General features: G+C 45.6%; 2 protein-coding genes across 6 annotated transcripts; one reads left to right on the top strand and one right to left on the bottom strand.

The window, feature by feature from the left end:
* The first annotated feature begins 39,904 nt into the window (after positions 1–39,904).
* AVPR1B (arginine vasopressin receptor 1B) lies at positions 39,905–43,367 on the top strand. The gene is made up of 2 exons (XM_036077183.2): positions 39,905–40,844; positions 43,005–43,367. Exons 1-2 carry the CDS (start codon positions 39,905–39,907, stop codon positions 43,325–43,327), a joined length of 1,263 nt encoding a protein of 420 aa, XP_035933076.1. The 3' UTR covers positions 43,328–43,367.
* A 6,146-nt stretch (positions 43,368–49,513) lies between these two features.
* On the bottom strand, positions 49,514–66,882 carry RHEX (regulator of hemoglobinization and erythroid cell expansion). 5 transcript variants are annotated; one of them, XM_036077217.2, is made up of 8 exons: positions 66,771–66,882; positions 65,267–65,421; positions 64,618–64,708; positions 53,711–53,966; positions 53,388–53,488; positions 52,249–52,377; positions 50,877–50,947; positions 49,514–50,329 (listed from the first exon to the last, which is right to left on the bottom strand). In XM_036077217.2, exons 4-8 carry the CDS (start codon positions 53,719–53,721, stop codon positions 50,129–50,131), a joined length of 513 nt encoding a protein of 170 aa, XP_035933110.1. In that variant the 5' UTR covers positions 53,722–53,966; positions 64,618–64,708; positions 65,267–65,421; positions 66,771–66,882; the 3' UTR covers positions 49,514–50,128. The 5 variants fall into 5 exon arrangements, with proteins under 5 accessions (XP_035933110.1, XP_035933113.1, XP_035933111.1 ...); XM_036077220.2 differs by having other exon boundaries at positions 53,711–53,848; XM_036077218.2 differs by lacking the exon at positions 65,267–65,421.
* Between the last annotated feature and the right edge of the window lie 4,494 nt (positions 66,883–71,376).

Here is a 71,376-nt window from a genome sequence, read left to right as displayed (position 1 = left end):
CAGATGGAAAAAATTAGTCTATGTCTGTGGTACCTCTGGGGTTGAATATTTTTAGTACTTACATCTTAGCTAAAGATTCTTTCTTCCAAGACTCTCATAGAATCATTTTATTGTCATCCAATGGGTAAACTCACTTAGATAAAAATTAATAATATCATGTGTTTGTATATCCCTTTATAATTTATTGCAAGCTTTCACATACACCTTAATGTAATCCTCAGAATAATTTTGGGAATTATTCCCATTTTACAAATTAAGAAAGAAAATCTTAGTCTCAACACCCAGAGAGCTAAAAGAATTTAAACCTGAGGGGCACCTGGGTGGCTCAGCCGGTTAAGCCTCTGCCTTTTAGATCAGGTCATGATCCCAGGGTCCTGGGATCGAGCCCAACATGGGGCTCCCTGCTCAGTGTGGAGTCTGCTTCTCCCTCTCCTTCTGTCCCTCCCCCCTACTTGTGCCCTCCCCACCTCAAATAAGTAAAAAATCTTTTTCAAAAATTTAAATAAAAATAAAATTTTTAAAATTTAAACTTGAATGTGGGTCTTTTAATCTTAGTTTAGGGTTCTTCCCTCCTTCCCTAGCTTATTCTAAACCCAACGTCCATTTTTCCCCTCACTAGCTATAAAACTTAAGACAAATTCTTTTTGATTTTCAGCCTCAAAGTCTAGCTATTGTCATTAATTAATCCATCCACCTAATATTTATTGAGTGCCTACTGTGGGAAAAACAGAAGCTGAGGACACAGAACTAAGTAAGACAAAGCTTCTGCTCTCCTGCGATGATAACGTTCCTTTGAGGAGGACGAAGATAGTGAGGCAACATTTATTGAGGGTTTACTACATGCCAGGAACTGTTCTAAGGGCTTGACATGTAACAACCCTGAGAAGTATAACCTATTACTCTACTCACCACATGGTTCAGGAAACTGAGGTACAGAGAGGCTAAGGAACTGGCCCAATGTCACACAGCTAGTTACGGACACCACTCTAAGACTTGAAGAGCCAAGAATTAATGAGCTTAATGTTTCCTTTCTGGTCTTCAGTGTAGTTGTCTTCCATCCAAAAAAGTCAAGTTTTCCATTAGCAAGCTTCCTGTATACATCTTTCCCTATTAGACCTTAGTTGGTTCTTTTTTCTTTTAATTAAGATGGTAGCAACTGCATCTCCCTGCTCAGTAAGGGAGACTTGGTGTGCCTGTACATGATAAGAATGCCAGTCTTATACACTCTGGAGAGAGAAAAACAAAACTTAGGCAAAACTCAATTTCCAGCTTTGCTGCCCTTCTATCTGGAAATGAAGTCTTTTTCACTAATTCCGATTTTTATCTTAGAAGCAACAAGTGTTCACTAAAGAGTATATACCTGTTCTTTAAACTTTTTCTATGTCTCAAATATTTCATAATAAAAAAGTGAATTAAAGACCACTCTTTGCAAATGGCTCCAGTTTTAGTCTTCCTTATAAGCTTGTATTTAAAATCTATTTATATGGAATTTCAGAAACAGCCTCGCCTCTGATGAGCACTACTGAATCTCTTGATTTTGAGGACAGCAAAAACAGGTATTAAATCCATATTCGAGTATTGCCTTAACTTGTATAAGAGTGGGATGACAAATATCAAAAGATTAATTGGATCTGCCAAATATGAGCACCATAGAAGTTTGCCCACCACAATCCACCTCTACACCTCTATTCACACAACCCACTTCCTCTGGAAAAGGGCCCATGGTAAAAGAAGGCATATGGGAATGATTCACTTGGGGAAAGCTGTACCCAGAATATCAAAACAGTTTGCTTTCTGTCTCTGCATCTTTGCCATAATTTTTCTACCCAAAGGAACCACCTGCTATTATGGCTATGACACCTGAAAGCTTTGCTGTATATTGCAGGAGATTGCTCATGCGTGGGTGGATTTTCAGGCTGCTCAGTGGTATTTTAAAAAAATGGTTTTTCGGAAGAAATATTCTCAGAGACTGGAACACTGCCTTGTCTTATCGAAATCGCTCTGTAGCCTTGTTCACAAATACCTTAAAACATTGAGCTACAGATGGAATTCAGTAGAAGACACACTGAGCTAATTTCCTTTGCATGATGTTACCCAGAGAAATCAAGCTGTCAGTATCCTGAAGAACAGCCCTCAAAGAGAGATGGCCAAAGCCATGGGAAGCAGGAAAGATGGAAGAGCTTGCCCTTCAAGAACTTCCCATCCTTCCAAATTCATCTTTTTTAATGAAAATTTATTACGAAAAAAAGGGGGGCCTCAGTGTGTCTGATTCAAGATGGTTCTACAGAAACGGTAAAGTGGGCAAGTATTAGACTGAAAAACATCTTGAATTCTATTTTTATTTTATCTTTATTTTCATTTATTTATTTTAGAGAGAGAGAGAGAGACAGAGCATGCGCGCGCATGTGCAAGTTAGGGGAGGGGGCAGAGGGAGAGAATCTTCAAGTGGGGCTTGATCTCACAACCCTAAGATCATGACCTGAGCCAGAATCGAGAGTCAGACACTTAACCAACTGAGCCATCCAGGCGACCCGAAAAGTCTTGAATTCTACATCTCTCTCGATATTCCAGGATATAGTCATAAAGGGGAATGACAGAGTCAGGGTTTTAGACCTACAGATTATCATTCTCTGGGCTAACTAGAGACAAGTTATGCCTTTCTTCTATCAGACTTGAGTGCAATCGTTTAACAAATATTTAATGAGCATCTCTTAGGTGAGGTGTTACACGAGGTGCTGTAACAGTGAACAAAATATTTTTTTTTAATCCTTCCTTCTGTGCTTTTCAGCAGTGCACAGGCTAAAAAGCTATAAAGTACATTTTCCAGATCCTCTTACAGCCCAAAGTTCAGGCATGATTTACCTTTTGCCAGTCAGATGCACTCACGCAAGTCTTGAATTCAGAATTAGCTTAAATAAGGGAAGGGTGGTGGCAGGACCTTAACTCTCCGGTCTGCTAACGTGGCACGACCGTGGCGCGGCCCTGCAGCCGGCGGATCTTGTGGTGATTTCCTGATGGCCGGATCATAGCTGAGATATTGTTTTTCTGGCGCTAGGAAGCGGTGGGTGGCTTCCTGACCCTTAGCTTCTAGATTATGGCAGAAGTAGCAGCTTCTCTGGCAGGCCGGTTCTGCAGTATCATTCTGGGAGTTATTCTGGGAGGCCTAGCTTAGAGCCTGCCCTTATAGTGCTCCAGAGGTTTTGCAAGCCCTAACTTTGCTGACATTTCAGTTATCCGTTGCTAATCTCCTCGGGGCTCACATATGTGGTTGCATTTGACTATCAGCTATGGCAGGCTGGAAGGTCCTAGATGGCCTCCCTCACACGTCTGGGATCTTGGCACAGATGCCTAAAAGTCTGAGCCCTGTCTCTCCACGTGGTCTCTCATCATTCATCATCTAGCTGAGCTGCTTTATGTGAAGGCTGCCTTCCAAGAGGGTAAAAATGGAAGCTGCAAGAGCCTCTTTATGGCTAGGTCTGGGGGTCACACAGCATCACTGTTACATCATTCTGTTGGTCAACCAGAGGGCTGGCCCAGATTCAAGGGAAGGGAAAATCAGACTTCATTTCTTTGGGGGAGTTGTGGCAAAGTCACACTGCGAAAAGGCATGTGGATGCAAAGGACCGTTGTAGCATCAACCTACTACAACTGTATTAAATCCCTTTCTGCTTCAAATAGAAGCTTCTGTTATTGCCATTGAACTCTGACTGATCTAGAAAGCAAGCAGAGAGACCAAGTCGCCCAGGGGGCAGAGGAAGACCTGGGGCACAATCTGACAGAGCTCACAGGACTCTGATGGATTGGAAGTGAGTAGAAGAGAAAGTGAGGAAGATATCAGGCATGGAGTCAAGAACAACTCCGAGGTTTTGGCATGAGATGCGGTGCTATTTACTGAGATGAGGAACAAGTTCAGAGAGAAAATTAAAGTGTTTGTTTTTGAATGAGCCTATTAGACATCAATCTGGCAGTGAAATATAGAATTCTGGAGCTTGGGGGAAGAGCTGTGGGCTGCAGATAAATTTGAGAGCCATTTGCATATAAAAACATTTAAAGGCATGAGACTTGATGTAATCAAGGGAATGAGTGTAGATAGAGAAGGGTTGAGCCTTGGAACACAGCACGTTGAGACAGGGAAGAGGAGTAGAATCCATTTCAGTATATACAGGGGTCCCTGGAGACACTGGTTAGCAGTGTGGATTCCAGGGTCCTACTCCCTTCGGTTCTGATTTGAGCACATAGGAGGCCGGGCAGTCTGCATCATTTACAAACTCTTTAGGTCATTCTGAAATGGGTAATTCGGAAGTACTCTTTGAAAAACACGGAAATAGATTACAATCATCTTAGGAAACCTCTTATGGGTCCTTAAGTTCAAGTATACTTCTTTTCTTTCTCCCCACTTCCTCTCATCAGTCATGCATAGACTTGTTAGATGCTCACGGGGGAAGTTGGACCTTCTCTTTTTTCTAACCGCCTTTTATAGGGTGGGGGAAAGCAAATCATAAACTCCTGCCTGGGAAAGGAGAGAGGGTAAGGCCTAAACATAGTGTCTACCCTCCAAAAGGGGCAGATTCTCCTTTAAATATCCAGTTTGATGCCCAATAGTAAACTTAACAAAGCAAAGAGCACTTTATGAGAGCAGAGTCAGTATTTCTTTGTCTACAATTATAAGTAGTATATACTCCTCCCATATCGCAGGGAGGGACTAACAGTCCTATTCTTCCCCGTGTTTCATGGCAGGTTTAGAGAAGATTGTATGAAAAGCAAATGCTTAGCAGCCTGCTGTAGATTTTCCTCTCCTGTCTATCAAAATTAATGCTGATTAGGCCTCTCTACAGAAGAAATAACCATCCCTGTTTATAGCGTCATTGATATAAGACTGAATTCTTACTGACAGTGAACCTGTGTTTCTCAAATGCAAAGATATGAATATATTTCCACTTGGACCTCGTCTGGGACTGTGAATCAAATGCTGTAGCTGGTAAAAATTGCATGGACATATTCTCCCTTTTGCAGTTCAGTGGTTACAAGGGGGCCTGAAGCTGTAAGAGCCATGTGCTGTGATAATGATTACATTGATTAAATGCCAATTACTCCTGGACACTTTTCAAAGGCTTCTGCTGCAGAGTCGAAACTGGGCTTTCTGTCTGACATTAGATCAGATCTCCGTAATCCTAGGTGATAGCTGTTCTGGGATCTCTAGCATTACTTGTGTCATGTGCTTTAATCAACAGCCTGCTTACTATTGTAACAAGTCTCCACACCCACTGTGAAGCTTTACTCAGGCTCGATGCCCCCAGTCCCCACCCTGCTCACATGAACCTGAGCTTCTGACCCCTAGATGATTAAGTCACTCTGGTGAATCATCCTCATTGTGGTGGGGGTAGCCTTCCAGCCAGACTTTCACCACCAAGTGCCTGCCTAAAGGGATGATGGATCCTATCAGCCCAACCAAAGGTCAAGTTACCTGTCTCAGTGTTCCACTGGGTATCAATCTTCTGGTTGGCACCCATCCAGCAATTAATTCATCTACTTAGCACATGCTTCCATTAGCCAATACTTAGGAAGGGCTGATGCTTGCATAGTGTCCCCCAGGAAATTCTTTCCAACAAAGTTTTGGATCCAATCACCATCATAGGCTGATTTTGCCACCATCTTTGAAATGGCCAGCAGGCCATGCCAGAGCACGATGAGCTAAAGGTTGAGCTAAAAGGGTGACTAAGTCACCAACTTGCTGTGTGACCTCAGGCATTTCATTTCAGAACAAGAGGGTCAAGCAATATGTTTTCAGAGATCCCTTCCAGTTCTAGAATTCTATGGATTCGGTTTGTTTTGTGCAGAGAGCTCCTTAATCATTTATCAGAGGCAATTCTACTAGTTTGCTTGGGCTGCCATAACAAGGTACCACAAACTGTGTAGCTTAAACGATAGAAATTTATTGTCTCATGGTTCTGGAGACTAGAAGTCCAAAAGCAAGAGATTGAGAGGGTTGGTTCCATCAGAGGGCCAGGAGGGAAGGATCCGTTCTAGTCCTCTCTCCTTGGCTTGTAGAGGGCCATCTTCGTCTTCACATGGTGTTCTTTCTTTATACATGTCTGTCTCCAAATTTCCCCTTTCCATAAGGACACCAGTCATACTGGAATTGGGCCCACTCTCATGGCCTCATTTTTACTTGATTACCTCTCTAAAGACCTTATCTCTAAATGAGGTCACATTCAGGTACTGGAGGTTAGGACTCCAACACATGAATATTTGGGGGGACACAATACAACCCATAACAGCAATTAAATATCAACTATATGTGAGAAATAAAGAACAATGATTTGATTGATTTCAAGGCTGGTGTAGGCAGAGTAGGCTAGCAAATAAGTATAGATTGTTGAATTTTTTTATATATGCTACTGATTCAAGCCTACAGAGTGTACTTATCTTTGTCTCCACATATGGATTTTGCATAAGAATCAGCTCTGAATCCCTTTGTATCTGAAATCTTTTGCTTTCCCATGCTTTACAATATTCTTTCATCTGTTTTTATAATTGAATGTGAAACTTCTCAAAAAAAATCTTATGACTATTTAACCAATTATTGTTCAAAGGAGCCCCATGGGGATTAACAAGTAGGTAGGCCATTATTTAATTAAATGACCCTGTGGAGGTTTAATTGAGTTTGGCCATTGGGAGATATAATTATGAGTAGAATATGCTTTTCTATGCTGACTTGAGCCTTCTGATCATATAATGCTATATGACTTATATAGAAGAGAGAGAAAAGGAATGCATTAGATTCTGCTGACTCACAGCTTAAATGGAAATAAATAAAAGAGCTCACTCAACATGAACAAGGACAGATTGGGGTGGAACAAGGTATTGTCCATAAAGAAACTGACAGAAGGCCAGATTTATCAACCAAAGTATATCCTTCACATCAGTGGTCCCTTTTCAGATCGTCTCTAGCCTGGAAATCCACTAGGTGGAGCAAAGCACCAAGAATTAGCTGACCAAGAGCCCTCACAAGCAACATGACCAGCACTGCAGCCATTTTCCTCTACAAAGGCTAGGGGAAAATTGGGTTGCGGAAACAGCTTAAGATCAAATGTTCCCTGCTCATTAAAATGGATAGTAGCCCAAAAAATAAAGAAATTCAGATTTGCTGAGTTGGACATGATTACTAAACACACAGGAGGCACACCCATCTTGGAGTCTTTCCCCATGGCTTGGCTCTCTCTACACATTTCCTTTCTGCTTTCATTGGTGGCAGATGGAATTTGGGGCAGACCTCTCACCCAGGCTCCTGCAGTCAAAAGATCCTATGCTTAGATCATACGTCTTCTTTTTCCTGCCTGCTCTAACCATGCTAAAATTCTGCTATCAACCTGGTTTCTATTTAAACATGGTCTCTTTGATTCCAGGCCCATGGATTCTAACACTTCCTGCTTTGGATTCCAATCTTGTCTTCTTTTCTGCACTTATGGGCTGGTTAGCTGAGCAGAGGCTGGGAACTTGCCTGATTTTTATTTGAGGATGTTCAAGGTGTAAAGGGGAAATATCCTCATTTCCCCTTGAGGTTTTTGTCCCTTCTGCAAAGTATACTCTATGTGCCTTTGCATTCAGACTACGAGTATTAACTGCCCCACGTCGCAGTCCTAATTTGTACCAATGGAAGATATAGTTTTATTTATCTATTACAGTCATCATTCCAGAATGACACAAGTTCAAACACTTGAAGATGGAAATGATGAGGGAGATGAATTCCAAATCCCAAAGTATTGTTTTTCATGACTATGACTCAGTGGCAGAATAATTTATTGAGATATGAATTTCTTGGTCTTCTTCCTCTATTTTTCTCTTCCCCTTTTATCTAAGCAAGTTAGAGAGGCCCTAAGTAATTTCTCACCATACAGATGTTTTGCAGAATGATCTTGCTGTCTTTAGATAAAACCTGAGCTCATTGAAGAGAGTATTCTTCATGCCTTTGAAGGCTGTGCGGAAAGGAAAGGAGCAAATTTCCTGAGAATATAAAGATGTTTGCAGCTTGGGTGTGAGAGTGGGCAGGACTCCATTCTGTGGCTGGAGAGTGTTGAACTGGGTTGGACATCTTTGTGGTCATCACTGAGGGCTGACAACTGGCAAGGTCTCTGCCAGGCTTTGCTGCCCGGTAAGACCCCAAGACCTTGCACAACCCTTGGAGGGGTGGCCCTAGAAATGACTGAGATTATATTTTCTGCCAATAAAGCTGGATGGAGACTGAGAATCAGATGCAAGTTGATTCAAAGAAAATAAAGAAGTGAGCTATTTCTTGCACATCTGAGTTTGTTATCTAAGTTTCATACTGGCTACACTACAAGATTTCATTATGGAGGTCTGAGATTATAAAGGAGCAGTATAGTATAGTGGCTAAGAGTCTGGTCTCTGGAACCAGACTGCTTGTGTTCACATCTTAGCTCATCCACTGACTAGATGTGAATCCTTAGGCAAGTTATTCAGTCTCTATGTATCACAATTTTCACCCTCTGTGAAATGCAAATAATAGTACCCACTTGGGGTGTCTGGGTGGCTCAGTCAGTTAAACATCCGACTCTTGGTTTTGGCTCAGGTCATGATCTCAAGGTCCCAAGACTGAGACCTGCATCAGACTCCACACTGGGTGTGGAACCTGCTTGGTATTCTCTCTCTCCCTCTCCCTCTGCCCCTCCCTGCTCACTCGCTCTTAAAAAAAGAAAAAAATAGTACCCACCTTACAAGGTTGTGGTTGAATCAAATCAAATAACATATGCAAAGTGTTAGAAAGTCAGTACCTGACATCTAGCAAAATTCAATGAATGTAAGATATTATTCCTATGGAATTTATGTGTCACTATTGTGGCTGTTGAAATTTTAATTATCTTTGATAATGGTACAAAATCCAAATGTTTACAAAAAGGCATACAATGAAAGATAAGGATGTAAATGGAAAACTGTTTCTAATTTCCTTCCCCAGATGTAACCTGTGCCAGTAGTTTCTGTATATTAAACAAATGTAGTTACCAACAAATGTTTCTGTACCATTTTCCCCCCAGCAATACATGGTGGAGGGTCATTCTTTAATAATATCCCATTGTATGAATGCGCTCTAGCTTACGCTCTCATTTAACCAATCTTCTTCATGAAGGGATTTTTTTCTGTGTTTGCTTATTGGCTTGATTGTTTGTTTTGCTCTCATAAATAATTCTGCAATAAATATCTTCATCCCTACATCTTTGAGCACATCTGGAACATCTGTGGGATAAATTCCTAAAAGTGGAATCACAGAATCCAAGGCTTTGTGCACTATAAAATTCGGTAGTAGATATTGTCAAAGTGCCCTCCATACAACGATACTCCCACAACCTTTATGTGAAAATGCCAACAGAGGGAGGTTATTCACTTTTTTTTTCTTTTTTTGCCAAGCCACCAAACATCCTCTTATAATTTTTGTTTGCACTTAAGAGTGAGATTGAGCGTATTTTTATATTTTAAAAAATCTCATCTCTATTTCCTTTTTCAGAAAGAGTCTATGGTCGAATGGACTATTCAGAAGTGAAAATAATGCATGTGCTGGTTTTATGAAGACCCTTTTAGTCTTACCTCCAGAAAAAAAAAAATTTCTGCTGTCACAAGCTGCCTGGCGGTTCCCTTACACAAAACAGGCTTTCCCCGCTAGCTGAAAGCCGAGCTTCCCTACAAAACCTTTTGTAACCTGAAATGGGGTAAAGCAAAGAAGCAATTGCCATTAATTTATATGGAAAAAATTTTTGAGCATTTCCAGACCCCAAAAATAACCTGTTTTAGGCTTTTCTGATACCTTGGGACACATCTTGCTAACAGAGGCACAAAATAACTGGAGATAAGGCACAGATGCTCCCAGACACAGTTCAGAGATCTGGCGGCTGGACGCTGAGGTGCTGAGTGTCATCCCTGGGGCAGGAGCTTGGGGGAGGGGAGTGTAGGGCCCCCCTCGCTGCTCAGGGGTCCACACTACCTCTGTGAGGCACTTTTTTTTATAAAAGCAAAAATCCTCTTCGGATTTCTTTCAGTTAGCCAAAACAGGTATTATTGTAGGTCTTTCATAAAGGCAATGTTGTATGACGGGAACTTAAAACAGGAGATACCTTATACTCTGAATTCTTGGTGGTCGTCCCTCAATTCCACTGCACCAGAGACAACAAGAGAAGACTTTTGTTTCCTTCAGTGTATTTGGTGGCGGAAGCTTCCCAGGGGTCAAAGGATGGAAATGATAAGATGCTTCCTTGGATAGGTTCCTACAGGCTGTCACCTGCTCAGAGAATTTGGATCTTCCGAGAGCAAAAGAATCTGAATAAATCTTTTACATCCAAGACACCCCACAGAAAGTGTTCAGAAGCAAGAGAAGCAGAAAAATAAAATTTTACAAAATGTCTGAGTAACTATTTTTTTAATGATTTTATTCATTTATTTGAGACAGAGCAAGAGAGAGAGAGCACAAGCAGGGGAGGGGCAGAGGGAGAGGGAGAAGCAGGCTCCTCACTGAGCAGGGAGGCCAATCTGGGGCTCGATCCCCAGACCCTGGGATCATGACCTGAGCCGAAGGCAGACTCTTAACCAACTGAGCCACCCAGGTGCCCCATGTCTGAATGACTTTAAAATGATACTCTTGTGCCATTACACTTTTTACAGTTTCTCTGTGCAAGTAACAAGTGAAATGAGAATGGATCAATCAGATGGTAGTCATTTATCAAAAGAACCTCAGGGAAACCATGAGCTCTGTTCTCTCCGCTGTTATCTGGGAAGGAAGAGACTCCAGGAGAACTACTCAGTCAGAGCTCACAATAAGCCAAGGAAGAGGGAAAAAAATGATCCAAAGGAGCTGTTCTGTCTGACACACACTATTTATTTTCCAGGAAGGAAACATTGCTAACTAGGAAGTCCAATCCAAAGTTAGGGATTTAATTAATCTTCCATTTGAAGACTGCAATGGAAATAATCATTGTCTACTCTAAGGGCACCCTCTCTGTCACCCTGAGTATTGGCATATCTGTGTGTGTGATTGACCTAAAAGGTGAATTGTATTCCAGCTGTGACATGGACAGAACCAAACATTTCAAGGATCACCCAGTTCATCAAGTTATAGATGCAGGAATCTGACGTAAGAGCCATCAGGTGGCTTCTCCAAGGCTACACTGTGGAAAGCAGGTATCATTGCTAAAATGGGAATGCAGGCTCCCCACTGTGGTTCAGTATATGGCTCTTTCTATCAGTAAAACCAGTTATGTACCTATGCAAGGTTCTTATATCAAATATATATTAATATACAAATCTGTATGAGTCCGCTCAGGCTGCTATAACAAAATAACATAGATTGGATGGTTAAATGATGGATATTTATTTCTTATGGCCCTGGAGGCTGCAAGTCCAAGATCAAGGTGCCAGCAGATTTGGCTCCTGGTGAGAGCTCTCTTTCTGGTTTGTAGACGGCCACCTTCTTGCTGTGTCCTCATATGATGGAAAGAGCACTCTGGTGTCTCTTCTTTTACTTATAATGGTGCTAATCTTATCATGAGGCTCCTAACCTCATGACCTCATCTAACCGTAATTACCTCCTAGAGGCTTCACCTGTAAATACCATTGCACTGGGGGTTAGAGCTTCAACATATGAATTGCGGAAGAAGACACAATTCAGTCCATAGCAACATATATATAATGTTTGTTGCTGCTGGCCTCTTCCCACCTGGAAGTAAGCTCCCTGAGAGCAAGGACTTAATCTGTTTTATTGGCCTTAGTGTTCTCAGCATCTAACACAGTGTCACATATTGAACCACCACTGCATTCAATAAACATTTGTTGAATGAATGAATTTATTGAGTGCTTACTATGTGCCAAGAACTTTACATTAACATGTAGAATTCTTACAAAAGCCTTCTAAGATAGATACAGTTATTCCCTCAATTGACCTGGTTTCACAGAAGACAGAGCCAAGTTTTGAAATAAAGCAGCCTGGCTTCTAAGCCCAGTTCCTCCCCACCCCCCCCAAAGTTAGTAGGATGCCTGAGCAGTTAATAACTTGCATGAATTTAAAGTACAATGCTGGCTAACATGTTGACATCTTATCCTAATACTCCACAATTTCTAGAAATACTTCTGACGATGCCTTAAATTCTCTAACATGAAACCTGTTGTGGTGGGAGGGACAGTGTTTCCATCCCACTGTTGTCGTCCACATTTCTATTGTAGGCATGTGTCTTGTTCACTCTGGTCTTGTGCTTCAGGCAGCCAGGGAGAGGGGATGCCTCCTCCTCAATGTTATCATTGACCTAATTTTCCATTCTCGGGGTCTTGGATAGTGAGTTGAGGTTTATCTTCACTTGAAATATATTAGTGATCAAAGTATACTTCCCCTTTCTCTTCTTTTTTAAGCAGTTCTATTGAGATCATTTACATCCCATAAAGTTCATCCATTTAAAGTGTATAATTTGATCGTATATTTAGGATGATTTATGCAAGCATCACCATAACTTAATTTCAGAACACTTTCATCACCCCCAAAAGAAATCCTGTCCTCATTAGCAGTCATTCCCTAAACACCACCTCCCCAGCCCAAGACAACCACTCATCTATTTTTTCTCTCTAGATTTGCCTATTCTGGACATTTCCTATAAATGGTATCATGCATTATGTGGTCTTCTACGACTGTATTTTTCACTCAGCATGATGTTTTTGAGGTTATCCATGTTGTAACATGTATCGGTACTTCATTTCTTTTTATTCCCACAAAATTTCCTTTGAAAAAAACCCTTCCTTCATGCACAAATTAGTTCTGAATTTAGGCTGACCTCTCCAGTGAGCCCAAACCTGATCAGAGTCTGTTTCCTGGTGAACCAGCTTCGACATGTGACAAGGGCACCATCAGGACAGGAATCCTGTCGAATATCTAGTCGAGGTGAGACAGACCCCGGGGTTCCTCTCCTGGCCACGGTCCATAGACTTCCCAGAATTCCTTGGAGGGACAAGATGTGGCTCTGTGGATGGCAGGCAGGGAATGACGTCCGGATCTAAGAGACTAAGGCCGATTGCAGCAGTTCCTCGCTCTATTTTGCTTTTGTTCTTGTGCTGAGTTTAGATTTTTAGATGAGAGGTTTTCACTAAAAGCTGCTGCTCCTCCTTCTGAGAACCATTTGAAGCTCCAGAAGTTTCTGCTACCAAAAAGCTTGATTTTGCTGCCACCTGCTGTCCTTAAGCCAGAAACAACTTTGGCCTCGTTCTGAACATGGTTCAATGTCCTCACGAGGTTTTCCCTGGGGCTATGCTTATAGATTTAGCTTTCTTCTTTATGTCCATGTTTTCGTGTTTTCTACCTAAAGGTCTGGTCCCTTGAAAATGCATCATAAGAGGGTTCCTCTAAAGTTCTGTCAGTAAAAAAAGTTCATACAGACTTCTCGTTTTTAATTTTTATTTTTTTAAGATTTTGTTTATTTATTTGAGAGAGAGAGGACGAACGGGGGTGGGGGGAAGGGGCAGAGGGAGAGGGAGAAGAAGATTCCCCACTCGAGCAGGGATCCCAATGCAGGACTCCATCCCAGGACCCCGAGATTATGACCCGAGCCAAAGGCAGACACTTCACTGACTGAGCCACCCAGGCGCCCCCAAACTTTTTGCTTTTTAAATCAGACGTCAGGCCTGACAGCAGTGACGGTGGCCAGGGATCCTCCCCAAATAACTTGTCCGCAGAACATGAACATATGGGAGAGATTTCTTCCAGACTCCAGAAATAACAGAGGGGATGGAAAGCATGGCCTTAAGGCTCTGCTGTTATGCAGCCGGAGCTGCAAGTACATGGGGACATTGAAGCCCAGAGAGTTTAGGTGACTTGCCCAGGGTCATCCAGCAAATAAGTGCTAAAGGAGCCAACTGCCCCGTATCTTTGTAACCTTTCGAATTTGGCTCCCCAATGGGGTCCTGTTAAGCAAAACATGAAGAAGTAACTTCATGAATTTTTTTTTTTATGTAGCAGGACCTAAAGAGGAGGCAACATTGACAGATTCTGTGTTGAGATCAACTCCCCAAAGCAGGATGTCCAAAGTCTCAGGAGGCCTCGGGGCAAGTCCGCACTCAGGTTTTTACTGGCTGTTCCGAGAAAGAGGCCTGCCGCACACACTGGCCAGTCAGGCTGGGAACCCTGTCTCCCTGGGCCACAGGGGAATGCAGTGCAACCCCCCCAGACTTTCCTCTTGCTCTCATTTGGGCCCAGGTGTTATAAAGACCCCCAAATTGCCTGCCTCGGGCTCGATTCAGAAATCTCATACATCATTCATTCAATCTGCCAGCCAACAAATAATAACTGAGTTCCCATTGTGCATCCCAGGCACTGTCCGAGGCTTGAGAAGGATAAATAGATAAAACCCATTGGTTCTGCCTCTAGAAGCTCCCAGTCCAGTGAGGGAGGCAGGTGGCCAAATGGATATTTATAGCCCAGAGTGGTAAGTGCTGTGAAGAGGGAAGCTTAGGACGATGCGACCCCAGAGGAAGGGTAGGAAATGAAAACTGAGATGTTCTTATGGACATTTTCCCTGAAGAGGCCACATAAACTGTAACTTGAAGGATAAGTACGAATCTATCCCAAGGAGGAGCAGCAGTATGCCTCAGATGAGGTTGGAGAAGCTCACCATGAGCGAGTCAATGACTGCTGCATCGTGGTCGGACCTGCAGAAGATGAAATTTGAAAGGTAGACAGAGACCAGATCATGCAGGACCTATTCATGCTAATCAGACAATTACTGACTGACCCGCTTAAGACTACATTTCAAGGGGGCAGGGGTTGAAATTTGTCTTAAGTGACACCATTTTGGGCCTGTGTTGTTGTTGTTGTTTTTTAAATTTATTTATTTATTTATTTATTTTTTTAGTAATCTTCACATCCAACGTGGGGCTTGAACTCACGACCCCAAGATCTAGAGTCGCATGCTCTACCAACTGAGACAATTGGTAGAGCCCCAGGGCCTGTGGTTTTTCTTTTTAACAAGTGCCCACCCATTACCAGTGCATAATAGGACAATAATTTAATAAGACAATAATCAGCATAATAGAGCAACAATACATTTCTCTTAAAGAGAGGGAAGACTTACACACGTGAAGCCATCTAGAGCAGAATGCACAATATGATGAAGTGGCAGGATGATGGGTCTGGCTGGTAAGTAGGAATTGAAAGAGAAGGTGAGAATAACACAGACTGGAATAGCCAGGAAGCCTTTGGAGAGCCTGGAGCCACACTGTGGTGGGCTCTGAATGGCGGGCTCAGGGCACGTTTCTCTGGGCCCCATCTACACGACCACAGGCTCTGGCTACTCTGGGTTGGGGACCTTTCAAGGAGAAGTGGTAGGTAAGGTAGGACCCTTGCTGACATGTGTCTTTCATGACCTCCAAGAGGTGTCTATTCAATAGTGAAAGCCTCCGTTCTCACTCCGACTGGGCTGCTAAGGGATTAGGTCCCTGTTTTAATATTTAATCTGTTTCCTCATCTCCATTTTATGGGTTGGTTGAAAGTAAAAGCTGCAGTCACTTTCTTTTAACTAAAAGGTCGCTGGTTACAACCGGAATACCATATGCATTAAGTAAAGATAAGGTCCCAACCGTCTTGTTTCTAAATGAACAAATATGATAAAAGGTTACAGGCTGCTATTTATAAGCACTTTTCAGCAAATAACACGTTGTGGGTGTAAAGAGTCTTCATTCCCAGTAAATGAAAAGCCAGATGGGATAGGCTATTGTAAGGTTCTACCAGAGACTGCTTGCACTTGACCCTGCAGCACAGGCTCTAGGGTTCCAATTCCAGGCTGTGGGGGGCACTCTAGTCCACTGTAGATTTCTTTATCTGGAGAGGGCTCTGGTTTCTGGGTTCGGGTCATTTCATGTTGATTTTTGGGGGAGAGTTGGAAGGCAGCCACTCAACATGGCCCTGGCCATCTATTCGTTGATCAGTTCAAGCATGTAATATGATTTCAACATCAAGCAAGTGAAGATGGGGTGGAAGGGCCGCCAGTTAGCTGGGTCTCAGGCGGCAGGGTGGGTCTGGGATTAGCTCTCGCTACTCGGGCTGTGATTATGTCACAAGCCGATTCAGTAAGCGATGGGAGGTTGGGATTCAAGTATCACCCAGAGAAGAGGAAAGCAGTGTTTCCTGACCGGTGGCTTGTGACACCGGCCAGGTTTATCACGTTGTCCCAGGGGCTTTCCACACTTAAAGTGGGATTGCTGTCAACTTCATTTTTTTTTTTAATTCTGTAAAAGTTGACAAGTTTCTCAAATGTAGAATGGGAGAATAAAATTTCAAGCCTTGAATTTCAATGTGTATTTTAATATGCACACCCCAGACCAAACACTATAAAGCATGTCTTTTTTAAAAGATTTCTTTGTTGACTAATTATTCCCTTTAATGCAATTAATTTAAAGTAAATTAAGAAGCATGCACCATTTGTGGAATGAGGAAGAGCAGGACATTGTTACAATAAAGTATTGTAGTAAAATGAACAGTATATTGCAATTCTCAATCATGTGCTGATTTAAATATTTGTATTTAAAATCATGTCACTATTACATACTTCGCGTGGTAACATTTATCATTCCTTTTAGCCATCTAGATGCTTTGGGAACTCTATCTTTGGGAACTCTCCCATGTAGTGGGTCTGTGTTTTGAAAATAGAAGCCGAATTTTCCCAGCTTCTCTTAAGGCTAGGGTGCAGGCACGGGTCACAGGCTCCTCCCATTGGTGCTCCTGCGTGTGACTTCAGTGTGGAAGACAATGTCATGAAGATGGGGCCATGAGCGGGATTCATTCAGGAGAGAGTACAGGGGTGGCAGAGACATCCAGCCTCCAGACCAAGTAGACGCAGGGGTTTGGCAGAGTGTCCCTGCCCACCGTTCGGCCTGTCCAGTGGCGGGGACAGCAGCTGCAAGATAAGTTCTGGCTGCCCACACTCCAAGCTTGATTTCCTATCTCTCTCTCCTTGAGATTATGCAAACGACCTCATATCCTAATGGTCTTCAAACATTTTAATTTATGTCCTTCCAAAATAAATTTAATGAAGCTGGTTTTCTAAAGTGCTCAGGTCATTACACGCTAGATGCATTTTAGGAACATTTTTTTCTACGTAAGTAAACATTCTGCTTTTAAGAGTGCAGGTTAATCTACCTCATGGAAATAAACAGCAAAAGGAAAAGAAGGTTTTGAGCCACTGATAAGCGTGGTGCTTACAAAAGACATACTAATTCTTATTTTAAGTGCATTATTTACAGTTGAATTCACAATATATCTCCATCAGGTTCATCTAAATCCAATTCCTACATAATACAGATGACTGGCCCATCGGAGCAGTGGTTGATAAGGAATAGCAGGAGATTGCAAACAAGTGAAAACTGAATATGGGTCTATGATATCAGTAATCTTTTGGCCAAAATAAATAAAAATGTGTTTTCCACAAGTCTCAATGAGTGCTTAAGGAAATGTAGAGTGCCTCTACTTACTTTCAAGGTGCTTTCCCAACTTGAAGATTTAATGTTGACACGTGGGAAGTGAATGTGGGGCTTCTCATCTTCTCCTCTTGGAAATAATGCAAAGTACTCAACTAAGATGTGGGCGAACGCAGGTGACATTTTGCAGCATACTGCTGTTCTCCAACATACTCTTAATACATGCTGATTTCTTAATTCTAAGATGCATAGGAAGACAGGAGGAAGGAAGAGAGGATGGGAGGCAGGGAGGGAGGGAGGTAGGGAGGGAGGGAGGAAGGGTGGATTGGCTTGCCATGAGTTTGTCACCTGGATGAAAAGGCTCTGCTAAATTCAATAGTTTGATCCTCTCTGCTTTGCTCTCACAGAACTCTCCCATAGTAGTAATGCATTCTTTGAAAATAACCAGATGGAAAAGGCAAGATCATTAAACAAAACTTGCCGTCCTTCCTGCCACTTCATTCTATAACATATCTGAATTCAGGACATCCCCAAATATCTTGTTTCTACACTATGCCCTTATCACCCTCATCACAAATATGGATAAGAGAGGAAAAAGTCACATAGCCCTAATGTAGGATGACTGTGTCTTGAATAAAGGAGGCTTCCCTAAGTACAATATGTTGAATTGCTGCTACCACTCTGGAGTTCATTTCACCCCAGTGCAATGCTCCAAATTCAGTTCAGGAAGGGTGCTAGCCACTCATTCAGTCATTCATTCATTTATTCATTCACTCATTCTGTTTCAATAAAATGGAAAATAGCAATTACAAACAGGGAGGCAGAAAAGGTAAGCCAGTGTGGCACCTTGACTTCAGATGCGCTGGAAGGCAGATTAATTTTAAGAAGCAGCACTTTTAGAAGTTAGAAAATTGGAAATTGATTATCTTAAAAGTCCAAGACATGGAACCTGTTCTCCAAAGCTGGCAACTGGTGATCCATGTATGGAATCTCCATCTGCAAGAATTGAACATAGCCCTACAAACATGGAGACTGGCACCCCATGGATAGAATCTGAATCTCCAAGTCTGGAACATGTCCTTACAAATGCGGGCTATGTCACTTTAGGTATGACACGTGGGATTTCAAGAATAGAAATTTGCTTCGCAAGAAAATTAAACCTTGCCCTATTGGCAGGACACTTGGTACTCCATATGCAAAATCTTAAACTAGAAGCTTGGAACCTGGCACTCTTTGTGTGGAAATCAATGTCTCATCATGAAAAATGACCTAAAAAGTATGGAGCCTGGAACTCCAGACATGGAAGTTGGTATATGAGTTATAGAGGGAGGTTCCACATGCATGGAACCTGAACACTGTGTGTGAAATCTGAACTTTCTGGCATTGGTTTAGCCTTCCTATGTGTGAATTCTGCCTTTTCATGTATATGATCTGGTCCTCCAAACAAAACCTGACCTTGTAGACATAAAACTTGACCCTTCCAGTATGAAATCTGACTTTCTAGGCATGGAAAGTTTCTCCTGATGTGAATTCTTGTTTCTCAGGCATAGGATCTGTCTCTCTAGTTGTGGGATCTGGGCCTCTATGCGTAGAGGCCCGCTAGATATGGAAGTAGATCTTCCAGCTTGACATGAGTATGAAATATCTCTCTCCAACCTAGGACCTTGGCCTGAGAGTGAAACTAGAACCTCATAAAATGTCATCTAGTCTACAAATGAGAAAATTCAGGCTTAATGTTAAGCGACTTTCCCAAGTTTTGGCAATTGGTTGTCATTGGATCCGCACCTCGAACCCAAGTCTCCAGATTGTTGTTCTGCTTATCTTGCTCTCTCTGCAGTGGTGTGGAAAGGAAAAGAGAACTAGACAAGAGTCAGAACACCCAACGTCAGCTGACAGCTTTGCCCCGTCTGCTTCTGTGTCCTTGGAGATTGATCAAACATACTGAATTTTCCCGCCCTCCATTCCATGCGAAGATGGTCGCTGAGATTGGTTCCAGCCCTGACATTCTGTTCTCTGCCTCTATTTTGTGCTTCTGTCTATTAAGGGCCTCCTCCCCTTGTCTTCAAGCTGCGTGAGGCCCAATTAGTCTGGGGCAAACTGGGCCATCTGAGAAAGGAGCAACCCGAAGATTAGCTTTGATCCTACCCTGACCCCTCCTACCTCCCATGGTTTCCTCCATTATTTCAGCTGTTACCCAAGGAAGATATTTTTTTACTTTAAGTTTTCCATTCAACCCAGAAAATCAAATATCATTTTAGCAGATCTCGACTTTGGAAGTTAGCCTTGCAGCTGCCTGGGGTGCCTTACGATCCCTTCCTATTCAAAGGCCTGCCTTTTTCTCCATTTTATAGCCCTGGTCTTTCCTCTTCTGTTTCAGTAACAGGGCTTGGTTGCCAGGGGACTCAGCTCCAGTTGCTGCTTGGGTCTGAGCAGAGGAGAGTATTAGGGCCGGTAGACTAACCTAGGGCTGGAGGAAGTCTTTGGAACATCTCCTGTCCTTTTCCCCAAAGGCAACCACTTTGAACTCTTGGTCCTTCACATATTTGAAAAATAAATGTCTACTGCTTTGTGTAGGTTTTTCAGTTTTAGACATCTACTTTTAAAAATTTTAATCCCAATGTGTTAACATACAGTGTTATATTCATTTCAGGTGCAAAATACAGTGATTCGGCAATTCCATATATTTCTCAGTGCTCATCAAGATAAGTGTATTCTTGGGTGCCTGGGTGGCTCAGTCGTTAAGCGGCTGCCTTCGGCTCAGGTCATGATCCCAGGGTCCTGGGATCGAGTCCCACATCGGGCTCCCTGCTCGGCAGGAGGCCTGCTTCTCCCTCTCCCACTCCCCCTGCTTGTGTTCCTGCTCTCGCTATCTCTCTCTCTGTCAAATAAATAAATAAAATCTTAAAAAAAAAAAAAAAAAAAAGATAAGTGTATTCTTAGTCCCCATCACCTATTTCACCCATCCCCCCACCCTCCTCCCCTCTGATAAACATCTGTTTGTTCTCTATATTTAACAGCCTGGTTTTTTGGGTGGGGGTTTGGTTTTTGGTTTTGGTTTGTCTCTCTTTTTTTCTTTTCCCCTTTGTTCATTTGTTTTGTTTCTTGAATTCCACATATGAGTGTCTTTCTCTGACTGGCTTATTTTGCTTAGCATTAGACTCTCTAGCTCCATCCATGTTGTTGCAAATGGCAGGATTTCATTCTTTTTTATGGCTGAATAATACTTTATTGTATATATATGTCACATCTTCTTTATCCATTCATCTATCAGTGGACACTTGGGCTGCTTCCACAGTTTGGCTATTGTCAGTAATGCTGCAATAAACATAGGGATGCATGTATCCTTTTGAATTAGTGTTTTCTTTGGGTAAATACCCAGTAGTGTGATTACTGGATCATACGGTAATTCTATTTTTAATTTTTTGAGGAACCTCCATACTTAGACACTATTTATTTCCTGCAGTGGTAGATGAGTCTTTCACACACTTAAGCGTTCCCAGATTCTCTCTGCCATCTGCCATTCTGTTAGGTTTTTATGACCCTGAAATATTGTTGACCCCAGGACATGGAGTGTGCTCTGATTACATTTCTTCTCTAGTTTTTCTCCACCCTGAGTTTCTGCATTTTTTTTTCTTTTTCCTCATTCTATTTCCTTTATCCTCACCTCTCTTTTTTTTTTCTACCCAAATCTTCATCATCTCACTTATTCTTTTTTTTAAAGATTTATTTATTTATTTGAGAGAGAGAGAGACAGCACACAGGGGGAGGGGCAGAGGGAGAGAATCTTCAAGCAGACGCCCCGCTGAGCATAGAGCCCACCGCGGGGCTTGAGCTCATGGCCCAGAGATCATGACCTGAGCTGAAACCAAGGGTCTGACGCTTAGCCACTGAGCCACGCAGGCACCCCAATCATCTCACCTATTCTACCTGACACCTTTCTTCCCAGAGATCTAGGCAGAGCCTCCTGTCAAAGCAACACTCCAACATGCTTACAAAACAGGCATGCAGAGCTTACTGAGAGCCAGGGGATGCTTCAGTGGACTCATGAAGCCCTTCATGCATTTCTTTCAGTCCCGTGTGTTGAGTGTCTGCTATGTGACAGGCACTGCTAATACCGAGACGAATAAAACATGGCCCTTGTGCCCAAGTAGTTACTCCATCTCTTTCCCTTGCCCGGGGTAGGGTCTCTCGTTCCCAGCACCTCGCCCAGCAGCATCAGTAAATGTTTACTGAGTACCTCATTGAGACCCATCTTCATACATTTTACCCCAGTCCTGTCTTCCTCAGGCCCCAGACAAAGTGTCCCATACTGCACCCTCTGACACAAAGTCCTTCCTTACAGAGCTTTCCCCGAGGGAAGCAGTGTGCTGGGGACCAGCAGCATGGGCATCTGATCTCAGCTCGTGCTCCGCAAACCTAAGGCAGGCCTGCCCTCCTCTGAGCCCGTCCTGCTCTTCTCTCCTTCCCTTGCACGCAGCTTAGGACAAGGTTAAGGTTTTGGCCACGGAAGGCTACCCGAGGCATATTGATTTACTTGTTATAAGCATTACGTTCAGCTCATATGTATTCTGCAATTATTTTTGAGTGACGAAGCATATATGTACGCATCAGGGCATAGTCGCCTTCTCTTGCCCTGGGGGCGTGGGCACCTACTGACTCAGGACAGGCTTTTCCACAGATTGGCCATGTCGCTGCCCTCCCACCTCAGGTTTCTGGGTACCTGCCAGAACCATTTCATGCAACCCTCCATGTGGGCAATAGATGACAAGTCCCCACACAACGCCAAGGGCCACTGCAGATGGCCGTGCACCTGGGACCCCTGAGTCCCCGGGCCACGGTGCCTGGCTTTGAACTTCCCTGCTTGGCTGGCAGTCCTGGACCCTCCAGCTCATCTAGCAGGGAACTGTAAAGCTGGCCCCTCATCAGAACGGCCTCCAGCCCCAGTCCACACTGAGAAGAGACAGAGGTGTGAAACCAATGTACGTAACCTAATACCTGGTGAATCAGCCCATGCGGGGCACAAAGGAGATGCAAGCCCAGCCACCTCGACTCCGTGTGATGGGCATTCACAGTCCCCCCCTCCACATAGCTCCAGCCCCACACGGCGTCCCCCACGCAGCCCTTCCAGAGCCTCAGCTGCCCACCAGGGAGACCTTCTCGTGACTTCTCAGTGCCTGAATCTCTCACCCTCATGTGTCTTTGGTGAAGGACCTGAGTCCAATGCTTCCAACCTCTATTCCACAGAACAGTCATCCAAATAATTTAAAGATATATAAAAACACAAATAATAATGTTACTCTCTCTCTCCCTCTCTCTCTCTCTCTCTCTCTCTCGGTGGCTTGCCGTTGCACTTAGATTACGACCCTCGCTCGTCCCCGGAGCCTGGGAGGCCCTGCTCAGAGTGGCTAGCCGGCCCGCCCTGGCACTGTGTCTCCAGAAACGCTCCCGTCCGACAGTAGCGGGAATAGGCCAAGCCCTTTTCCAACCTGGGGCCTCCACACAAGCGGTTTCTGTGCCCTGGGGTGCTTTTCGCCCCACACCTGGCATAGCCAGTTCCTAATTTTTCAAATTTCACCTGAAACGTCATCTTCGAGACATCCCCCACGACTTCTCTGTCCCAGACAGGTCCCCCCGCATCCCCTCGTTCTCTCTTCCATCTGCTCCCCGCTCTTCTTCTCCAGGGCTCTGGCCACGACTTTTCATTGGGCAGCGTTTTTGCTTGACTAGTTTGTACTGCGCTTCCTTAAACAGGAAGCCCCTTGTGGGTAGCCATCCAGCCTCTGACACAGGGCAGCACACACAGTAGCTGCGGAACAAATAGCGTGTTAAATGTCAAATGAATAAATGCCAGGAAGCGGATTCAGGTGAGAGCACTGCAGGGGTAGCAGGGCTTTCTCGCCCATTAGGATCACCTGGGGAGGTTTAAAAATCCCCACGGCAGCTAGTTACATCAGAACACCCGGGGGTGAGAAGGTCTCAGGGTGAGACCCAGCACCAGGAGGTGGAGTCAGAGACTCCTTATATATAATATACATATATAATCCGCAGATGATTCCAATGGGTAGCTAAGAACCCAGCGTGTTAGAGCCGAGGTCTTATACATAGCAGGAGCAGCATCTGGGAACTTGTCAGAAATGCAAGTTCTCGGGTCTGACCCAGACCTACTGAATCAGAAGCTCTGGCGATGAGACACAAGAACCCACTTTAGTGGGCCCTCCAGGTGGTTTCGATTCAGGCTAACGTTTGACAGCCACTGAGTTAAGGAGTCGTACAGTCTCCCCTCTTCCCATCCGGTCTTCTCTTGTTGGCATCGACAGTAGGAAAGGGGGATGCTCTTTAGTAGGGCGGCCACCATCCCAGTTTGTGGGGTACTGTTCTGGTTTTAGTCCCACATCCCAGGAAATCCCTCAGTCCCAGCAATAGGGCAAGTGGTCCCCCCCCGCCCCCACCTTCAACTCAGATACCAGATCCATCAGACAAGTTGGATACATTGTGATGAGTGCATTAGCAGGCTTTAAAATGTTCATTTGATCCAGCACCCCTGTGATGGCTCCCCTAAGTCCCGGGGGATAGATGTGCGGCCGTCAGATACGCCCAGTCACCACGGCTCCCACTCCAGATGTCCGCGGAAAGCAAACACGGCAGGGCTGTGCCCAGAGCCACCCCGCTGAGTGTTCTACTTGGATAATGTGCCTTTGTTTTCCAAAGGAGGGCACCAAGGCAGTTAAGAAACAATTCCTAGAGACCCACTGGCACCTTCCTAGACACATAAATGCTTTGGAAAAAGTGAAGACAGAACTTCCCGTTCAGTTCTCTCACAGGCAACAAAACAATGATGTCACTTGCAGGTTGCAAAGCCCTCCTCTGAGAGCAGCGGAAACACATATCTTTTTTTTTTTTCTCTTCAAAATGTATTTACCTTCAAATTTTCCAGTTAGCTGGGTATGCTACAAGAAAGCCTTAAAATTTGGCTTCAGGTTAAAATCACAAACCTGGCTCATCATCTACTCCAGGCTTCCTCTCGAACCAATATTTACAAATGAGTTTAAAATCTAAATGTCCAAGGAAGTGAAAGAGAGGATCTCAAGCTTCCTTTTAACTCCAAGTTAAAAGGAAGTCTCTGACTCCAACTCCTGACCCTCAGCCCCCGGCCATCACCTCTCCTTCCCCGGGGCCTGTCAGCTACACCAATGTCTGTGGCTACCAGACTCTCCCCCTCAGATGCCCACCTTCTCAGGTAAAATTTTTCCTGGGCCCTTACTAGTGGATTCTTTGGAGAAGAATCCTTCTCCTGACAGCCAATATTACCTACTACTACCATCTTCCTTGTTTTGGAAATGCTGAGTGAACACTGTCCCAAGTGTCCTTACTTCACTCTGCTGGGTAAGCCCAACCTCAAAATCTACAGCCTTTGATTAGGCCATCTCTTTCTTTTTTTTCCTCTTTCAAAAACCTAGAACTCTTTCTTCTTGTTTTTTTTTTAACCACTTCATTGAGCTACAACTGACATCCAAAAAGCTATACAGATTTTAAATATTCAGCTGAAAGAGTTTGGAAATAAGTATCCACCCAAGAAACCATCAGCACGCTCTATGCCATAAACATATCCATCTTCTCCAAAAGTTCCCTCCCACCCTCTTTATTATTATTATATATATTTTTGTGATAAGAACACTTCACTAAGACCTACCCTCTTGGCCAAAGTTGAGGTATCCAATACAGTCTTGTTAACTATTGTCTCTACACTGTACAGTAGATCTCTAGGACTCCTTCAGCTTGCATAGCTGAAACTCTGTACCCTTGACCACTTACCTCCCAATTCCTTTCCCCTGAGAACGCCTTTTCTTTATAGTCTCAGGAAAGAGAGTCGGGAGGACTGTTGTATATTTACCTGGAGCGGTAAGTTTGCAAATTTTTATTTGCACATCTGTCATCCTGTCAGGAAAAAGCCTGCTGGACACGTGTATCCTCTACGCACCCTCCATCCGAGAAATAGGAAGGAGCTGTCTCCATGGACAGGGTATGGGATGTCCTTCCTTTTCCCCCAGACACTCAGGTGCTTGTCTCAAGGGAAACTTGGTAAACTAATACTTACAGTTACTATGCTAAATTTTATCTATAGAGGTCTTCACCAAGTAGAATGGACTCAGAAGATAGGAACTAAATCTGCCTGAGTAAGTGAGGGAGGGCATCATGAAGGAGGTGACTTTTGAGCTGTGTTTTAAAGGGTAGGCGGGAGTTCTTAGTGTTTTGCAATTCTCCTGTGTTAAGATTAATAGCTTTTCATGTTTACTGAAAATTCTGTACAACCCAACCTTTCAAACTTTATTTAATAAGTTCTATGACCAAATTCTAGCTAGTGAGGGAATGACAAAAGGATGTAAGATAGGATCGCCACCTCTACCTCTGGTTTCAATACTGTACTTGGTTGGCACTTAGTAGGTCTTCAGTAGAGGCTGGGTGAGTAGAGGAATGCTTAGTGTGAGGGGAAGATTTGGTGTGGACATTGAAAGCAGGGCCATGTTTGAACAGGCAGGAGGGGAGAGTGTATACTGTCCTACAAGGTTTTGTCTCTCTGGTGGGCAAGTTTGTGTCACCAACTAAATCACAGACATCCTAGGGAGTGGACTTTGGTTTATGCATCTCTTAATCCAAAGGGAACTAGATAATTTTTTAAAGATTTATTTATTTACTTGAGAGAGAGAGAAAGAGAGAACAAGAGCGGGAGGGGCAGAGGAAGAGGGACAGAGAAACTCAAGCAGACTCCGCACTGAGCACGGAGCCCACCATGGGGCTTGATCTCACGACCCTGAGATCACGACCTGAGCTGAAACCAAGAGTTGGACGCTTAACCGACTGCGCCACCCAGGCGCCCTGGGGAACTCGGTATTTAGCAGATAGTCATAAATAGTAGTTGGATTCAAAGGCAAGCTAGACTGTTATAAGCCTTTAACTGAAAAATTACAAAAATATTAGTGGTGGGAAAGTATGACTCCTTTCAAATGTTCCCTAGTTTTCCTCTACCCAAACTATGTTTATTTGTGTGTGATCCCCACATTAGTGAAAAAAACGTGCTCACTGATCTATGTGTGTAGATACAAAATGGACACTGTCACCCTCTGGATGGAGCGTACAATTCTGCAGTTGAGCAGGACAAACAAAACAGACAAATATTATCATTTGAAGTATAACTTCAAGAACTCAAAAGCAAATTTTGGCAGGTTCATCTGGGCTCTTGTTCCGGAGGAGGAGAAAGGTCTCGAGCTATTATCAATAGCTATGATGATTAAGGTTCCCTGAAAAGGTCAGAATTTCCTAGAGTTTCTCACTCCTCTCATTACGTGGGCTTCCGTTGCTCAGGCTCATACAACAAAGCAGCTGCTTCTTGCTCACGTGCTGCATCTGTGATAGAACGGTTCTTGCTTTGCTACCAACAGGGCTGTTCTGTTCCTACTCTGTGTTCATCTTGTTTTGGTAATGCCAAACTGTAATGATGAAAATTCTGGAAGACCATTCCTCTGAGGTCATGTTCTTTAGAGTCTACCTAGACAAAGCAGAAGTATGAACTGAGCAGGGGAGGTTTCAAAATTCATTGGCTCAGAATGTGCCAATCTGCCCTATGAATAAGCAAGAATGAGGTGGGGTTCACAGAGCAGGATTAGGAACGAGTGAAAATGTTAGATGTGTTGGTACCTAGGGGAGAAACTACCGAGTGGACACAATGTATTCCAGTCTGTTTTGTGGGTCTAGGCTCATGTCCAGTGGGAAGAAAATCTCTTCTTCTATAACTGTTTGACTCTGCCAAATCTCCCTACCCCAACCCTGGGTTCCCACTACCCCACCACTGGGGTGTCCAATGTTACCCCTTTGACTTAAGGCAATGATAGCCTAGGCATTCTCTTTGAATGTATGAGAGAAGTAATGCCTCATGGAAATGATTTTCAAATCTTTTTTTTTTTTTGTCTTAACAGAAAACCCCTTTTGTTCCTAATAATAAAACCTGCTCTGGCTGAAACAGGGGAGGGGGCCTGAGCCTTCCCCTCAGGCTCACCTTTGCTGGGCTGGTCTCTGAGACATTTGTGCAGAAGCCCGAGGCTGCTGGGAACACTGTTTAAAAAGCTCTGTTACCAACAAACCAACCATACAAACTCATTGGTGGGACAATTGGGGAAACTGGAATATGTACTGGGGATTAGGTGAAACAAAGGACTTATTGCTCATTGTGTTGGGTATGATACAGTATTATGGCTATGTGAGAAAGTAAATGGTATTATAGTTATGTGAGAAAGTGTCTTTATTTTTTAAGGATTCCTATTCCATGATGTCTGGGATTTGCATAAAGAAGAAGTAAATATATGGGGCGCCTGGGTGGCTCAGTCGTTAAGCGTCTGCCTTCGGCTCAGGTCATGATCCCAGGGTCCTGGGATCGAGCCCCGCATCGGGCTCCCTGCTCGGCGGGAAGCCTGCTTCTCCCTCTCCCACTCCCCCTGCTTGTGTTCCCTCTCTCGCTGTGTCTCTCTCTGTCAAATAAATAAATAAAATCTTTAAAAAAAAAAAAAAAAAAAGAAGAAGTAAATATGGAAACATGAAAATAATGTTACAACCAGGTGGTACTATCATAATATTCTTTCTGAAAAACGCAAAAGCAATGCTTTCGGCTGTGATAGGCATGGGCAACACAGAAGGAAGGAATGGGTGACCCACACAGCTCTCCTCTGAGGCCTCAGAAGCTGGTTGCAGAGCAGGGCACTGAGGCCATGGGGGGGGCGGTCTCCTGCATCCCCTCCAGCCACTCACCACCCGGAGTGTTGGCAGGACACCCCGAAACTCTCCTTAGGTAAAGGACGCACAACATTCGTTAACATTAGGTGCTGAGCTGGCCCCAAGCACATCCTCCTTGGCCGTTGGGCCCCTCCTGCCTGTCTCCTCTGAGTAGGCAGGAGCCCCTCTGTGCCCTGCCCTGCCCTGGCACCTGCGGTCTGACAGGAAAATGGAGCAGATCAACGTGTGCCTGTTCTCTGTCTCCCGGGTATCCAGGGATCCTGGGAGAGCGGCTCTCATTACCAGGAAGCTGCCAGAAGCCTGCTGGGACAAGACTGCCCTTTCCCTTCAGAGACCCACCTTCGACTGCCCACCGGCCGGAGCCGGAGCTGTTCTCGCTCCTCCTTGCTCTGCCCTCTGCCATCGTCAGCCTAGGAAGCCAAGCTGTAGAACCCAAGAAGGGACTTCTGAAATCAAGAAGTACAGCCTCCCAAGCAGAGCAGGAATCCCCTCAGACATCACTGATGGGGGCTGGGCGGCGGCGGGGGGGGGGGTTACCTGGCTTCTGCTGAAATGTTTCCGTTTGAAATCCTTCCCACAAACATTCACAGAATGCTTCTCTGTGTCGGGCACAGCGCAGGACACTCATCAGGGTCAGAGGCCAGAATATCTCCCAGGGACAGTGAGAACTCGGGAGCAAACAACCACGAGACTACCTGCAACCCGGGACACTTAGATGCCCTGGCCTCCGACTGCAGACCTGCGGCTGTAGTGGATGCTGCCCTGGGCAGAGCTGGGGGCTGGCAGGTGGCACCCCGGACAGGCCTGTCTCCCTGCGCAGGGCAGAGCTGGGGGCTGGCAGGTGACACCCCGGACAGGCCCGTCTCCCTGCGCAGGGCAGAGCTGGGGGCTGGCAGGTGACTCTGTTCCTTGGTGAGGATGCTGCTCGTCAATATTCTGCTCCTTAGCTTTGCAAAGTAGGAGCTCAGGTCGTGGGGGATACAGGCCTGTGCTAATCACACCTCCCAGGCGTGCTGGAAGGCCAATTTGCAAATGTGTAATGAATGAGCATGGCTGGCCAGTAACCAGAATATTCACATCTGCCTTCCGAGATACCCATTTCCCGAAATGGAATTTATAACCAGGACGTTGCTTGGTGAACACAGAATCAGCCCAAAGGAGGGGGGGTGCCTGAGAAGGAGGATTTACTCAGGCTGTGGAGAGACAGAGGAAGAGCCCCACTCAGACCTCTCCACACCTAGAACACCTCAAGTGGACTCCTTTCACTATACGCTTCTTTCTTTCTTTTCTTTTCTTTTTTTTTAAGATTTTATTTTATTTATTTGACAGACAGAGAGAATGTGAGAGAGGGAACACAAGCAGGGGGAGTGGGAGAGGGAGAAGCAGGCTCCTCACGGAGCAGGGAGCCCAATGTGGGGCTGGATCCCAGAACCCTGGGATCATGACCTGAGCCAAAGGCAGACGCTTAACGACTGAGCCAACCAGACACCCCATGATACGCTTCCATTAGCCACATAACACCATTTCGAAAGATTACAACTGTGTTCATGTCATTCGTGCTTTCCTGACGTTGTCTTGAGATTCTGGGGGAGGGTGGGCAACTTAATTCCCCCTGGGAAGCCCCACTTCCACTTCTAGCATTTCCATTTTTTAATTTAAAAAATTAATCGCAGTAGAGTTGACGTATCACATATTAGTTTCAGTATGAGTATGAAGGAGCGAAGCAGGCTGGATGAAAGAATGCTTTCAATAGGAACTTCCGTATAAATATGCTTCTGAGCGCTCTTTGCTAAGAAAAAATAGCACAGGTGTGAGGATCCATGGTAGCCGGTGCTCAGGGTGGTGAGGGGACAAAGGTGAGTCCTGGGGACTCTGGCAAACTGAAGAGGGTCTGTCCCTTCTCAAAATGACCACAGCTCAGGTCCCTCAGACGGTGGCCACATGGGAAGGAGGTCCTGAAATGGCCAGATCTGATTTTTTTCAAGAGAAGTTGGTAATCTGGATTTTTAGGTGAAATCACCTGATTTTTTAAGGCGGCAACCAGTTCATTTTTGCAAATGTTCCATGAGACAAACAAAACGTGCCAGGGCCAGATTCAGTCAGTCAGTCAGTTTGAAACTTCTGCCTTGTATGGGTGATTACATGTTTTAGAAAATGCTGGCTTAAAAAAATAAAATAGGGAGCAAAAAACAGGCAGATTTTTGTTGTTTTTTAACTATAGAACTTAACAGGGCTAGGGCACCTGGGTGGCTCAGTCGGTTGAGCGTTTGCCTTCAACTCAGGTCTTGATTCCGGGGATCCTGGGATCGAGCCCTGCGTTGGGCTCCCTGCTCATCAGGGAGTCTGCTTCTCCTTCTGCCCCTCCCCACCTGCTCATGCTCTGTCTCTTTCTCAAATAAATAAATCAAATCTTTTTTTTAAAAAAAGGACTTAACAGGACCTTTTAGATATTGATAGGATAGATAAATACTGATAGATACTGATGGGTATTTGGATCTCCAACTCAGGCTCATTGCATGGTCTAAAATCAGTGTCTAAAGATGGCTAACCGTGTCCATTTTCAGCTGCTCATTTGGCTTCATGGTAGCCTGTGGCTTTTCCCGACCTCTCCCCTGAGCCAAGGGGTGCATTTTTCTGAGGTCTCAGAGCCCGTGCACCCACGCAGACAGCATTGGAACTCACGATCAGAGACCGCCTGTCCCCACTCTGGAGGGATGTTCCCATTTCTTACCCAGCTCAATTTTCTAGATTCTAGAACAGTTCAGCTCCATCCAGAAGCTGCAGTTTCTCTTCCCCGGTCAGTCTGACCTCCCGCAAGGACTGCCCTCATTCTTGCTCTCATCCCATGTTCATCATCCCATGTCAAATCTGCCTCAAAGCCCATCACCCCCAACCCCTCCCAAAGTACCTCCTGACTTCCTTCCACCCACCCTGCCTCCCTCGCTGGTTCTGATAACCTCACAGAAAGACTAAGCCCATACTTAGGGCCCGGCAAAGCAGAAACCAAAAAGATAAGAAAAGCGCAGCTCTAATGAATGTATCCAGAAAGAATCTTTTTAAATGTCAACATCCATGTGAACCTTCAGTGTTGTTTTATTTTGAGTTATACTCAGAGAAGGCAGACCATCCATCCTCTTTTCAGGGCTTGGGGCCTCTGCTAGCATAAATGGAATAGTTTTTTTCGGACTGTTTTTATTTGTTTGTCATCTACAGCTTTCCAGCGTCCAAAAGGAATTAGTGACGGCCTACCATAAAAAAAAAAAAAAAAAGCCACATCTATGACGGGGGCTGACATGTGGCACCTGTCCCTCCTCTGCAGCGCCCCTGCGCTCACCTCCAGCCAGGCGTACGGCCAACACCTCCGATCAGACCTCCTGCCTCCAGCATCCCTCACAAGGCCATCCTGGGCAACTGCTGCCAGAGTCATCTTTCTAAAACACACGGTGATTATACTTCCTTCCTGCTTTGGGGCCATTTCCACCTGCGTGGCAAGCTGCCTAAGACATAAACTACACTTCTTGTTATTTCCGATGTCCTGGTGACTCTCAGACTTCGGTGGGGAACTTATTTCAAATGCAACCGCCTACTTATCCCCAGAGACTCTCAGCTGGTAGGACCAGGCTGAAGTCAGGAAGCTGCCTTGTATTTCCGGGCAAGTACCCCCAGCACGTTGTGGTGCCTGGAGGTCTATAGACGACGAACTGAGAAGGGTTATCTTGTAAATCTGGTCAGGACCTGGTAGCAGCCGAACCACCTGATCCTCCGGATCTAGAGAAGATTGCCTGAACGCCGACCCCACGCACTGTGTGACGTCCACAGGCCCTCACTCAGTCCCGGTCACCCTGGCTCCAGTGTCGAGCCTGCTAAATGCTCATTTTGCATCTTGCAGTTTTTCCTTCAGCTCGGCCTCCACGGTGACCAGAATGAAATATGTTCAAACCAGGTGTGAATTTAGGTCTGACTCTGGGAAGGGGACATGGGTGAGAGCCAGTGTGGGCGACATCTTATAGAGTGGCATGGCCTCTCAGGATGAGTTCTGTCACCTCACGTTCCCACAGTACCCTGCAGTCTGTCCCATGTGTGGCAGGCAGACGTCCTCTATGGGGCAACTGCCAAGACCAGCTGCTGACTGGGACTCAGGCTCAGGATCTGTCCCCACAAAACTAATCTGGCCCATGACTTTGAACTTTCTGGCCCCTTGGCTCTGAATTTTCAGAATCAGAGCTCTTTCTTGGGTTAGGTACTGTTTTTCAGATGGCCTGTTTTAAATATAAGTTATCTCCTGAGAGGGGTAGTATTTAGCTTTAATAGCTCAGCATGGATGAGGATAGGGAAGAATTGTTCCACCAGAGAATCATGAGAGAGGCACTGCAGTTACCTAGAGCTCAACCGATCCAACCACCCCAGCTTACGTGAGAGGAAATTGAGGCAGAGTGAAGAGGTGACCTCATCACAGGCTCTCGCCGAACCACTGACGGTAACAAGGGAAGAGTTGTGTTTCCCAGCTTTAGAGACAATGATCTTTCCTGATCCATCTTTCCAGCAAGTGTTTGTTGAGCACCCACCATGTGCCAAGAACCATGGTAAGAGCTGGGGATACTATTATCGAGGATGAGTAATAGACCCCTTGGTCATTTCACACTGCCTACCTGTACACATTAGCAATGTGACCGAGCTCCCCCAACCGCCCACCTACCGGTGGGTGCACACAATAGGGAAGTGTTGATGAGTGAGAAGATAAATGGAGAGGAGTGTCTCTAATGTGGGCTACTGTCTACCCATCCACCAACCCAACCTGGGCAGTAAAGCCGTGGGGTGGGGATCCCTGGGCTGCTGGGCATGGTGTTAGTACACTGGGAATGTGGAGGGAGGGTGGGGCAAGAAGGATAGGAAAAAGAAGTGCAGATCTCCAGAAACAGGCTTGTGAGGGTCCTGAGCACAACCCGCCCCTCCTTGCATGTAAGCTGAATCAGGTGGTGGGGCAGGTACATGGGCCTTCCTAAGGATGCATCTTGACACCTTCTCTGGGGCAGGGCAGGGGGGAGCACTGGAGGAGCAAATGGCACTTGGCAGTTGTCCCCCAACATCCCCCCCTCTCGGGCTCAGCAGCTGTGCCCCTCCCTGCTTCTGTCCCCACCCCAGGGCCACTCTCTCTAGGGCTCCTAGCTTTAAGCACTCAAGCCTACTAAGTCAGCAGGGGACCAGCATTCCCAGAAACTTGGAAGCTATGTTGTGAACTTGATTCTTTGGGAGTCACTGCCATCATTTTATTAAATTCCAAGAAAACTTAATGGAGATCTGATAGCTACAATGAGCTTAAAAGAAAGACTAAAACTTTCTCATGGACTGATGATAACTAATAGGAGAAGTTTCAATCATCCTGCAAAGGGAGTCAAGGGCGGTGCTATTTGAGCAGAATAGAGTCATCTCCTGTTCTAAGAAGCCATGCCAGAGAGCTAAGCACCCTTTGGAGACTCAATCCCAGCACCAGCGGCACCATCCGGCACTAACTTGGCTTCTCCTCCTTTGGAGCTGAGCTCTTCCCTGGAGCTGGGCATGGGGAGCACTCATGGGCACTGGATGCCCTCATCTGCACCTCTCACAGCCATGTGTTCAGTGGGATGTGGTCTGAGAGGTTCCTAAAGACGCTGCACACAGGTAACCGGAGCCTGGCCTCGTGGGGCTGTTGGAATTCTCAGTGGGATTACAGTCACTCCTTCCTCTACTCTCCAGAAAACCTGTCAAAAGGCAGATTATATACTATGCACATCATTATACTCCTCTTTCTACTTTTGTGAATATTTAAAATTTTCTACAGTAAAGTTGGAAAAAAAATGAAGGAACATTAACTAGCAAGGATATTTCATTTACTCATTTGTGCCCATTAAATTGTGAATTCACATGTGACAAAAGTTTATTGAGCTTCTATTATACACAAAGCACTGAGTTGGCCTTATTAGTTTCAGTGCTGAAACTTTTGCCTCACAGCAGTGGATCAGATCTCTGTGGATGAGCCCTGGGCATTTTACACTTTGTTCAGGAGATTCTCACATACAGACTGCCTGAGGAGGTAATGGGGAAAAGAGCAAGGAACACATGGGTGGGTTTGGGTCCTGACTCTCACCTCCGATATCCATGTGATGTTGAGAACCTCACTTGCGTCTTTGGCTTTCAGGTTGGACTTTCTTCTGGAAAATGAGAGAATGGAACTTGATAGTCTCTGAGGTCCTTTCCATCACTCCTCAGCCTCTTGGCCTGAACCAAAATATAAGTCCCTTTCAACTCCAACATTCTGTGACTGTACAAGCTATTTTATGGCAAGAGGAATGAGTAGAGACTTTCTGGGAGTCCCTGAAATCAACACTGATTAGTCCATCCTCCTGTCCTCTACATCCACCCCTTTTACTCATTGGCTCTCCATCAATCTTGGAGTTAAACCAACTTAACAGAAGACAGTGGAAACAGCAAGGCCTGCTCCCGGCTGTAAAAGACGCATTAGTCCCAGTAATGGCCCATCTTCCCTAGACCATTTCCTCCATCTAGACTTTTATGGGACTGTGAATCTAGGGTTACCCAGGCAGGCAGAAAGGCCAGAGCCTGATGGATGATGAGTACGACAAAAGGGTACTATATGCTCACCTACCAAAGGGAAGGCCAATAGGTAATGCTTAAAACCCAAAACTGAGGAAGTAGCAGTGTATGTTTGTTATTTAGAAATACAGAGGTTGATAGCAAAGAAATCTAATAATGAGTTTTAAAAGGTGGCCTCTGTCAAGAAATACCACAAATCAAGTGAAAAGATCAATGACAAAACAAGAAAAAATATTTGAAATTTAAATATCAGACAAAGATTCATTACCAAAGTATATAAAGTTTCCAAAAGAGAAAATGAAAAGACCAACAATCACAGAAAAATTCACTAGAGATATCAATAATCATTAGAAAAAGAAGTAAGAATGGCTCTTGACAGGGACACCTGGGTGGCTCAGTCAGTTGAGCATCTAACTCTTGATTTTGGCGCAGGTCATGATCTCAGAGTTGTGAGACTGAGCCCTGCTCCAGGGCTCTGTGCTCAATGGGGAGTCTGCTTCTCTCCCTCTCCCTCTGCCTTTTCCCCCTGCTTGCACATGCACGCACTCTCTCTCTCTCTCCCTTTCTAAAATAAAATAAATAAATCTTTAAAAAAAGAAAAAGAATGGCTCTTGACATTAAGATGCTCAACCTCACTCATAATAAAAGGCACACAAATTAAAACTATACTGAGATACTATTTTTATCTTATCAGATTGGCACAAATCCAAAATTTAAGAACACACTGTTGGCAAGACTATGGGGAAATGGGTACCCTCATATATTCCTAGTGGGAATGCAATTGGTCCAGTCCCTAGAGAGGAGAATTTGGCAATATATAGTAAAACTACTAATGCAGATACCCTTTAACCCAGCAATCTCATTTCTAGAAGCCTACCACAAAGATATACTGGCAAAGTGTAGAAGGAAATATATACAAGGCAATTTATTGAAGCATTACTTGTAATATCAAGACTGGATACAACCAAAATCCCCACCAAAGGGGACTGGATGAATAAAGTATGGTAAGTCCACAAATTGGAGTGACAAGCAACTGCAAAAGGGAAAGAGAAACAACTATGTTCTCCTATGAAGTTCTGTTCTCTGTACTTTTGTATATAGTTAAAAAAATTTTAATAAAAAAACTTTAAAAATAGAAGAAAGTTACTACCTCTAGGGAGTTAAAAAATAGAACAGTTTTGGGGGGGTTGTTTTTCTTTCATAATTGCTGTAGAATCATTTGGCTTTTTATACTATGTACATGTAAAAATAAGTATATTTAAAAATTAAAAGTGCAGAAGACCACCATAAATACACTACTTAATGGTGAAATTTTAGAAGCAGTCTCATTAAAGTCAGAAATATCAATGACGCCTGCTCTTCAAATTCGTGGTAGAGTCTTAGCCATTACAATAAGGCAAGAAAAAGAAATGGACTGGGAATAAAAGACAAAGAAGGATCATTGTTTGCAGACAATATTAAATGCACAGATAATCCAAAATAATTTACTAATAAGAGTGTGTAGCAAAATTGCTGAATATAAGAGCAAGACACAAAAATCAATATTGTTCCCATACGCTGGCCATAACTAACCAGAAAATGTGATAAAACAAAATTCTGTATATAATGGCAACAGAAACTGTTAGGTATAGAGAAAGGACTCTATCAAAAGATGGGACATTTATGAAGAAAATTATAAAACATTATTGAAGGACATAAGAGTAGATCTGATTAAAATCATAAACATGAATTTTCCCCAAATTATTCTCTAAATTCAATGCTTCCAGCCAAAAGCTTAACAGAATTTTTTGCGGAACTGGACAAACTGATATCAATTTCACTATTTTAAAACTGTGAAAAGCATTTTGAAAATAAGAAAAAGAGGAAGGCTTGTTTTTACCATATATTAAGGTTTATTATAAAGCCTTAGTACCTAAAATAGTGAAATATTAGAGAAGGGATAGAAAATAAACTAATGGCACAGAACAGAGATCCCAGAGATAGGCTCATACGTATTGTGAACTTGATATATTTATTATACAGGTGACAGTTGAGAAATGATGTACTACTCAATAAATGAAGAAATTGGTTTGCCATGTAGGGAAAAAAATGAAGTTAGGTTCTTACCTGACACATACACAAAAATGAATTCCAGGTAGATTAAAGACATAAATATGAAAAACAAATGTTAAACATGTTAGAAAGAAATATAGAGGAGATATCTCTGTTCTCAAGATAGGGAACACAAAACAGAAAAGCAGAAACGATTAAAGAAAGTATTGATAACATTAAAATTTAAATTTTCGGTATCACAAATGACCCCATAAACAAAGTTAAAAGTGGCAGATAGAAGAAAATATCTGCGACATATCAGAACACATAAAAGTTCATATCAGAATGTATAAAGAAATTCTACAAATCAGCAAGAAAAATGACCTAATCAAAAATTATGCAGAGGATATGAACAATCCACAGAAGAGGAAACCCAAACAACAAATAAATATATGGAAAGATACCCCCAATAACTAGGGATCAGAGAAAAAATAAAAGCAAAATGAGATTCTGTTTCACACCAATCAGACTGGTGAAAATTAAAAAGTCTGACCATGAGGATGTCAGGAAAGTCATGTGCAGCCAGTGGGAGAATAAATCAATACAATGAATTTAGAGATAAAAGTTAGGATATGGGCCTACCTAACTGAAAATTCATACATTGTATAACCCAAGAATACCAATACCCAGCATATACTTCTGGATGTACACCCCAGAAAATTTTCACACATGAACATGAACACAAGGAGGCATACATAAGAATATTCATTGTAGCATTTTAAAAAATAACAAAAAAAAAAGAGAGAGAGAGAGAGAGAGCTGAAACTAAACTCAATGATAAATATAGGGTTCAGGATAAATAAAATATGTTATATTCACATGTTTGAATACCATGCAGTAATTAAACTGAATGAACTAGATCTATCCTTTGTACGATCATAGATCTCAAAGATTAACTAGAATTTAAAAAGTGCGTTATGGTATCATTTATGTAATACACAATGTTTTAAAAATGTGTAAATATACATAATTTTAATGAATATATCAAGGAATAAATGGGAACGAGAAAATGGAGACCAGCTAGACAGTCCTTTATAGAAATTTTGCTGTGAACGGGAAGAGATGGCTAGAGGTGGGGTATAGTGTCTGAGGAGGGTTATGACTTTTTTTTAATGGACAACACTAGACTTTGTTTGCCTGTGGATGGGAATGAACCAGTAGAAAGACTTAAAATTATCATTCATAGAGAGCAAAATCCTCGAGAAGGTGGAGCCTCGGCTGAAGTGCAGAAGAGGACGCTACAGTATTTTGGGGGAGAGATGGTGTTTGAACTTGGCAGTGGGATGAAGTGGAGAGGAATGTGTAGGTGTTTAGGAGGTAATCTCTTCAAGAGATGATGTTAATTGCGTGGGTGGGTGGGTGACACTGTAAAGGGGCATCTGGTTCGATTCAAGGGAGAGACAAGAGGACCTCTGCAATGATGGACCCTGTGCTTCCTGAGGGTGGAGGACTATGCTGTTGTCACTCCTAAAGAACTTTTAATCTGTTCCAGAGAGAATCCCAATAATCCACCTCGTGTATTTATCTGTCCCTGAGCACCAGTGCCTCTCACATACTGGGCGTTAGTAAGGTCCCCTCTCGGACAGGCACACCGCTCGCGTGAGTCCAGCGTCTCCTGCATACTGGTTCTGTGATCTTCTAGAGCAAGTCACGCCACTTCTCTGGGCCTGTTTTCTATCCCCACAGGGTGGTTAACCGCCTTTGCCATTTGGCCCATGAAACACTGTGGGGAGGTGGCAGGTTAAGACTTCTGGGGACACACATAGTGGAATTCCTCCCGTGGGCCGCTCCCACCCAGAGCCCCAGGGCTTCCAGGTCCAGCCCCTTCCACCCGCGCCTCTGTCCTATCTCCACCACCGCTCCCTCTCCACACGGGTCCTCGCTTTTTCTTCCTGCCTTATGACTCCAAGTCTCCCACCAGACTCTCACCTTCCTGCCTTATGGCTCCAAGTCTCCCACCAGTGGCTGTGGTCAGACTTCGCGGCCAAGGGCTCGAGGGCTCCGTGTAGGGGCTCCACGTTGCCCACCTGGCCACCCCTGCAGACTCTGGACCCTTCCCTGGCTAACAGGAAGCCCGGGGCAGGGGACACTCCCAACAGTGCTGCTGGCCTTAGGGGCCCCGCCCCCGGGAGTGACCACCCCCTATTCCTTGCGTGTGCACCTGTCTTGGGAGACGGTCCGAGGGCTCCTGGGTGCGAGCATAGATGAAGTCATCTGTCTGCGGGTCCAGGGGTCTGGCAGGCCTGTGAGCGCTTGCCTGCGTCTTCCGCTTCTCTGGGTCTCGGTCGCTGCTCCGCTGCCTCGCCGTCCCTTCTCTCTCCACCCCCCCTCCGCCCCTCCCCAGCCTCTCGGTCCTCCTGCGGGCTGAGCGCGGGGGAGCCTCACTCCGCCCTCCTCTGCAGGAGCCAACCGGCGCGCCCAGAGGCCGCTGGGCTCCCGCTGCAAGCCCATAAAACCCGCTCGGCTCCAGCCGCTGCGCTCCCCGCCCCGCTGGTCAGGGCTCCGGGCCGCGCGGGCTTCGCTGGGGCTTCCAGCCCAGCCCGCGATGCCGATGGCCCCGACCTCGCCTCCAAGCAGGCTTAGGGACATTCGCTTTCTGCTTCCAGAAGAGTTGGGAGAAAGTGAATTTGGGGTGGATTGGGAAGTGGTGGCAGCTCCCCAGGCTTCCTTCCCTTCCAGAAGCCTCACCCTGCGCAGCCTCAAACATTCTTCTTTTCCTGACACCCTGTTTCCCTCCCTGAGCCCTCTTTCTCTTCGGGCCTAAGCTTCCTTCCCCATTGTGCGATCAGTATCTTCTCCTTCCTTATCTCTTTCTCTCTCCTCCTCTCTATTTCTCCCTATTTTCACTTTCTCCCTGTCATCCCCCCCTTCTCCTTTCTCGCCATCTGAAACCTTCCCACTCCATTTCAGCCATCAAACCTCTCCACTTGCCCCCACACTGTCCGTCCCTCTCTCTCCCTCCTCCCCTTCCCTCCCAGCAAAGTCAGCCATGGATTCTGGGCCTGCCTGGGCTGCCAACCCCACTCCCCGGGGCACCTTGTCCGCCCCCAATGCCACCACACCCTGGCTGGGCCGGGATGAGGAGCTGGCCAAGGTGGAGATCGTTGTCCTGGCCACCGTCCTGGTGCTGGCGACAGGGGGCAATCTGACTGTGCTGCTGACCCTGGGACAGCCAAACCGCAAGCGCTCCCGCATGCACCTGTTTGTTCTGCACCTAGCCCTGACTGACCTGGGTGTGGCGCTATTCCAGGTGCTGCCCCAGCTGCTGTGGGACATCACCTACCGCTTCCAGGGCCCTGACCTCCTCTGCCGGGCCGTCAAGTACCTGCAGGTGCTCAGCATGTTCGCCTCCACCTACATGCTGCTGGCCATGACGCTGGACCGCTACCTGGCTGTTTGTCGCCCCCTGCGCAGCCTCCAACAGCCCAGCCAGTCCACCTACCCGCTCATCGCTGCTCCCTGGCTGCTGGCTGCCGTCCTCAGCCTGCCTCAGGTCTTCATCTTTTCTTTGCGGGAGGTGATCCAGGGCACTGGGGTGCTGGACTGCTGGGCAGACTTCCGCGTCCCTTGGGGCCCTCGGGTCTATATCACCTGGACCACCCTGGCCATCTTTGTCCTGCCCGTGGCCATGCTCACAGCCTGCTATAGCCTCATCTACCACGAGATCTGTAAGAACCTAAAAGTCAAGACCCAGGCCGGGAAGGTGGAAGGAAGGGGCTGCAGGACTTGGGACAGGACCTCGCCTCCTGGCCCAGCTGCAGCCACACTGGGGCTGCCTTCCCGAGTCAGCAGCATCAGCACCATCTCCAGGGCCAAGATCCAAACCGTGAAAATGACTTTTGTCATTGTGCTGGCCTACATCGCCTGCTGGGCACCCTTCTTCAGCGTCCAGATGTGGTCTGTGTGGGACAAGAATGCCCCTGATGAAGGCAAGTGTGTGTCTATAGGGGAGGGGAGTGGAAAGGAGTAGGGAAGGGAGAACAGCAAGCTTAGGACAGGGTTCTAAAGCTTCCCAGGGCCTGGCCGGTAACAGATGAGCGAAGGAATTATGAAAGGTGGTGCCTGTCTCCCCCGCAAAGGGGCAGCTACAGCTCCGACCCAGCCTACGGATGCCATGAGTAGCTTTTATGTAAAATTTCCATCGTTTAAGTTTGAGGCACTTAATTTAAACACTTAAAAATATTATGTGGCCTTAGTGAAATATGACTGTCCCCTGTGGAGACGGATTTATCATTAGCAAGGGCCTCTCTGAGCAAGGAGGGCAGGAGCAACGTGTTACCTCACAAGACAATGTGCTCTCTCAGAAAACTGGAAGCCCTTGGAGGCCCTTCGAGCGGCTGAGGTCCATTACTTTAAACCTACTTTCCAGTACACCCAGTTCCTCTCCATAGCACACTGGTTTCCTGGCCTCTTGTCCCTAAGTCTCTGGTTGGAGCCTGTCTCCTTGCCCTTGCTCCCGCTCCGAAGGTCAGCTGAGCTCCTGCCGGGATGCAGTGCCCTCAAGGGCTGAGAGGTGGAGCCTCTGCAGACCGTGGTGCTCGGGCCACATTTCCAGCCCCTGCACCGGGCCTGGCTCCGAGGGGGCCCAATCAAACAGATGTTTCCCAGGTGAAGGCACTCATGGAACCCCTCAGCTCCTGGCCTAATCTAGGGAGCGGGTAGGGTGAACACCACCCCCTTAGCCAGAGCAACTTCCCACATCTTCCACAGCTCCCTGGTATTGAGAACTGGGGAGCAGGCCAGAATGTGGGGAAAATGAAGGAGACTCTGTTTGTTGCTGGGATGGGTCCTTCCTCCACCTATAGGTACTCCCCCCTGCCCCCACCTCTCTGCCCTACATGGGTCAGTCCAGGCCCAGATGCCTTCAGCTTCTCACCACTGTGCTTCATGTCTTCACTGAAACGTTCTGACCCCGCGTCTTCCCTTTGCTTGGGCTATGAGTAGCCGCATCCACGAGCACATCTATGGGTGAGGTGCACAAGGAACCAGAGAATCTGGAGATTTCACAGTGCTTTACAGAGTAGGCACTTAAGCTTTGCCTTTGAGTTTGTTGGCTGAAACTGCACAAGGGTGCAGGATGGCTGTCTTAGAGTCGGTGGACCCGGCTTCACGTCTGTGCCATAGCCCCTAAGATTCCTTAGAGCTTTGACCTTGCTTTCCGTGATGCCATGGCCTCTGCTGAAGGCACCACAGTGTGCAGCCTGTGCCAGGCCGGAACGTGGGGCGTCCTGCAGGAGGTCAGAGTCCGCCCTGGAAGCTGTCCTACTGGCCTATGGAGCTCCATGTAATCTGCAGAAAGAGTCTTGTGTCTGGAAGACATTTTATCAGTCTGCACTCTCCCATTTTGACCGCACAAGAAAGAAATTAGTTTTTCCCTGCAGGATGGTGCATTCCCTGGGTATAATCTCTGAGGACACAGAACAAGTATTCATCTGGAAGGGGACACTTGGGTGCCCTGTTCCCAGTGGCTGCCCCTCCGTGCAGTCGGAGCTGATGCCATGGTACCTGCGGGGAGGTCGGGTTCATTGCCCTCCCAGGCCCCCAGCAATGGCCTGGCACTGTCAGCGCTCACATGCTCAACGCCTGAGTGACAAGATGAGTGGCACTGCCCCAGAGGCGTGAAGGAGGACAGAATCCAGAGGACCGGGCGTACCCGTATCTATGACATAAATGAGAATGGGGCTCAAAGGGGTCTGAACTTGGCCTAGACTCATAGTTATTTTCCCTGCATGACAATAGAAGTGTCTCATTCTAGATCTCCATCCGTTAGGGGATTCAAGGTCTAGGTTTGGGAACAAAGACACCGTGTCCTCTTTGGGCTGGTCCTGTCCCTGACTATGTTTACACCTCGAAAGTCAACTTGGAGCAAACCTCAGCTCCTACCCTGACCCTATAGTCACAGACAAGACCCACAGACAAGTCCCAGCTCCAAGTCCCAGCTGTGCTCCTTTCTAATTATAGAACCCAAATGAGTCCTTTCTCCTCTCTGGGAACTCAGTCTCCCCCTCTTCTCAGTGGGGTCTTGGACTCTCTCCCAGGTCCCATCCAGCTCTGTAATTCTAAGGCTTCTTGTGTTTATCCTTCTACAGATTCAACCAACGTGGCTTTCACCATCTCCATGCTCTTGGGCAACCTCAGCAGCTGTTGCAACCCCTGGGTCTACATGGGCTTCAACAGCCACCTGCGGCCGCGGCCCCTGCGCCACCTGGCCTGCTGCGGGGGACCCCGGCCCCGCAAGCAGCTCTCCGGCGACAGCCCCTCCAGCCGCCGCACCACGCTATTGACCCGCTCCAGCGGCCTGCGCACCCTCACGCTCAGGCCCAGACTCAGTGGGGGCCCTGGGCCCGAAGGCTCACCGAAGGACTCAGCGCAGGTGGACGGCGAAGCCTCCACTGAGACCATCGCTTTTTAGGGAACACTCGCTCGCGGGGCTAGCGGAGGATCTCTGCTCATCTCAGCACTGGGTGTAAAAGGGCCAGGGTTGGAGTTGGGGGGAGCCCACTCTGAGGCAGGGTGAGGGGGCCAGAATGGGGTTACAGGTGCCTCTGGTCTGCGGGCGGACCCTCGTTTGCTCCCAATCTCACACCCTGGGAATCAGAGAGTCAAAGCATCGGCTTCCCTGATCCTGCGCCTTCACAGCATGCCTGGGAGCCCACCCATGTGGTGGGTACGGTGCCCCAGGTCTCAGGCAGGCCTAGGCTGGCTCTGTCTGGGGGTCCGCAGGTGGCAGGGACTCGGGCTGGTCTCCCGCCTTGACTGTTTGTCCCCATCCTAACCTGACTAGCACACGCAGCGCAACCAGGAGCGGGGAGAAGTGAAAACTTGTGAGAAGGATCCTATTTCTCTATCTAGATCCTAGATTTGTTTGTCTTGTGCAGGGGGGGCTCCTTTCATGAAGGAAACCGAAGGGGGGCTGGGTGGCACAGGTCTAGCAGCTTTGCCCGCTGCGCCTGCCTGTCTGCTGAAGGGGGGGCAGGACTTAGTACAGCACCTGCTACTAGTAAAAATTCCACAAATGCTAGTTTTTCTTCTCCCCATATCAACCACTTTTGTAGGATGGGTGACAGGGCAAAGTAGGCCCTCAGTGGTGTGACCCACTGGGAGGGGGCATGTGAGGGGGGGAGGAAAGAAGGTGAAAATGATCACAATAAGATTAAGACCGGACGAAGCCTCTGAGGCAGCCCATGTTGGTGGCTCTCTTTCCTCCCCCAAGGGATCCACACTGTGCCTTCCTCTGGGATGGCCCAGAGGAGACATCCTTATAGAAAGTGTGGCTGGATCATGGCTCTGGATTTCCTTGAGGCTTTTCATAGCTTCCCTACAAGCCATGCATGCTGTGAAGAAGTCAGGAGCCCAGGATTTGAGACTCAGCTCTGCCTTCAGGTGCATGTATGACCTTGGGCAGGTCCTCTCCCTTCTCTGGGCCTCCAGCTTCTCACCTATTAGGACAGAGATAATCCATAAGGTCTTTCCCAGCTCTACCCTGTCATGACTTTGCAAGACTGGGCATGGGGTTACAGTAGAGCCTTTTCTAACCAATAGGCTCTAGAAGAATTGTTGGATTTTCATGACAATGACATTTATACCCTTTGACTCAATTCTGGTGACTGTGGGTCCCGCCATGGCCATACTGTCTACTTTTGCCCTCAATTCTGTGATACTGAAACCGGGAGATGCAGCCGAGCTGGTAGACTCTGGGGCTTTGCCCTGTTCCTCCTCATTATCTCCAGTGGGATTTAGATCACGGGGTGGTTCCCCCCCCACCCAGTTCCACTTCTAATCTAAGAGATGGTCTTGATGGTGGAAAGAGCATCAGCTGAAAAGTCAGGAGAACCGGGTCTTGGTTCTGCCACCACTGATGACCAACATGGGGAGAATGCTGGCTAATCCTTCATCTCTGTTATGAGGGTCAAATAGGACCATGGATGTGAAAGAGGTTGGTAGACCCAGGAGCTCTCTACTAGTGGAAGGGCTGCTAATCTAATTAAGAGCCCCTGAGAGCAGCTCCAGGGAACAGGTTCTCTGCCCCCTACTCCTAGGGAACTGCAGGAAATGGCTGTAAGTTTGAGCTTTAAGAGGTCACTCAGCTCTGAGAAGCTCCTTTGGCTTCCTTAAAAGAACCTAAACTGACTGTTGTGAGTGAGCAAAGTGTCCCTAGCCTTCAGTGCTAAAGAACCAGGGAGTGGGACACAGACCCTAATGGGACCAAGGCTCAAGGCAGATGTGAGGGCCCATGGTCTCTCTTCACTGCGTTCTATTGCCCATGTCAGTCCCTGACATCCAACCACTTCTTCCTCGTCCATCCATCCTGGTGGAGCTGGGCTTAGGAGCCTCCCATGCCAGCATGAGCTGCTGAAGTTTCTCCTGCTCTGCATATATAAGCCAACCGCCCCTCCCCTTCACACCACAGGTCCTGTCCCTCGTGCCCAAGTCAGTACTGGGCGATCCGTTGCTCATCGTGATAAGTGGGAGGTAGAAGGGACACCAGCTTTGTACTCCAAAGACCCGGGTTTGAGTCCTGCTCTTGTCCCTCTTCTATCTGTATGATCTTGGGCAAGACCTCTAATCCCTCTGAGCAATGGTTTCCTCCTTAAATAGAAACAACAATGCCCATCTTGTTGGGGGGGTGTGGTGGGCTGTAAGACCGTAGACCATAGAACACTCTACAGGGAAGATAATGATGGCCCGGCTCCAGATTGCATCTAGTGAGTAACCTCCTATGGGAAGCATGAAGGAAGGTCTCTTGTTGTCTGGGGGGGTTAATCTCACTTCTGACAGCTAACCCCAGGAGAAATGGAACTGGCTGTTTCTTGGCTGGGCACTTTTGTGAAATGTTTATGCCATCCTGTGGACTCTGTAGAATACAGTACTTCAGTCCCTTAGCCCCACATGAGAGTAGAGGGGTAGGGGGTGGGCAGGGCCAAGAACAGCAGAAGGTGAATGGTTGACTATGGAGATTTCTCAGAATGGTTTTTTATGTTTGGTATAGGCCAGTAAGTTTCCAGATATCTGTGTCTGTGTTTTGTATGTAAATAGGTCTTTTATTTATCAAGGGACTCTAGACTAAGCCCAGGCTGCAGCAGCTCGATCCTGGGTCAGGCATCCAGAGATGGGGTTAAAACTGACCAATAAAACTCCTTAATAACCAGGAAATTTCTGGCCATGTTTGCTTCCTAGGAGCAGGGACAACGGGATATTCAATCTGAAATACGATTTGCTCCCCTTGAGTGGGGTAGTGATGGAGAAGAGAGTTTGAGGGGGTGGGGAGCGACCTCCACCCACTTAAGAGGGAAACAAGAGTGTCCTGGGATTTGCCCTGGAGTCACAAGGTGGCAGTATGGAGCTGAAAGTGAGTCGGAAGCGACCTGACTGACCTCCCAGGGAAGGCTGGGAAAGTCACTCAGCCTCTCAGCTCTAATACCTACTACCTTTCCCTACAGTTCTGGAGTCTTGGCTCCTACATTTGACCCAGTTCTCCAGAGATAACCTGGACACATGCTTCTTTCTCTCTAAGCTCATGGAGGATGTATTTGTCAAGAAAGGGCAAAGAACAAGGGCAAGGTGAGGGACTGAGTGTAGAAATTTTTGCCTGAAAAGATGAGTGTTTGAGAGAGTGAGTGGGACCTCAAAAACACTGATGAGCTGGAGTTATTATAATGTGTTCACTTTAGAGGCCGGGGCTTGGAGTAGGAGGCCTTTTGAGAGCCCCTCTGAGCCCAGAAGTGTGTCCTGATCCCAGGAGCAAAAAGCCCACTGATGGTGGGCATAAAACACCTCCTTACCCTAACGGGTCTTGTTGGCCAATAATCGAGCACCACTCATGGAGTTCTGCTGCGGTTCCAGTGGGCACTTGGATGCTGGCTCCTTTAGACCAAGACTCTGTTGGCCACAGGTCACATTTATTCTGGTCCACCATAAAGTCCCAGTTCATTATTGGCATGTAATCAACCATCTACTTGTCACCAGTAGCAAACCAGTTTCTCTGTATCTTGTAAGATAAATCTGAAGAGATTTTTATCCAGTCCACGCTCACGGGGGAATCGGGAGTGGGGCAGCATGGCCATTCCCTGGATGTTCCGATGGCCTACAACGTGGGAAAAAGTGACTTCATTTTGCTGAACACTGAGCTCCTCAAAAGGTGATTACTCATACAGGCGACCATTCATACAGATTTCCACAGCTGACCTTCCAAGTTCATGGAGGTAAAAAGGACGTTGTATTTCTAGCAACATGGTTAGCAATGAATTTGAGGATCACTTCAAATTGTTAGCTGGTCTCAGTCATCAGTCGGCCCGAACGCCTTAGGACATGAAATCAGCCCTCCTCTTCCCGTATCAGGGCATCTGCAGAAGTCAGCTGCACCGTCCACGGTCAGCCCAATCTCTGTTCGTCACTGGGCAGAGTCTCATGTTCAAGTCTATTTAGAGACAGCATCCTCCAAGAATGGATGAACAGTGGGGCCAGGGGCTAATTTTACAACCCCCAGGATATATTTGTTTGCTACAAATATCATACCTTGGAAGCAAATCATAGCGGAGTTCATTAGAGACCTTAATCAGACGGTCAGTGGCGTTCAGATCTCTGTGCTCGCCGACCTCAACTCCCTGCTCCGGGGGGCCCAGGCATGGACTCCTGTGGTTCAGGACGGGTCAGTCCCTGGAGCATTTATGGAGAGCCTGCATCGGGTAGGCCTGCTCCCTTTCCTTCTGCCTCTTCTCCCATCAATCAATTTTTCAGCCTTCTTTCTAAACTGAGATCAGAAATCACCCTTCTCTGGGATGTTTTCACTGATGACGTCTGACCTCAACAGTCCATACCCAATCTGCCCAAACATTTATAGGGTCTGCTTTCCTTGTTTTGTGTTAATTCCCTTTTGTCACATGTTTGGTATGTGTTCTTTCCTGCCCCCACAACTGGGTCCTAAGTGCCCTGACCTCACCCACCCAGATGTTCAAGTGTTCTTTTAATGTGTGCTTCTCCGAATCCCAACCTTTACAGAATCCTGCGGAAAGGAGGCCCTCTACCTGCGCTACTTCAATCGTCCCCTCTCCTGGTGTGGGAACTGTCTCAGCAGCGGCCCTGCCCAGCCTCCCTTGGGTGTATGGCAACTCATCTGAACCTCTTCAACACACCCTTAAATTCTTTTTTTCCTTTTCCAAAGAGATCAATAAGAAGTGGAGTTTCATTTCTAGATGCAAAGACAGTGTTGCTGGTGGTGACATTGTGGGTGTTTCTTCCTCATTCTGCCCCTCTAATCAATAAAATCTCTTTTTCCCTATTAAAAAAAGCTTTCTAAGCAGATGTCTTAGTCCGTTCCAGCTGCCATAACAAAATGCCACAAACTGGGTGGCTTATAAACAACAGAACTTCCTTTCTCTCAGTTTTGGAGGCTAGAAGTCCAATATCAGGGTGCCAGCACGGTGGGTGAGGGCCCTCTTCGGGGTTGAAGAGGTCACATGCGTTGTATTCTCACAAAGCAAAAGGGGCTAAGGAGCTCCGTGGGGTCTTTTTGACAAAAGCATTAATCCCACACGTGAGAGCACCACCCTCCCCATCTAATCACACCCAAAGACCCCACCCCTTAATGCCACCACCTTGGGGGTTAGGATTTCAACATAGGAATTTAAGGGGGCACAGACATTCAAATCGTAGCAGGAGAGGAACCACGATGATAGCCAAGAGGTGGAGGGACACATAGACCGGCAGAACTGCACAGCCTCAGGGCGCCTGGGTGGCTCAGATGGTTAAGCGTCTGCCTTCGGCTCAGGTCATGATCCCAGGGTCCTGGGATCGAGTCCCGCATCGGGCTCCTTGCTCAGCAGGGAGCCTGCTTCTCCCTCTCCCTCTGCCTCTCCCCCTGCTTGTTCTCTCTCCGTCTCTCTCGCAAATGAATAAATAAAAATCTTTAAAAAAAAAAAAAAAAAAAAAAAAAAAGAACTGCACAGCCTCAGACACCCAAACCAGAACTGTGTCTTCAGATCATCTTGGGGAAGAGGAGCCTGGGAAGATGAAAGCGGCCCCTGCTCTCGGTACCAGGGCTAGAAGGGTCGTTGGCAGCCAGCAGGTGGAGCCCAGGTAACAAATCGTCTCCAAGACCTGAAGGCTCCTCCTCTAGGGTTTGAATTTGGCGAGGCGTGCTCCTAGGGCGTCCATTGTTTGAGATGTTTGTTTAGCTGTTGTGAGCAAATTTCTTTTCATTTCATGTGTTAATTGGCTGCTGGGAAAAGTATATTGGATATGTTCTCGTTATCAGTTTTAAAACATGTTAAGTTAGTTCTCTGAGGTTTTGTAGGAGGAGGGTAGCTACAAACGATGACTAATTTTATCCTCCTTTCCAACAGTAATAGCCCTTATTTTTGTCAGCTGTTTTATTCCACCGATGAGAACCTCTAGGGCCTTGTCAGATGAAGGAAATGACAGGAAATGACAGGCTTGTGGACACTTTTACTCCGTTCATGATTCAATAAAACTGCGTCTAGGACCTTACCGATAAGTATCATGCCATCAGCTGATTTGAGATAAGCTGTTCTTCATCCAGTTAAGAAAGTGCCCTTTTATTCCTAATGAGCTTAAAACCAACCAACAAACAACAAACCAGAAAAGAATATTGCATTTTATTGGGTTGAATTTGGGGAGATTTTTTTCCCCTGGAATCACAGATTGTGATGCTAGTTTTTGGTATTTACTGGAACTCTGTCAGCTTTCGTGCCTAAGAAACAGGGAATTCAAAGGTTGAATGATGGTGAGCTTTCTGAGTGACCTACTTACAGTGCTGAGGGAAGAGCAGCATTGCTCAGCAAGAGACAGCCCTGAAAAGGGGCAGCATGCAGGGTTAGGCAAGAGGAAACGAAGATGCGGTGGTCGCCATTTTATTTAAAACTTTTAAGGAAGTTGTCGGTTGCCAAACATTAAAGAGCTCAAAGAGTCATTTCATGGTAAGATTGCCAAACAGAACTCTACTACAGCTGATGAAAAAAATTTTTCACAATTTTCTATGGAGAAAGACTTTCCTGCCTTTCTCTACTAATATCTCCACTCATTCATACTGATCCTGGAAGTTCTTCTTGACATCTGAACTGAATCTTTCTTGTTGAGCGAGATACAGGCCTACTTATTCTCCTATGCCTTGTTCAAAAATAAAAAAAAAAGTCCTTCCCCTACAAAATAAGTGCGAGAATTTCTAGAGAATCGCATCCCATTAAAAACCTAGAATTCACATGGCCACCTGAGTGTATTCCACCGGCTCGGAGTCGTCAGGGCTTGCAGAAGTCCAGAAATTGGGCTTGCGACTTGTTAGATCGACATTCACATAATCTGTGGTTTCCTTTATGTTCTCATAGTCCAGGGCAGATTCATTTTTTAGTTCTCCAGGGGTGGAAAAGACCACTTGTGTGTAATTCATATCCTGGGTGGCCTTGGGTTGGGGGGAAGGAGAGAAATATGGGTCAAGGTTCCTACCAGGGTTGGAGGAGGGGGGACCCCAGGACGAAACTCTCACTCTAGGAGGCTTGGCTCCCCTTAGGCTGGAAGGGAAAGAAGCTGGCTCCCAGGCACCTGGGTTGGAGAGCAGGGAAGGGGGAAATGGGGAAGACTGCCCACGGCTCGTGCCTCCTGTCTGTAGGGAATTAATGGGTTTAAGGAAAGATGTGGAGACTGAATCCCAGTGAGGTCAGGACTCAAAGTGGACTTTGACCCAGTGACCGGGGTACGGGGAGAAGGAGGTGACCCATTGGCACTTGCCTTTTTACAGCTACTCAGACCCCCTTTTGGGTGGATGACCCACATTGCCGTGAGCCTGCCCCTCTTCCCCCCCATCACCTAAGGATGCTGTAAAGGTTCAAGAAGCCCCGCCTTCCCTGCTCCCATCTCTGTAGCTGGGGTGGCCTGGGTGGTGCTCAGTCTTGTACAGCAAGGACCCCAACTGCATACGAAAGGCTGGGATCACTAGGGGTGTCCATTACCTGGCAGGCTGGAGACGAGCTGTCTGAGCTGTCCGAGCTGTCAGAGCTATCTGAGGATGTATCGCTGTCATCTAGGGAGAAATAGAAACTGTTCTTCTATGGAAAGCCAGGGGGTGTTAGGAGGGGATGGACACAATGGAAGGGAGAAGAAGACAAAGACAGGCAGAACCAGCCTCACAAAGCCAAGAGGGGAAGAGAGATACAGAGCCCCCCCCAAAAAGAAAGAAGGAATTGAACAAAGAAAGGGTGGGGGAGAAAGGGCCCCCCCAAATAGGCAGGAATGTGCCCAAGAGTTCAGGCACCTCTGCTCTGTCCAGCTCCATCTAAAACCAATAGCCAACACCCCAGGGCTGGGCTGTGGTGGGAGGGGCAAGCAGGGACAGGCGGACACAGAGCGGCCCCAGGCAAACAGCTGGGCCTCTGCAGTCCCGGGCACAGGTTTTGTTCTAGACCCATCACTAACTCTAGGCAGGTGACATCCCTTTTTGTGTCTGGTTTTGCTCCCTGTGAAGCAAGGGTTGGATGATGATCTCTGAGGTCCCTGCCAACCAGAGTCTCGGATTCTCTGGCCGGGCTCCGGTGAAGCTCTAGGGCCAGGGTCCCGACAAGGCCAGCACCCCTCACTGAATTCACATGAGTGCTCTCTTCTGGTTCTCACATGCACGGAGCTCTTATCTCAGTGCCGGGGAAGCCTGACCACCAGATCCCTCCAACTGAAAAGATAAAATTAGAAGGTTGGAGCGAATGCAAAGCAATCAAGAGATTAGCCATGGGAAACAGTGTGATCTCTGGGGAGTGAGTAGACTGGGGGAGTTGTCTTGCTGTGGAAGCAGCCATTTCCACTGTGTGAACGGCGGCCTGGTGCGTCTCCCCAGCTCTGAGAGAGAAAACAAGAGGGTAGTGTTCCTGTCGGTTCACTCGCCGGAGGGGGGATGGGGATTTGAACCATCACCAAGACTCGTATTTATTAAAACCCCCAGATCCCATGGCCAGAGGAAGGCAGAGGCCATTGACATCTCGGCTGCCCCACTAACGGGCCAGGTGGAAGAACAGGAGCCATAGTATTACAAAGACAGGAGCAGAGACAGCCCAAGCCCCCTCTGCAGTGGCTCCCACTGGACCAAACCTGGAAAAGAATTTAGACCCACACAAACCCAACAAGATGGGCCCCATGTGACAGGAAGAGCAGCTTCCTGAAAAAGGAAGGCTGGCCAGGCCCTCCCTGAGGTGCGTGCAAGGAATCCTCCAGCTGGGGGTTGGGCAGGTGAGGACAGAGCTGGGCTGCAGCAGGGCGGCTCCCCGGGGGGCCCAGACGGAGCAGAAGAAGCTTTAGGACAAGACTGCCCCCCGCCCCCGGTGCCCCATCACTCACGCTTATGATGGGGCTTAGACGCAGGAATGCTTGGAGTCTCCTCCTTGACAGCAAGTGGCTGATGGTAGGCAGCGCTGGGCCTTGGGGCCTGGAGCCTGGCTCCTTTCAGTGTCCGCTCACTCTCCTTGGCTAAAGGGGACAGGGCAAGGGTCAAAAGTGGCAGCTCTCCAGGTCAGGCACATCCTGTCTCTGAGCACTGCCCTCGATAGGGCAAAATATTCAGAGGGACCTCTTCAAGCCTCAGCTCCCCACTCAAAACCCGGCAGCACCCCTCACCTGGCTTGGAGTACAAGCTGAAATCCCAGCCTCCAAAGGGCCTCCATGGCCTCACTGTTCCTCCTTCTCTCAGTTCCAGCCACTTTGGCCTCTCCGCTCCTGCTGTTCTCTACCGAATACTCTTCTGCCTCAGGGCCTTTGCAAATGCAGCTCACTTCCTCACTTCCAGAGGTTTATATTCAAATGTCAGCATGTCAGTGATGCTGGCCATCATCCAGTTCCTCTCTCCTTGCCTTGCTTCATCTTCTTCCCTAGCGTTCACCATAATCTAACACACGTGTATATTACTTGTTTATCTAGTTTGTTGTCTGTGCCCCCCAAGGAATGTAAGTTAGAGAAGGACAGGGAATTTTGTTTTGTTCCCTGTTGTATTGAATGAACGAATGAATGAAAGAATGAATGGCTCGAGAAGCCTTTCATTATTTACTTCCTTTATTTCTTTATTTTACTTTCCCTAATTATAATGCCATCCCAGAACAGAACTTCTCTATTTTCCATTGCGAATCAGTTCAAGAGTTTAAGCTAATCTCTTAGTATCCCTCCGTTGGAACTCAAAGCCATTTCTTCACGTTGAGTCCTTCGGTGGTGATGAAGAAAATTAGTTAGACCCAGGCTAAATGAGCCCACCCTCATGAGCATTGCAAGAGCTAGTCTTAGGTAGAAGGTTTGGACGGTGGAAGGACTCTGAGCTGTGATTCCCAACCGGAAATAAGTTGGGTCAGAGTGGGGATTACCCAATAAGGGGTGATCTGGCCAGTGATCCTCAAGTAGGTATTCTGGGGTACTCTGGGGCTCATCTTGCTGTAGGCTCGGGGATGGTCCCTGCAAGTGGCTAGGAGGGAAGAGAATGCCAGGCCATTTACCCATGTGCCTGCTGAGCAGGTAGCTGATGGCAGCGAAGAGACAGGCCTGTAGGATGAGCGACACCACTGCAATCACTAATCCATGCCAGAGCTTCATGCTTCTGTTGGGAAAGGAGAAGGGTCAGAGTTAGAGGTTGCAGAGATTCCAATACAGCTGCACGCCCGTCCCGGCCCCCCAGCCAGAGACAGCCATCCGGTGTTGCTGTGTGTCTCAAGGCCGGTCCCTTTGCCTCTCTGGATGGTCAGACACGGGGAGCCAGGGAGGGTGGTGTACGTGCTTGGAAGCCAGCTACACCCATCAGCCCGATTGGAACCCCACTCACTCTGTCAGCATGATGAGCTTGCAGGGTGGCGGCGGGGCGTCAGAGAGCCTCAGGCTCTTCCGGGGCAGAAGGAAGAGACGTGGGGGGCACCCCGCTGGGCACCTGGTCCGCACACAGTGCGACCACCGTCCAGGAGAACTGCAGGAGGCAAGGGGGCTGCTCAGGACTCTGGGGCTCTACACCCCAGTTCCCCTTGGGCAAACTCGGCTGCTCCGGGGTCACTGGCTTTCCTGTCCCCAGATTTCAGTTTCTGAATCTATAAAATAGGCAGTCGTTAGATATTAGCACCTGACAGCAGCGGGGGGGGGGGGCACTCACTCGATGCAGGCCTCAGCTCTAGCCCCCTCCTACCTCGTTCACGCGGCCCCATGGCTGAGATGTCACGAGCCCTCCTTTAATAACGAGCCTATGAGATTGCGACCGCAGAGGGACACGTCTGAAGTCCCACAGCTGGCAAGCGGCTCGGCCTGGGTCTGGGCTCTGAACCCAAGGCTACAGTTTCAACCCCTCTTCTCAGCTCCCGGAGCGTCTGCTGCAGGAAGTGCCAAGAGCTCCGGTCGAGCAAATACAGCGGCAGAGAGTCATGAAGGAAAGCCAGGTCTTAAATACACACACCAGGCGTGCTTTCATGGGGTTTTAGGACCAAGGCGCTGGATGCTGTTATACCCATGAATACGTTGATTTTAAAAATCAGCTTATGCATTTCATCAGCATGTTGCTGAATATGGAGTTTACTACAAGACAAAGGCAGGATATTGTCAAAGCTTTTTTTTTTTTTTTTTTTTAGATTTTATTTATTTATTTGACAGAGAGAGACACAGTGCGAGAGAGGGAACACAAGCAGGGGGAGCGGGAGAGGGAGAAGCAGGCTTCCCGCGGAGCAGGGAGCCCGATGCGGGGCTCGATCCCATGTGGGACTCCATCCCAGGACCCTGAGATCAGGACCCGAGCCGAACGAAGGCAGACGCTTAACGACCGAGCCACCCAGGCGCCCCAATTTCAAAGCTTTTGAAAGGATACTTACTTACTCGGCACTGAGACGGGGACACAACAACCTACTTTCCTGCTGCAGGCCGTAAACCTTTAATAGACTTTGACTGCCGTTGGGGCTTATTTTCCCCATCAGCATTTCCAAGTGCTAAGGACGGTGTGGAAAGTCCTGAAAACTTTTGTTTTTATTGTGGTTTTCACACAGGGGCTTTCTAAGATCAGAACTTGGACCAAGAGTCGAGAGAGAGAGAAGGCAGTGATGGGCAGGAAGATGTGTGGGGTTTGCCACCAAAGCCTCTCCAGGGCTGTGGGCATTGGCCAGTTGGAAGTTTCCAGAGAGAAAACACCACCATCTCTTTTCACACACCTACAAAGCTAGCCTTTGGCAGTGACTTTAGAAGATCAAAAGTTGGAAGCAACACATAGCCAACTTATTCATCACACGTCCTTAACCCACCCCCTTTCCTATATAATAAGTTCTAGCTACTTCTCCCGCTACCTTTTGCTTTTCTAGCTGAATGTGTCGGGTTGCCTCATGAACATCAGGTGCTGGTAAGAAGGGGCTACGGGGGAGCAGGAGGTAGACATAACCCAGACAGGGTGAGAAAGGACTCCAGGAAGTTCCCAACGTCCATAGACAAGTGGGTAGAAAATCCAGTATTCACCCCCCTCCGTCCCCCCGCCCCACCACGGGGATCAGCAAACTCCAGAAAGAAAGCTCAGTTAAAAATGACTTGTGCACAAAATAAAATTTGCAGAGCTGGAAATAAAACACAAAAATGATGGAGCCGAAGCAAAACGGGGATTTTTCAGGAAAAAAAACAATGATCTTGAAGGACTGGGCAACTTGATTGAAAAAAGGCATAGATAATAGTTTTAATGCCTTGCCCTTGCCTTATTTTGGATAAACCCTCTTAAAATTTCGACAGGTACTGATTTCTCAAGCAATTTCCAGTATTGATTTCTGGGCAGCTGCAAAAGGGCGATTGGCCTTTACCAGGAGAGCTTTATTGAATCACAAAAGACATGAAAATGGGACTAGAAGCGAGGCCAGTGTGTCTGGGAAACCAAGTGTTGTTCCAGTTTTAAAGGCGCTCTAGTGCTTTAGTATTGATTACCTCATCTTCAGTGTCTCATTTGTCCTTAATCACAGAAATTATTCTCCTTCTTTCATCAAAGGGGATGGACAGAAAGCCACTAAGGGCTGCGTTCTGAAACCACACTCAAATTTTAATTTTTTAAGGCTCCTCTCTCTCCTTATTTATTAAAAATTAAACAACCAACAGACATTTGTGGTGGAATTTAAAATGCAAATAAGCAAAACATTTCACAAAACCACCCGCATTTTATTCCGTAACATTTTCTACATATTTTCATAACTATAGGTACTCTGTATATGTGTGCGTGTAAATATATGTATACACTTATACAATCTTTTCTAAACACGGCATCATACTGATTAGCAACTTTTCCTCCTCGCTGATTATATCATAAACATGTTTCCAGATCAGAAAAGCCTCCATTAATAAAGCTCCAAACTGGAGGCCCACAGGCCACATAATTCGGCACCAAGGTGATTTTGTTTGATGAGGTGCTTTCTCAAGACTTGGGTTTCGATGCCCTGAGATTCTTCAGTCCCTAACTGACCCCTGAAGCCATTTGAGTTTGCTATCCTTGAGTTTTATGGCATCATTGTGAATTACTGCTCTTCCTTTATCAGTGTTTCTGAGCACTTTCTGAGATCTAGCGCCAACAGATCTTTCGGTGTTGTCTAAAACTGTTTTTGCGCTGTGCTGGACATTCAGCATCCTGGGAGACCACCATCATAACAGGTTAATGTGACAACCAAAATGACCAAAAGTGGCCCCACACATTTCCAAATGCCCCACTCCGAGGCAGCAACTCTTGCCCCCAGCTGAGAATCACTGCATTAAATCAGTGTTCCATTATTTTAAAACCGATGTCTTATTTTGGCTCTTTATACAAAACTATAATGCCTATACTTTCTTCCATCGTTTTAACATATTATGAACATCTTACTAGCCAAATGACACACAGTACCTGGGCCAGGATATAGACTAAACTCCAACAGACGTCAGTAAGAATCCAAGTTCTGTCCCCTTCTAAGTGGGAATTATTAAACTTCTCAGGACCTCGGCTTCTGGACTGGAAGGTGGGGAGAATGACAGCACCTGCCTGTTGGCATTCTTGTGTGGGCTCAAGGCCCTGTGCTGCTCCTAAAGACCAGTGTACAACGTTCGGCATGTGGGAAGCACTCAGTGATTACGGATGGGCCCCTACGAGAGTTTGACTTAATGATTTCTAGACGTGACAAGCATACCCATTCAGTAGAACTGGACTTGGAATTTTGAATTTGGATCTGTTCATGGGCTGGCCATAAGCCATGCAGTACCCTGTCTGATGCTGGGCAGCTCCCAGTCAGCTATGCGACCACGAGAGTCCACAATCTATACACTCACAACCCTTCTGTACCCCTACAAGCGTTCTGTTCCTCACTTCCAGTGCAGGGTTCAATAAGCTACGTGAGATACTCAACACTTTGTTATACAATAGGCTCTGTGTCAGATGATCTTTGCCCAACCGTAGGCTAATGTAAGTGTTCTGAGCTCATTTAAGGTGGGCTAGGCGAAGCTATGTTTAGTACATTAGGGAGAGTAAATGCATTTCTGACTTAGGATATTTTCAGTTTATGATGGGATTATGGGGACCTAACCCCGTTGTAAATGGAGGAAGATGTGAAATGCTTCACCAAGATGGCGCCTAGAGGAGAGCTATTAAAATCGAGTTGGTCTGTTTTAGGGAACTCAGACATTCATGTTGAGTCTAGTTTGTAGATAAGATCCGGGACAGGATGAGGTATGAAAATGATGACAGATGTCATTATTTAAGTGGCTAATGGCCCCTAACCGCAATGAACAGGTTGTTCCTTGGGGTCTAATTGCAGATTGCTGATCAGACAGTGGGCAAAAACATCTGCTCATTTGCACCCCCACACACACACATACCAAATAACAAGGAAATGAGCAAATTAGGGTAATTAGGTTCTGAAAAAACTGCCTGGACCATGAGAGAGTTTGCCACTGGCTCATTCCATCATCAAGACTTGGACTGTCCTGCCATCTTTCGCGTGCTGAGTTTTGACACCGAAACCAACACTAATGTAGCTCTCTGCCAGGGACCTGCCAACCCCACTCCCACAGAGTGCTGGGAGCATTTGCTCTGTTTGCTTCAAGCCTGCGTGGAAATCCCAAGACCTCCAGTTAGGCCCGGATCCCATCATATTGCTTCCCCCCACCTTTTTTTTTTTTTTTTAAGATTTTACTTATTTATTTGACAGAGAGAGAGCACAAGCAGGGGGAGCAGCAGAGGGAGAGGAAGAAGCAGGCTCCCCGCTGAGCAGGGAGCCCGACACAGGGCTCGATCCCAGGACCCCAGGATTGTGACCCGAGCCGAAGGCAGATGCTTCACCAACTGAGCCACCCAGGTGCCCCTTGCCTCCCCTTTCTAATGATAGAGGGGCTTTCATGGGGCCTTTGTAGTCCATACCGCCCAACATTGAGGTGAAATAATAAAGACACACCTCGTTCCTGCCTGACATGCTTTCTTTGGAGAGCATCATCCTATGAAGAGTGGTTTAGAACACGAGCATAATCAAAGATCATTTATATGAAAACCATATGGATTATAATAATCAATAATTGCTATCAATACTGTTAAGGCTTTATCAATTTTTTTTTTTGACAGAGAGAGAGAGAATACAAGCAGAGGGAGCAGCAGAGGGAGAAGGAGAAGCAGGCCCCCCACTGAGCAGGGAGCCCAACGCAGGACTCATCCCAGGATCCTGGGATCATGACCTGAGCTGAAGGCAGATGCTTAACTGACTGAGCCACCCAGTCATCCCTTAAAAAGATTTTTTTTTTTGCAATCTTCATTAATTTATTGTTTTTAAAATTAAAATTTTGAGCGATAACACAGCTGAATGATGTAGGAGAACAAGCCAAGGAAATGAGAGCATGGCTTCTCCTCCCAGCCCTACCACTTGCTCACCGTGGAACTGAGACAAGTAGAAGTCCTTTCTAGGCCCTGGTGAATGAAGGGCTGGACACTTGAAAGTCCTCCTCAGGCTCGTTCAAGCTCCAAGCATTCTGCTTTTTAAAGACTGAAGTAGGCGGCACCTGGGTGGCTCAGTCGGTTAAGCATCTGCCTTTGGCTGAGGTCATGATCCCAGGGTCCTGGGATTGAGCTCCGCATCGGGCTCCCTGCTGCTGAGCAGGGAGCCTGCTTCTCCCCTTCCCTCTGCCGCTCCCCCTGCTTGTGCTCTCTCTCTCTCTGTCAAATAAATTAATAAAATCTTTCAAAAAATAATAAGGACTGAAGTAAGGAAGGGGGAAGAGAGCAAATTTGGGTGGAAATGGGATATTTTAAAAGAAAAAATCTGTTTCCATTTTATACTATCATCCAGTCTCCTCCACGTTACTAGACTTTTCTCCCCTAATTTAAGATGCACTTTAGAATAATCAGGAAAAGGAAGAAACATAAATAAGCCAAACTCATAATGAATATAGCCACAGAAACAGAGGAGATCAAAAATTATGAGGCTACTAAGGTTTGTTTTTTTTAATGAAATCTCAATAAAATTAATGATTTCCTAGAAAAATATAAATTAGCAAAATTGATTCCATAAGGCACAGGAAGCTTAAAGAGACCAAAATCAAAACAAAGCAACAAGAAAGACGTTTGGGAGGCAGCATGGTATTTAGCCATGAAAAGCAGAGAACTGGAGTCAGCTTGAGTTCACATCCTCGCTCATTCCCTGCATGAGCTTGGTCTAGTTCTTGAACTCCTCAAAGCCTCAGTTTTCCTATCTGTATGATGGGAGCAATAATAACTAGTTCTCAGGTTTGAATAAGACAAATATAAATGATACTTGCCTCTGAGGATGACATAAGATGAGCTACGTGAAGTAATTATTATAGCTTTTAGTTACATAATAATAAGCATGCAATAAATGACAGTTATTATTATTTAGAAATTAAAAGCATTATTGGAATTAATGTACTCAAAATCTGTGTCCTAATAGTTTTAGAAAATGAGTTATTTTAAACTTTTGAGGAACACGTAATTTTTGTGCTATTATTCAGATCCAGGGCACAGAAAAAAGGTGGAAAACTCTGCAGGATCATGTCACTTATGAATACAGAAGTAAATATAAGATAATATCAAGAAGTTACTCCAGGACATCCAGGAAATCAACTATGACAATAATGAAAACTAGTGTTGAGTATTTACCATGCTCTTCTATGTTCTCGCTCTGCAGGAATAGACATTATCCCTGTTTCCTAGACAGGACAGTACGGCTTGGGAAGGTTGAGCAATTTTCCCTGGTCCCTCCTCTGGAAGAGCCAAATTTCAAACCAAGCTCAGCTCTCAATCATTACAGGGAACTGCCTCTTACATAATATGAAGAGAGCATCTATTTAGATCAAGTTTTTGAAATGATGATCTCAGTAAAATGCCAAAAAACATTCATCTGATGAAATCAAGTAAGTTAATAAAATAAGAATATGAGACTTCTTATTATAATAAAGAATATCTCTTCTATAGCAATAATCAACACCTTAACAAGTGGTAAAATGTTTTAGCAGTTATTTGAGAACAAGGATGTCTGCTGTAACCATTTAAAAAGATTAATCCTGGCAATTCTAACTCTAGGAGGTTGGAAGTCCCTCCAACCTCCAACCTCCAATAATAATAAGGATATGGAATAGTTATTGAGCATGTTCTGAGATACTTTTATATATATCTCTCATCTAATTCTCACAACCACCGAAGAGGTAGGTACTATTTTTTTCTTTTCCTTTTCTTTTTTTTAATTGAAGTATAATTATTATTTCCACTTTATAGAGGGCAAAACTAAGACACGGAGAGGTTCAATAACTTGCTCAAGATGATAAGAAGAGTTAACAGGGCTTTGTGCCCAGGCAGGTTGGTGCTGGAGCCTGGGCTATTAACTGATACATGAAAGCAATAAAGGTATGGTTTGGGGCAAGGGCAAGTCAAATTCACCCTTATTTGCAAAAGACATGATTTTATACCTAGAAATCCCCAAAGAATCAATTGAAAAAGTAGTGAAATTGATGAGAGTACTCGAGAAAGTCCTGAGGGCATGGTAATATTCTAAAATTATCAGCTATTCTCCCTATTATATCAGCAATAACCAGTTAGGAAATGGAATTGCAGGGAGGGTGAACCAGGGAGCTTAGCAGCCATCACACCAGATGGAGCTAAGAATAATTTGAAGAATAATTTGTAGAAAGTAATAAAAATGTACTGAGATATCTAAAAATTGGGGTGCCTGGCTGGCTCATTCAGTGGAGCAGGTGACTCTTAAGCTCGGGGTTGTTGTGAGTTTGAAACTTAAAAATAAAATCTTTAAAAAATAAGTCAATAAATAAATTTTTAAAAGACATAAACTAATAGACACATGATGTCTCGATTGGGAATCCAAAAGACTAAAAAAATCACTTTGAAATTAATTTGTTGGTTCTGTATAACGCCAATCAAAACTACAATGAGAATTTTTTACAACTCCAAATTAATTCTAAAATTTACCTGGGGAAAAAAAATAACGGTTGAGAAGAGCTGAAACATGTGTGAAAAGGAATTGTGACCAGGCAGGTTCCTGACATACCACTTTTTTTTTTTTTTTTTAAGATTTATTTATTTATTTGAGAGAGAGAGTGAGTACACGGGGAACAGAAGGAGATGGAGAGAGAAACTCAAGCAGACTCTGTGCTGAGCACGGAGCTCCATCTCACGGCCCTGAGATCACGACCTGAGCCAAAACCAAGAGTCGGTCGCTCAATCGACTGCATCACCCGGGTGCTCCCTGATATACCACTTTTAAAGGGTGGTGTAGACTTGAAAAAATTCGCTGGGATGTATAACAAATAAATCACAAAAGTGTCTCACAAAGCAGTGGGAGGAAAGGAAAGCGTCATTTAAGAAATGCTGCGCACAGAATAATGAATTAGCTACCTTTAAGAAAAACAAAAAATAAGCCGCATCCAGACATGATATAACAAAATAAAATCCAAAGGGATTAAAGAAGTAAATATTTTCAAGTTGAGGCATTAAAAGTAGAAGGAAATGGATTGGATATTCACATATTCAATAATATTTATTAAATCCCAGATGAGAGAAAACTTTCTCAGCTTATACGCAATGGAAGAAATCACAAAGCAACAGGAAAAATAGATTTGACTCTAAAATATTAAAACTTCATATATTTAAATCAAATAAACAAAATTTAAAGGCAAATAGATAAAAATGCTAGAACAAGCGTGTGCAATACAGAACTTTAAAAGGTTTTAGATTTTTTTTTTTTACAAAAAAAATTTTTTTTTAAGATTTTTATTTATTTGAGAGAGAGAGAGCACAAGCAGGGAGAGTGGCAGGCAGAGGGAGAAGCAGGCTCCCGCTAAGCAGGGAGCCCGACATGGGACGATCCCAGGACCCTGGGATCATGACCTGAGCCAAAAGCAGACACTCAACTGACTGAGCCTCCCAGGGGCCCTTTTACAAAAATTCTTGAGAAAAACCCTTACAGCTCCAGTTGGTAAAAGGCATGGAATGAACAAGTTACGAACAATCCGGAATGGGACCAAAGCCATTATTACAAGGTAGTCTTACCCACTACTAATTATAAAAGTGAAAATGGGAAACAATCTAATTGAAAAACAAAGATTAAATAAATCACGGTGAAGGTATAGAATGGAATATTACACCAACATTTAAAATTATATTGAGAAAAAATTAATCTGGGGAAGGAGTCTGTTCCATGAAGAAGTACCATGCAGTTTTATTTAGCTACATACAAAACATATTAAAAAATATAAAAAGAATAAAAATTTGTACAAAAAAGAAAACCTTGGGTCATTAAACTTTTTTGTCTATTATATTAGTTTAGTAATAACCCCCAGTCACCTGATTTGGTTCACCAAATCCAGAATAGTTCATTGACAGTAATTTTGCCTATCAAATATAGATTTATTCACAAATGTAAATTAATGGAAATTAAATAGGGACTTTCACTTAAATGTACTTTGTTCAATAAGGGGAAAAAGAAGAAAATATACCTAAATGTTAACAAAACTGGGTATTGGGATTGTGGACGATGTTTTATTTAACTCTTTTTTTTTTTTTTTAAAGATTTTATTTATTTATTTGAGAGAGAGAGAGAGAGTGAGAGAGCACAAGAGGGGGTAAGGTTAGAGGGAGAAGCAGACTCCCTGCCGAGCAGGGAGTCTGATGTGGGACTCGATCCCGGGACTCCGGGATCATGACCTGAGCCGAAGGCAGTCGCTTAACCAACTGAGCCACCCAGGCGCCCTATTTAACTCTTTATACTATCTGTCATTGTCAAAGTTTTCTGCAATTAACATATCTTTTTTCTAATCAGGAAAAAAAATATTTTAAGAGTATTGAAACAAGCCTGGAAACTCTGAGTCCCTCAATTAGCATAGTGCTAAATTTATCTACATAAAAAATTTATTTACAACCTAAGTTGTATTTTACCATGTTAATAAAACACTGAAATAATCAGCTACATGTGTGAGTTCCAATCAAATATATATTGAGTGGTCTAGGTGCGTGGCCCTGTGTGAAATAGTCTGATGGACAGGACGAAAGCCATCTGAGCATTCAAAAGCTCACATTGTACTTGAAAAATCAAGACATTAATATGTGAAAAATCAAAAAGCAGAAGAGATGTCACAACAAAGCATGATGAAGGAGTAGTATCCATAATATGTACTATCTCGGAGGGAAAACTGATCCCCACTCAACAGAACACTCAGAGAGGAGTCACTGAGTAGGAACTTTGAAGAACGGGCAATGGATGGATGGAGAAGGAGGGAAAGGGCAGTCCGGCAAAAGGCGTCTGCCAGCCCTGGCTGCAGGGGAAGCCGCTGTCTTCAACAAGTTTCCATATAAATTTGGCCATACGTAAATAAGATACGGTGGGAGAAAGCTGGATACACTGCAAGGCAGCCTCACAAGTAAGTGTAGGAAGATGGTGAGGAGCGGGGACTCGGCGGCCAGATGGCTTGGGTTTGGAATTTCAGCTCTGACCTTCCTAGCTATGAGTTGCTCTCTTTCTCTGGGCCTCAGCATTTTATCTGAAAAATGGGGACAGCACCTGTTTCATTTTTTTTAACTCACACATCGTGGGCTTGTAATGTGCCAGCATCATGCAAAGCATTTTGCATATATTATTTATTTTTATTTTTTATTTTTAAATTTTTTTAAAGTAGGCTCTCTGCCCAATGTGGGGCTCGAACTCACGACCCCAAGATCAAGAGTCACGTGCTCTACTGATGAGCCAGCCAGGTGTCCCTATTAATCATCTTGTTTAATCATCATAATAACAAACTTATGAGGTAGTGTCCCCATTCTACATATGAGAAACCCCTTGGAGAGGACAGAATTCAAACCCAGGCTGTTTGGGCCCAGAGTCTTCACCATACTGCACACAATATTTAAGAAGGTTAGTCGAGTGCCTGGCATATATAGGTGCTCAACAGGGAATGATCCTCAGACCCAAACAGAGGATTCAACACAAACTGGCTTAACTATAAAAACACACCCATTTCCAGAGGGCCCTGTAAGAAAACGGGGCTCACCCATGATTTTCAGATGAGAGGTATAAGCAACCCAAGATACGAAGCCATATGGTCCTGGGAAGTCCTCAGTCCTAAACAGTCCCTGCTCCCATGACTATCGCCGTGTCCATGCACCAGGGGACAGAGAAGGTCAAGATATCCAACAGTGAGAAAGGAGGAGTGGGTTCCGTCAAACACCATGGGGAAGGGGACGACAGAGAGTCAGGACATCACCTTTGTCCTGGGTGTCTGAAAAATCGTCTCTGGATTCCCTTCAGTGCTGGTTACCATGGCAAGGGTCTCACCCCAGATGGCTGGGACACATCTGGAATGTGAAATGAGAACCCACATCAACTCTCCAGCTTGGTGGCTTTGTAAGTTCAGCCCCCTTGAACATGTCACTTCTTTCTGAGCCTCAGTTTCTCTGTCTAAAACTGAGGGGGGTGGTGTGCTAAATAGATCTAGTTCTGACGTGCCGTCGTTCTAGAATTCCATGAGTCTAACATGGACATAAATGATGAGAGACTCAAATTAACCAGAAATAGCAACTCTGAATTTCAACCAGATACGCCACATCTCTAGTAATACACTTTTATAGCGACGGGCACCACCAAGTTTTAAGGAAGAAAACAAATTATTCAAAATTTCTAATTCATAATTTTGGGGAAAGCATTTTTTTATCAGCAAATTACTTGAGATAAATGCAACCCAAATGCAACTTAGTTCTAAGCCTAAATCAGCAAGTTTCCGAAGAATTGCAAGCAACTTCAGCAGTATTCGTGGATTCATTTTTGCTGGTTCCCACAAAGCTCCGGGTGAATCGAAAGGGCCAAATCATCCTGTTTGATAGATTGCCCAACTAAATTTCAGAGACGCTAAGTACCTTCTACAGATTATGCTCAGTTTGTGAGTGCTCTGATGGCTGGGACCATGTTGTCCATACTCTATACTCCACAATTCCTGGCAGAAGACTTAGAAACGATGTGTAGGAGAAGCAATTTGTCACGTTCTGTACACATTGCAATTCAGTCCATTTACCTAGAAGAAACACTGTTTAACCTTGGGGAAGCCACTTAATGTCCCTGAGTCTCAGTCTCTCCTCCGCTCATTGGGAAGTCAAATGTCTCCCTCGCAGAGTTTATCCTGGGGGGTAAGTGAGACTGTGGAAACTTCCAGCACTGTTCCCACCTCACTGTTGGGTCTCAGGGCCAGGGCTGGCTTCATGCGCCTGCCACCTATGCAGTCTAGTGGGGCGAGGGCCCCTGGATTGGTTTACTGCTCTGCTGTTGCCATCTTTAAATTCTTAATAGTTTTTTAACAAGGAACCCCAGATTTTCATTTGCACTGGGTCCCGCCAATTGCACATCCGACCCCACTCAAGGTAGGGTTTTGAGCAGAGTTGCCAAAGCTTAAACACCAAGGTCAATATACAGAGCAAGAAACAGTGGGCCCATCACCAAGTCCTCCCCAAGTGCCTTGTCGACACTTGCAAGCACTGAGCCTCCTGAAACTCCCAGACTAAGCACACTCTGCACTAACAACTAACACACTCTGTAGTAACGTTCTCCAGAAGCTTTTCTTTCCCTGTTTGACTTTGGTCAAGTCACTTAACACTTCTGTGCCTCAGTTGCCTCGACTGTAAAGAGGTGTTATTAACAGCACTGGCGTCTTCGGGGTTGCTGTGAGGATAAGAGGAATTAATCTATGTAAAGCTCTTCGGACAGTTCCTGGCTCGGGGTAAACTCTAAGTAAGGGTCACGGATCACTCTTTGCAGTTATTCCATGACCTTCCTCTGTGACGGCATGCATTCTCTGACTCCCATTCACAACGTTTTCAGATTGCCACCCCAGTCCCTTCCCTGCATATATGCCAGTCTTTTGCAACTCAGAACAAATCTTAAAGAAAATACTCCTGCAGGGAGACGTTCTCTGGGATCTGGTTCCCCGCTGACTTAAAAAAAAAGAGTGATTAATTAATAGCTATTATTGATGGAGCGCTTCACTGGGCACCAAATCTACTACTTGTCTGTTATCCTCATAGCAACACTGGAAGGTGGGTGGTTGTATACCCATTTTACAAAAGAAGAAACTGAGGCTTACACAGGTTTAGCAGAGTTCTTTGGTTCTAGTTCTGTCTGGATCCAAGGTCTATGCGGCTTCTAGCCGGAGCCCTGATTGCCAGTGCTGTTACCGTAGACACATCTTAGGTCTCGGGAACAAGAGACTAATGTCCATCAAGGACAAACTGTTCAGCCTTAGGCCGCCTCCAAGCCGAATGCAACTGACTTCCACCCTCTGGAATCCCAGCACACAGACAGAGAATCCCCTCTGAGACTTCTGCACGTCTATGTTCACAGACACACACTCCCTCCCCAGACGATACTTACCCCCGGGACCACAAGCAAAGTCTCACCCCAGCTTGTGTTTCAACAACGTCCTGATGGAAACATTGTCCTCACCAACACCCCCCAGCCCCACCCAGGAGCTTCTCAGTCATTGGACGTCAGTCACAAATGTTTCACCATTGCCAAGAGGGCGGGGGCCTGCTGCTTGGAAGATAATAATCTAGCTCAGTTGAGGAGAGCAGAGTGAAGCAATAGATAACACCTTCTATCTTTCTCAGCATGGCTCTAACCCGCTCCTCTGCAGACAGTATACGTAGATGGAGGAAGTTAGTAGTCTCTTTATCTCCATGTGAATGCACATTTAAATACCACAAATATGCACATAGCCTGGTAGCATGGAAAGAGCACTGGCAGAGGAGTCTAGAGGCCTGGGTTCAAATCCCACCTCTCGCATTCACTTGCTGCATGAGTTCAGACAAACCACTTTCCCATCAGGTAACTCATGTTCTTCCTCTATAAAATGAAGAAGTAGGTCTCTAGATATTAGCAAAGGTCCCTTCCAGCCTGGCCCATCTTTGAATCTGTGTTTGATGTGGCCCTAGATTAAGACATCGTGGATGGGATGTAGGGCAACAGATGAGGATCGTTTTGCAAGGACAATTTCTTTGCCATTAAACATTAAATGACACCAACCCAAGACAGTTGTTGCAGTTTCTATGATCACATCAAGAAGGCAAGGAAGTCCAATTGCAGGCTTTTGGTGGGTCTCAAGCTAAACCCCCAGGATTCAGATTTGGTAGTGAAGACGACATGAGGAGGATAAAATGATCCTGCTATAAAACAAAGAAAGCAGAATTTTATGTGATGTCACCTCCCTGTTCAGGACAAGTTAATCAGTGTAGAATCATGGCTTCAGAATCAGATATACTCAGATTTAAACCCTGCTACACTACTTGGTAACTGTGTGACTTGAGGAAAGCTGCTTGACCTCTCCGATCCTCAGTTTTTTCACTTGTAAAATCGGGTTAATAATAAATACCTAATTTTTTGAAACAAAAATCTCATAAGTTTGTTTAAAGTTAAAGAATACAAAGAAATAGGCAAAACACTTAACAGAAGTTCCTTTCTGGGGTAAACAACAAATGGCAGTGATCTATCTTTTTATCTCTAAAATAAGTTAGAAAGCCATCCCTTAGGCTGAGTCCTGCTCAGTGTTTTATGGCCCTTGATGTATCATCTGCTCACCGTGGAAATACCGCTGGGGCTGCCGTCTGCTTTCCTTTGCATAAGTTGTGTTATGAACATAGAGCCCTGTTATCACTCAAGATTTAGGGACCCACAAGAGTGATTTCCTAACTGGGCTCTCCACACCCTCCCAGTTCACCTGCCAATATCAAATACACTCCTCTGTGCTCCTGACTCTGCCGCAAACTCTGAGTAATTAACTCAAGCTGCAGTTAACTTACAGGGATCAAGCTGAGTCTTGACTCTTCGTTTACCCTTTGACATGAACCTGGTACAGCTATGGCAGCAGCCAGAGCTGTGTAAGCTTCACGCAGCTCTGCTCCTCTGTGTGGACCACTCTTGGACCAGAACCTTCCATGATGCCACTCCGAGGCTCACCGCGTCGTGTCGTTATTAAGGATCTTTGAACGGGACATATTCGGGGTCCTCCATGTGTGCACTCTCACTAGACAGTAATGCAACCACAGAAAGTCCACTTGACTTGGACATCGGTGCCCTAGAGATCTGAAGCATTTGACCTCTCTGGACTGTATTTTCCTCATATAGAACTGGAAGGAGTTTTGATTAGATCCTCCATGACTCTGCTTTAGAGAGCCAAGTAAGAATTACTGAGGGTCTCTGTGTCCTGGGTGGCCAGAACTCTGCCTGCACCTGTAGTAGGATGGTGGCATGAATAAGAGAGGGAATAAAGTCAAGTGCTCTGTTACACATGCACGGGGTACACCAGCAGCTCACACACGCACCGCCTAACCGCTCGCAAACACCTGGCGAAGATGAGCTGAGGATTCACCACAAAGGCACTTAGCCTGCTCCTGCCCAGAGGCCCCTAGGAGTGCGTTCCTCACATGGTCCCCCGTCCAGGGCGCATCTGCCCAGCCCCACATGATATGGCACGCCTCTCTCTGCTTTGAGCTCGACAGACTCCAGCCCCAAAGGCAGGATCCGAGGGGAGATCAGAACAGTGATAAATGAAGTTATAACATCTGTAACAGCAACAGGAAGCTATTTTTGATAGTTTATCACCTGCTGGAGTGGCTGATGGACGTCAATAACACGCTTTCCCCTACCCTCCCCGGACGGTTCAAGAAAATGGTGTGTCAACAGGAGTAGGGATTTTCTGGCAAAGGGAAAACACCTTGCTCACTATGCAATCACTCTAATACATTTTCCCTACTACTTCCCCTGCATACTTGCTTTTTAAAAATAATTTTTCCAAATTGTTTTCCACTTTATAACAAAAAAGCTTTTAAAACCCACAGTTCTGGTTATGTCACCCTCTGTTAAAAACTCTCCCTTAGCTTCCCATTGCACTTAGGATAAAATCCAAGATCCTGAACAAGATCTATAAGGCTCCCACTACCTGGCAGCTACCTACCCTCTTAAAGCTGTATCTCGGGTATTTTGCTTGCTTTTCTCTCTTCACCCTCTTCCAGGCTCCCTCCATCCTCAGGGTGTCTGCTCAAGGGGGTCCCTCTATGCCTAAACGGTTTTCATGGTATTTTTTTTAAAGATTTTATTTTTAAGTAATCTCTACACCAAATGTGGGGCTTGAACACACAACCCTGAGATCAAGAGTTGCATGATTACTGACTGAGCCAGCCAGGTACCCCTTTACCGCCTTTTTAATGGCTACCTAATATCCCACCTTGCTGGTCTAACCCTAAATTTCAAACCATCCGTTGGGTCATCACTCAGTTGTTTCCAGTTTTTCTACTATTGCAGATAACACTGTCATGGATAACTTTGTATACACAGATTTTTTTCCCCCTTAGTTCAGACTCTTTCCTTAGGCTTAAGCTCTAGAAGTGAATATCTAAGTTCAAGGAAAGTGCACTTATGGTTCTTGCATCATATTGACCTTCTGCTTTCAGAAGATGTATTCCATTAGCAGTGTTTGAGCGTGTTCATTTATCTACAATCTGGAGAGCAATGAATTATCATTTTTCAGTAATGATAGAGTGTTACTGCCATGAGGGTTTTAATTTATTTTTTTCAAATCTGTTTATCATTAGTAATAAAATGTTTTATTGAGCGCCAGAAACTGTACCAGTTGCTTCCTATACACTAATTCATTTAATCCTCACAACAAACTTACAAGGAGGATACTGTTTTAAAAGAAAGAAACTGAAAATTGGGGAGGTTCTCAAATTCAGGGTTATTGTAAGTAAGTAGCAGAACCAGGATTCACATTCAGATCTTTTATTATTATTTCAAAAAGCCATTTGCCTCATGCAATATTTGTGTGCCTTCTGTGTGCCCTAAAGGACTTTGTGCATCAGTGAGTAGGTCAGCATGCCATGGGCGGGGTGCAGCGCAGAGCCCTCCATTCACATGACAGCACACAGGGAGCACCCAGCCCTGTGCATTTCCAGAGTTAGCGGTCTACAGGCAGAAGATTCCTGCTCCCAGCCACTCCCACCGCTCCTGTCCTCTCTTCCAGCTGAAACTTTTTATTGATTGGGGGTCTCGTTCCATACCCTGAAGCTTAACCTCAGGGACAGATGCCCTATAATGCCCACCTCACAGAGTTGTTCAGGAATCGATGAACCTGCATGAAGTACTCTGTGGACGACAAAACACTCTGCAAATGTTAGGCTGTATTATCTGTTTCTTGCCCCTGCTTTTTAAAAGATTTATTTATTTATTTTAGAGACAAAGAGCACGTGGGAGCAGGGGAGGGGCAGAGGGAGAGGAAGAGAATCTCACGCAGACTTCCCGCTGGGTGCAGAGCCTGACCTGGGGCTCAATCCCAGTGTGTATCATCTTTTAAAAATAACATACGAGGAAATGGAGAGTGACAGCTACTGAGAGCTGGGATGATGCAAATTGTTCTAAAATTGATTGTGGTACTAGTTGTGCATCTCTGTGGATATGCTAAAAACCGCATGAGTGTTAATGAGTGAATTGTATGGTATGTGAATTCTACCTCAATAAAGCTGTTATTAAAAAAGAATTATAGAAAAAATTGAGGGCTTTCCTACGATGGCCACTATGTTATTCCCCCCAAAATGGTTCTGCCATTCATTCATTCTGCAGATATTTCTTGATGGTATGATGCACCTGGCCCTGTGCCAAACGCTTGAGATACAGAGTGAAGAAGATAGACATGGTCCTCATCCTCATGTGATTGGGATCATAGATGTCAGATAAGAAATCACACAAAGGGGGAGCCTGGGTGGCTCAGTTGGTTAGATGTCTGACTCTTGATTTCAGCTCAGGTCTCATGACCGATCTCAGAATCTTGAGATCAAGCCCTGAGCCTGCTTAAGATTCTCTCTCACCCTCTCCCTCTGCCCCCTCCTCTTTCTCTCTCTCTCTCAAAAAATAAAAATAAGTACATAAATTTTAAAAAATCACACAAAGGTGTGATGAATGCTGTATTCTGGAAAGTTAAAAGGAGTCA

The sequence above is a fragment of the Halichoerus grypus genome, chromosome 7, assembly GCF_964656455.1.
Source record: "Halichoerus grypus chromosome 7, mHalGry1.hap1.1, whole genome shotgun sequence".
NCBI lineage: Eukaryota > Metazoa > Chordata > Mammalia > Carnivora > Phocidae > Halichoerus > Halichoerus grypus.
Note: the sequence above shows the minus strand (reverse complement) of the source record. Positions and strands in the feature narration are given on the sequence as shown.

Excerpts from the sequence above, each read along its gene's own strand:
- AVPR1B (XM_036077183.2), top strand. The coding sequence starts at position 39,905 with ATGGATTCTGGGCCTGCCTGGGCTGCCAACCCCACTCCCCGGGGCACC. Across the intron at positions 40,845-43,004 it reads CAAGAATGCCCCTGATGAAG|ATTCAACCAACGTGGCTTTC; the intron begins GCAAGTGTGTGT and ends ATCCTTCTACAG.
- RHEX (XM_036077217.2), bottom strand. Across the intron at positions 52,378-53,387 it reads CCTGCTCAGCAGGCACATGG|CCAAGGAGAGTGAGCGGACA; the intron begins GTAAATGGCCTG and ends TGTCCCCTTTAG. Across the intron at positions 50,948-52,248 it reads GTCTAAGCCCCATCATAAGC|ATGACAGCGATACATCCTCA; the intron begins GTGAGTGATGGG and ends ATTTCTCCCTAG.